At 41.1% G+C, this 72,089-nt stretch overlaps 2 protein-coding genes and 1 long non-coding RNA gene across 5 annotated transcripts in view; 1 reads left to right on the plus strand and 2 right to left on the minus strand.

Moving 5' to 3' along the window:
• Nucleotides 1-9,803: 9,803 nt before the first annotated feature.
• Nucleotides 9,804-36,889, minus strand: ppp1r3ab (protein phosphatase 1, regulatory subunit 3Ab). 3 transcript variants are annotated; one of them, XR_006085169.1, is made up of 6 exons: nucleotides 36,035-36,889; nucleotides 24,280-24,338; nucleotides 23,805-23,926; nucleotides 17,797-20,544; nucleotides 10,931-11,229; nucleotides 9,804-10,419 (listed from the first exon to the last, which is right to left on the minus strand). XR_006085169.1 is itself a non-coding variant. In XM_007894567.2 (5 exons), the coding sequence occupies exons 1-5, from the start codon at nucleotides 36,808-36,810 to the stop codon at nucleotides 11,227-11,229; spliced, it is 3,708 nt and encodes a 1,235-aa protein (XP_007892758.1). In that variant the 5' UTR covers nucleotides 36,811-36,889; the 3' UTR covers nucleotides 10,754-11,226. The 3 variants fall into 3 exon arrangements, 2 of the variants coding, with proteins under 2 accessions (XP_007892758.1, XP_007892756.1); XM_007894567.2 differs by lacking the exon at nucleotides 9,804-10,419 and having other exon boundaries at nucleotides 10,754-11,229; XM_007894565.2 differs by lacking the exons at nucleotides 9,804-10,419; nucleotides 10,931-11,229 and having other exon boundaries at nucleotides 17,013-20,544.
• Nucleotides 36,890-49,408: 12,519 nt separating this feature from the next.
• On the minus strand, nucleotides 49,409-54,706 carry LOC103179346. Its single transcript, XR_487959.2, has 5 exons — nucleotides 54,663-54,706; nucleotides 53,092-53,226; nucleotides 52,600-52,771; nucleotides 52,066-52,234; nucleotides 49,409-51,236 (listed from the first exon to the last, which is right to left on the minus strand). It is a non-coding gene; the product is annotated as an uncharacterized LOC103179346 (long non-coding RNA).
• Nucleotides 54,707-60,437: 5,731 nt separating this feature from the next.
• The window catches only part of foxp2 (forkhead box P2), a 344,421-nt gene continuing 332,769 nt past the window's right edge, over nucleotides 60,438-72,089 (plus strand). Inside the window, exon 1 of the mRNA XM_042335911.1 lies at nucleotides 60,438-60,531. The gene's annotated coding sequence lies outside the window, so the exon portion shown is untranslated. The remainder of the gene's footprint in view (nucleotides 60,532-72,089) is intronic.

The following is a 72,089-nucleotide window of genomic DNA, read 5'->3' on the forward strand; positions in this document are numbered from 1 at the left end:
ACACCATCACTTACACTTCACTGTAAATCCTGTGAAGCACTTTCCCAATATGAAAGGTGCTATACCAAATGCAAGGATTATTATTATCTTGAATTTGAAGATCTTACATTAGGTAGTGTGTTCACAAACTATCCAAGTCATACCCGCTGGTTCTGGAATGCTATAAATGTTGTAGTCATAAATCTTGGTACCATTTAATAAGCAACATCATTTTCATTTATAGTTTTGCTTTGGAATGGAGTAATAAAATGAACTGAAAGAAAAAGATTGTTATTGTATGCAAAAGCCAAGATAGAAAATTGAAGCTAATCTACACTGCATTGTGTGTTTTTATCCGACAGGCAATCATTGAATGATCAATACAATTTAAACATCCTGGGCTGCTGCCCAATAGTTTCCACTATTGAAAACTAAACCCACTTAAAACTGCGTAGAGAGTTAGATTGGTGTCTTGAAGGAAAGTCAAACGACTTATGTAGATAACGAAAAGATATTCCTGTTTGAACTCTTTGCCCTACTTTTTACAGTCCATTGGCATTGTAACCTCTTTTTGAACTTGTACTTAAATTAATGCTGCTCAGAGATGACAGTTCTCTGGTGATGGGGCTGGAATAAGGTATTTGCAAGCTCTGCAAGTCTGAAAACAGATGACCTATAACATGGTACAATGAGTTTAAAAATAGCTTGGTGGGTAAATTTTCTATGTAATGAAGAATTGCGGTTAAATACTTCGGTAACAGTTTATTGATATTGAATAACATCTTAAACTAGATTCATCAGTGTAAAAGTGTAAAAGTCATTCAAAAATAGTTTGTATAACAAATTATCAATTTTTAAAAAGCTGATTTTGTTTGCACTGTGTATACTTAGCTATTTAGTTATACATTATATACGTTTTGTAATATCCAATTGTACTAACTCTCTAAAGATAGGAGTTGATGTTTGCTTTGTATGTTCATCAAGTTGGAACACTTTTGTTAAATCCACTTTTGTAATTCAATGTCAATTGTATTAAGTAATCACAGATAGAGCGCAAGTAATTTCTGGATACAGAGCAAAACCGTGACAATTGTGCACAAACATGTGCTTTGGTTGAAGGCTCCCAGATCGCTGCCTCCTCCTCCTCCTTTACACAAATGTGATTTCTCTCCCACCTCTTTTTTCACATCAGTTTCTCTTTTACCTTCCTGAGTCATATTAAGATTTAGTGTTAAATGAGTGCTGACTTGTGCTGAATTTTGTATTGCGGATCTGCACCCATCAGCAGTAGGGTTGAAATGACTTAAAATTGCTTTCCTATCAACTCCTAACAGCCAGAAGAGGGGAGAAATTTCCAATCTGTCGATTTGAGTTGGATTAATCCAAGGACCCAAAGATGCACGGTCACTTTTGTGAACCACCACACCACCCGGTTCCAAATATTCCAATCATCCCCAGATAAAATGAATCATCCACTTCACAGCTATTTGTGGGGTTCTTGTTGTGAGCAAATTGGTTGTCGTGTTCACCTACAAAGTACACAATCACTACACTTTACAGTGATTCCTGTGAAGTGCTTGAGATGTCCTCCCAACGTGAAAGTCGATAGATCAAGTGCAGATATTAATATTGTTATTAGAAATATTGGGTCTAATTTGTAAGCCAAGTTTAATGGGCCAATTTTAACTACTGTCTGAATTTTAAAAGCCATTTAATGTGTGATTATTTGTAAAACAGTCAAGTGAATTTTCCAAAAGGTGATGTTGCATCAAATCTGTTTTGCAAACATCGCAAATTAGATCTTGTTATCTATTTTGATAGGAGAAGTGTACATCTGTAATGTAGCACACAGAGTGCGCATTCAATTCCAATCAATTTTCTCTGGAATTTCTATGTGTAACTGGGATGCATAGGATTCTCAGTTTGGTTTGGAAACTCTTAAACATGGTGATGGGTTTCCGCATGTGTCAATGCCCGGCTGACCCCCCAAAATAATACTGTGGCGTGAAATAAAAGTGGGACAAGAGATAACAGTCCTGATTTTTTTTATTAATTAGTTTTCAAAACATTACAAGACCTGATAAAGATCAAATTGCTGAAGTATGTCTCACTCATCAACTCATTAAATGGTCGTATAATGTGAATAATTGCTTGGATGTGGCTCATCAGTTTTGTTTAGACTGAACATGGTACCATTGGCCATGTCTGGATTACAACTAATGTGGTGATGGTCATACCACTCTGATGCTAGCATTCAGATGTCAGATTTCCAGACACATTATAATGTTAAAGATAAATATTGTGTCTCCTTTTGTACTGAAATATATTGCATTTCATTTCAGCTTGGTATAACAAATTACATTTGTAGTCTCTCAGGTGAGAGGCCTGAGCAGACACATTTGGAGTTATGAAAGATTAACTCGGCTTTGAGTTGTAATTAAAGGTGTCTATGGGCACAGTAGCTCAGTCGCTTATGATGCAAAAAGCACTAGATGTATGTCTGGAAAACACCAATGAAGAGAACTTTCATCTGTTTTGTGTGTGTTTTAGGGGAAAACTGTATGGTGTAAAGGTATAATCATCAGAATTGCAGTACAGAATCTACAATAGAATCTACCCGGATGTCTGACATAATATACTATGCTTAGGAATATCCAAACCTGATTGAGAGTTTCACATATGTCATCCACCAACACATGGAAATGTCCCTGTATCCTTAGATGGAGCGTAATTCCAAAGAGAATCAGGCCCAAACAGGCAAAAGCCAAAGTTTGGGGACCCCAGAGTGAGTGTTGGGGGTACTGCTGGAGTTTAAGCAGCTAAAATTGCACAGTTTGTCATTGAGAGCATTGTCTGGCAAGCTTCCTACTGCTTGAACAGCTAGGAACAGTGCTGTACTGTGGGGAGGCTCGATTCTCAAATAATTTAAAAAAAACGACATGGTAAAATGTCAGTGTGACAGAGCTGTCCTGGCTGCACCTGTCCTGGGTTTACATTTGTTTTTATTTGGAAGTTGAACAAAAATACCCATTTGTGGATTGAGAGTAATAGGTCGCCTTGGAGTTCAGAAAAGCTGAGGGATATTTCTGCCTTCAGTAACTATGTTCCATTATTAAATAATAACCAGGACTGTAAGAGATTGGTGCCATACATTTCATAAAATGCAACAAGAGTTCAAGAGTTGTATCACTGTGGCAGAGGGGGTGAAAGAGGTCACTGTACTCTCCTAAAAAGGATTTAGGAGAGACATTATTCATGTAGGTTTTGTTTTCAAAAGAAGGATTATACGAAGTAGGAGCTAATAAATTATTTGCACTTTGTCTAAGTTGGAGAATAAGGGAAAATGATCATAAAGTTGAAGACCAGTAGCAAAGCTGAAATTAAAAGTTCTTCTGCCAGTGGATGTTTAGTTTATGGAACAGGTTGGTTGCCTCTCAGTATAGTGAAAAACAAATTCATTTAAAAATTGCAGAGCGGTATTCTGAGCTACGGAGTTCGAAGGGTATAAATTATGACCATGTTCAAAATGAAAATTACCAGTCTTAGTTACAGCCTGAATGAGAAACTTCATATGAATGATAAAAATACTAATAATCCATCCGTTTGCTATAGCACCTTTCAGGTCTGGAGGATGTCCTAAAGCTCTTCACAAGACGTGCCCGCAAACCAAAAGGCACTACTACACTAAATGTAAGGATTACTAATTATTATTATTATATGCTGCATTAGCCAGTTATTTTATTGACTAATTGTATGTTTTTTTAATTCATCTCAATTTGCTGCTTGATTGTTTTGATTTGTTGCATACATGTCACTGATCCCACTCATAATTGAAGCATGTTACATGTGTTCAGAGCATTGTATTGTAAATGTAATGTATAACAAAAGGGTGCTCAACATAATGTTTCTCTTTAAATTGAAAAAGCAGTTTGAAGAGACAAATTGCACAGGAAGCTTGTTAACCCTTGCTGTTGAAACAAACTGCAACTAGTTGTGCATTGAATTTGCATTCAATACAGTATTGCTCTGAGATACTCAGATTTATGGCATGTACCTTTGATATTGTCTACTTCTTTTTAAAATTCTTATAGCGCCTTGGAACGTCCTCCCCCAGCACTTTGGGGAGTCCTCCCGACGTGAAATGCGCTATACAATTGTAATTTTGTTGTTGTTGTAGAATTCTTTCTGCCTGGAAATGTAACTATACTTGAGCTTATGTGCTGATACTTTTGTGAGGTATGCTTGAACAATGAGAAAAGTATACAAGAAAAAATTTAGACTCTGTATATCCACACAGTGCAACACATTTATGCTGTACACACAGCACTACTTATGCCTAATTTGGAGACATTACACACTCATCAACAGTGAACCTTTAAAGAGTGCATCAGGTTTAAAACTTTTTCTTATCTCTCCTGTCTGAAACATGCCTGACCTTCGTTGGAACACTCCTTGAGACTTGACAGACAAGCACAGGTGGGAGCTGTCTCTATATCAAACAAGTGAAAAGGTCACAGGCAAGACTGCTATTATTAAATGTCTTGCGCTAAATACTTTGTCTTAGTGTATATCAATTTCATTGAATCCTCAGTTTTCATATTAAGTAAAAACACATGCAAAGAGAGAAATGCCATTTCTTTGCCTCCTTGCTCTTATCTGCCAAAAGGTTTGCATTTTATTTAAAGGAACATTATTCAGGGAGAGAGGGCAGGGGGAAACATCCGGTATAAAGTCAAGAAATATCTCTGGCTGAGAGGAGATGTTTTCAATTGTGGCATTTAAGGTGGCATTTAAGAGACCCATTATGTTATATCTGTTGACCAATGAAGACCCATTTGGATAACATATCTGACAAAGCCAATTCCAATCAGGTTTCACTTTTGTGAGGGGGTTGTTAATATGGTTCCTGTGCTGCTCCCATGTTTCAAGAAAATGACTTCAAAAGGAATCTGTCTCTTCAGTCAATCATTTGCATCGATATCTCAATGCTTCAATTCATTAATGCATCATGGCTTGCATGCTTGTCACTTCATGGCTATTTGCGAGACGTTGCTGTATGCAAATTGGCTGCCACATATGCCCACAAGAGACTCGGTCACTACACTTTACAGTAATATTCTGTGAAGCGCTTTGAAGCATCCTCCCATTTTGATAAAAGCGTTTATCAGATAAAAAAACCCTTCCATTGAAATAATAATAATCCTTGCATTAGATATAGCGCTTTATCACATTGTTGAGACATCCCAAAGCACTTCGCAGAATATAGTGTAAAGTGTGTTTTGTGGGTGAAATAACATCTTTCACATTGGGAGAACAACAAGGATTATTATTGTTATACTGTTGACTTGGATACAAGTCGATACAAATGGTAGGCAAAAACTTTTTGGACCATCCCATCAGCTGCCACATCTACCAATGCGCATGACTTTTGTATGTCAAAAGTCACGATGCATAAATGTCGGCATATGATGCAGCCAAAGTGAAAGCACACACCATTTCAGCTTTCAGTGTTGATCCCGGGTTACAGTGCAGGTCTCACTCTGAGCAGTGCTTCAATTTACTGCCTGATCCGAGGTCAAATTCACACTAATCTTTCGCTCGCCTGGTAACAATCACTTTCTTTTTAATGCCAGTATCAAAAATATGTGCAATTGACAAAACAAAATACTCCTGTCTTTTTTACTTTGCAAGAGCTTGAAGGAAATAACATTTTAGTTGCTCCCATTAATTACCAACTGTTCTAGTATATTTAAAACGAGAAATGGGATTTACAATTCAATCCCTTTAGTGCTAATTGGCTGTTTCTTGGCATTTTATTTGTTCATTTGTATTCATTATGTGTTTTGATGGGTCTTGTCCTCCTCAGAAATTCAGTTCATTGAAATGGAGGGAGGGCTTACTGACCTCGGGTTGGAATGATCATTTCAACATAATTGTTTCAGTCTGAGGTCGGTGAGTTCTCTCCCCATATGAATTCTTGTCAACCATCCACCTTCCTAATTGACATTCCATTAAAAATAGCAGGGGGAAATAAAAAGAGAGTTTAAGCCTCAATTTAAATAGAAGAATCCACTTTATTCTACTTTGTACTGTAAGTCTGCTCTCCTTGGCAGCTGTAACAAACTCGCCATGTCCTTGTGTTCACTGATGGGCAGTTAGTTAGTGGGATTTAGTTCTGTTGCAAGCATGACAGATCCACCTCAAACAAGTTGGTTCCCTATCAACCAGCATTGTTAATCTTCTTTAAAGTTTAAAGTTAGCTGTGTAACTAACTACATTCGTTTTTCATGCTTTAACTGGAAGATATTGTCTTTTTGTTTTGTGCTCCTGTTATAGTTCACATAGTTATTCTACAGAGTGAACATGGATCACTCTGAATTCCCACTTATAATCCTGGATTTGGTATATAGCGAACCAACAAGGTTTTCTCTGGAACTGCTAAGAGTATTGAAAATTTCATATTATTTATATCGAGCTTTGTATCATGAAGATAAAAGTCCCTGTAAAGAGAGGCTAAGGAAGGATAAGCATAAATATAACATTCAAAATCCAAGTTTAATGCCCATCTAAACCTGAGCTTTGTTTAGCTTTGGCTCAGATTGTATTTTTGTAAGTGGCAAAATGGAAACTTGAAACCGAGTCAAACGTACATGTTACCATTGAGCTGGAAGAGGGGGAACAATTTTTAAACAGTTTGAATTTAGTCTAGATTAGATGTAAAGCCATCCCTATGGTAAAGGAGAGGCTGTGGAGAGGGGAACGTGGGGGTGGGGGTAGAGAGGTGGGGGAAGAACAGCATAGTGTTCTCTTATTGAGTTTTTCATTGATGAAATATCTATTCCGTAGAGATTTTCCTGCAGATCTGAGTGTGCTATTTCAGGCTTGTACCGATTACATTTAACCACTTGAAGGGCTTGACACTGTATAAAGGTCTGAATAAACTTGCCTTTAATCTGGCATGAATCCAAACCAAAGCTTGCCTGTGTTTCGTTTCGCAGCACCAATTACTTATTTCCACTACATTCGGTTGAAGTTAAATGAATACAGATTGCAATAAAAATCTTAAAATTAGCAAATGAAAGAGAATTTTAAAGACAAGTTCACCAAGAAACAAAACATATTGGGACTGCAAGAAAATGGCTAAGATTAAACTCACTTCACAATAATGTGTTATCATAATAATACAATAAAACTCACAAATTGTATCAGTCAGGATAATAACGTTTAATATGACTTACATGTTAGTCAGAGTTGACGGAAAACTGTATAAATCGTAGAAAATCCGATTTAATCAATAATCTAGATTCCGCATGAGTAATTTAATGTAGCTGATAAGTAGACATGCGGTGATGGGTTAAGACTATATTTCCTGTGTCTTCATCCGTCACTGCATGCGCACTTACCAGCAAAAGCAGGAAATGAAGTCCTTCTGCGCATATGTCGACGGACGAAGACTACGTTTCCTGAGATTCAGTGTGGCTGATCGATGAGTGCACATGTGTCGATATGCAAGTACGTCATTTCTGCGATTGCAGGAGTAATGGAAGGTAGGGGGGCAGCTGTATGAGTTAGGAGGTGATTAATACAAGTATTGTAAAGAAATCTAAGTAGTTTTGATAGGAAACTGAATGGGCCTTGGATAAATGAACTACTTAAGCATTTATAAAGATTATTATAATAATAATCCTTGCATTTGATATCATGCCTTACCATGTTATCGATGAGTCTCAAAGTGCTTCACAGGATTTTACTGTAAAGTGCAGTGACCGTATATTTGAAAGTGAACATAAATTATTAGAGCTAATCCATATCGGTATTTATACGCCACGAGAGCCTCCACCCATTCCTCTCTATTTCCTTTTCCTTCACATAAGCATTGAGTTTCCTCTTAAATTCATTGACGCTTGCTACAGTCCTGTTTTTATTTGTATGTTAAGCTTACGTTTTCCTGGTTAGGCTAGAACTGAATTTGTACAATAATACTCCACTATGTCACTGCATTATCACTTTTCGATCGCTTTTTGTGTGAAAGTACAGCCCTCCTCCCCTTTCCTATTTTCTCCTCTGGTCTGCCCCAGGCCACAGAAACCTCAGGCAGATGACTTGCTCTTGTGCTTTTCCCAGATCTACTCTGAAGCAGCTTCTGGAAGGGACATGGGAGTGACCTGTTAGCAATGCTTTTTTCAGGTATTCCCCCTCCTTACACAGACTGGAGCTTCGCTCGGTGTCCTGGCCAACAATCCCTCAACAAAATTGGCTGTTATGTGGAAATTGCTGCGCGCAAATTAGCTGTCATGTTCGCCCATAAAACACATAGTCAAAACACTTTAAGTTTACAGTATATCTGGTGAAGGGCTTTGAGACATTTTCCGGTCATGCTATACCAAATAATAATAATAATCCTTACATTTGATATAGCGCCTTATCGTATCTTCGAGACGTCTCAAAGCGCTTCACAAAATATACTGTAAAGTGAATTGACTGTATATTTTGTGGGCAAATCATGGCATCCAATTGCGCATAGCAGTGTCCCACAAACAGTCGTAGATTGAGTGATCAGTTTATTATTATTCATTTTTGAAGGAATTATTACCCCCGGAAAAGCGATCCACCAATCGACTAACAACCAGATTCCTACTTATTGCTAGGTAAACAGAGGCATGTGGAGTAAGGCCACTTGCCCAACATTTTGCCCTGCTAGGATTCGAACCCAGGTCTCTCACTTGCGAGGCGATACTCTGTCCACTGAGCTATAGGCTGTAAGGACTTTTTTGTAAGGATTATTATTATTTATTATTATTCAGGATTTGGCTTTCTGGTTTTCCATAGTTATTGGGCTGAGATCGAGCAACTCAATTATATGGGATATCAGATTGAACTAAGCAGGAAAGGACTATGATTGAATTGTTGATTGTACTGTTCAGAGATTGTGGATCCTGCACAGTGTTGTGTATTTCAGGATTCCAATATGTACTTGTATTTTTCCTTTACGTTACAGTCATTATTAGATAATAACCAAAAACATGTTAATAAAAAATAATAATCCTTGCATTTGATATAGCATCTTTCACATCAGTAGAATGTCCCAAAACGCTTTGCAGGATTTTACTGTAAAGTATAGCGACTCTGTGTTTGAATGTCAATAATAATGCTTGAGAAAGGAAATATCATGACCTTAAAGAGAACATTCGGAACTTGATTTCTGAAAGTAATCTGCACTTTTGTGCTTCCATCTTGTGGAATGATCCTGTTATTTTCTTGGTTGGTGGGTATGTTGGTGATACTGCAACATAGTTTCATTGCTTAATTAAGCTGAAAATCTCTTGCTTTACACTGCAAAAAGGTCCTTTGTTGCAATTGGCACAACTGTTTATAGTTGGGAAAAATGTCCATTCTCAGCTGGGAAACATCCAAATCTTGGCAGGGAACGTAGTTTTTTGTAACGTTACTTGAACTCTCTGGGAAATGTCTGATTCAAGTGAATAACCTATTGGGGGCTCTGATGACATGACAGAATAAGAAAAATGAATGAGACTTATTATGAGGATTCTACAGACTGAGGAATTCATATGTGCAACATTTTACTGCTTCCAATCTTTCTGTCAAATTGCAATCCATATGGTAATGATTATCATAATCCATGTTATTATAACCAAATTTTGTTAATATTTTTTAAAAATCCACAAAATCGTTACCAGTTATAGATCTTTTGAGGTTCCCTGGTAATTATTAAGCAAGTCACGATGTAAGAAATAATCGCCAATATGAAGGAGAAGATAAACTATCCCATTAAATTATTATTATAATTTGGCAAGTGAATGCATTTTCCAATACTTACAACCATTAAAAACAAGCTTTGACAGAAAGTATTTTATGACATAGGCACGTTCTTCTGTATTAAAAACTGCAGCTACACAGATCTTCAAGACAGAGACTTTATTATTAGGAAAACGCAAGCCTACTCATTCATACCTGTGGTTGGCTGTGTGTGTGTTTGTGTGTGTGTGTGCGGTGTGCGTGTGAAGTCAGGGCCAGGCTGTTTCTTTTCAATACCCCACTGCAATTTAAAAACTTAAGATGTAAGATTTTCCTCGTCTGAGAAACAGATGGCCATTGCTCTGAGCGTCCTTCTGCAAAATTGGCTGGAATCAATAACTCGCTATGATGGCAACCACTGGCACAAACGTACAACCAACCATCATGGGTAGGGGTTGCAGTCCTGAATTTCAGTAGCACCATTACCGGGATTGCAAGCCCTAATTGCGGGCCACAAAAGCTCCAGCTCGGTGATGCCATGCAAACTCGTACCATTTGCTTTGAAAGATGTAAGCCTTTCTCAAGGAAAGTTTTTCTCAAGGCTCTTTGATAACTCGGCAATCAGCTACCTGCACAAGGATATTACCGATTGAGCCAAGGATATTATGTCAGCGTCCATCACACCTGCTGGCAGAATCAAAAACATCGTTCAAGCTTTAAGCCAAACCTAAGAAAGAAATCAAAAATAAAATGCACTTTACAAGTTCCTACTGAAGGATCTGCTGCAGTGCAAACTAAGCCCAGAACCTTGAAATTTGGACTTTCAGCAGAGTTTCAATCCTGGGCTATTCTTGTCTTCCCAGCTATTTAGCCTGCTAGGAAATTCCCCTGTGCAGAGACAATGCCACTTTAATGCAACCACCAGTAAAAACAGATAAATCACGTGGAAAGTAAGATATGGACAGCGTTTGCTGATTATAGTGAAACACACAAGGAAACGAACAGCATTAATGCTGACTGACATTTTAATTCTTACAGGCAAAATAGTTTACACTACTGAAAAATCAGAAAATTATTGTTTCTGACCACTAAAGGTTACAGTAGAGACAATGAGTAATGCAATAGTTATAGAAGTCACCCTGATGAAAGATTATTGGAAGTAGGTGTTGGGTAAAATTACTTCACAAATACTCACCGCGTTTTGCAATCCAGCTATCTGACATCCTCTGGAATCCATAGTAAATTAAATGTTGCAATTACTTAATCTGTCTTGTTTTACCCAGCTCCTCTGGGTCTGTCTGGGCACAAGAGCAGGTTTTGTACGCCTTTAGGTATTGAACCACTCTGTTATCCAAGTGTCATTTCAAATTGGCCATAAATGCCTTTAATCTCATCAACACCTTGGCTCCAACACAGACAAAGGGGATGAGGGTGTCTTTCTTTGCGGTAAATGGAAAAGGTTTTCAAAACTGTGGCTTCCACTGTTGTTGGTCACTATTTGTGGATGAATCAAAAAAAATACAGGGTTTATTTTGCATGCAGTATGTCTTAGACTTTAAAAATGATCTGAGGTAGGCTCAATTTTCACCCTTTTTTTAAAAAAAATGAACACAGTGTAAAAGCATAATAAATATATAACAAAAGAAAGTGATAAATATCAACCATGAAGCCGACTGTTTTAAAGGATGGCTGCTTTTTCATCCTTTTTTTAATGGCATGCTTGGTAGTACATAATGAGCTGCTAAGGGAGTAAACGTGAATTCCCTCCCTTATACATCATTTGATATATTTGAATTTCCCTTATCTATTTAGATAACCCTATTTTATCATTTATTATTATTATTATTTTTCCTATGGAGACATCCAGAGATAATGCAATTAAAGAAAAGGTGACAGTTTTAGCACTTCTCAGAAGGCAGCATTTAATGTTAACAAAACAAAATGGATGAATGTCAGTTTAATATTGCAGAGAGATTAAAGTCTGCATTCCAATCATTGTAAACAATTCGTAAGTAATACGAAATGCGCAGAGCACATGTGCATTTCTTAACAACAAAAAAGCTAATATAGTCATTAATAATGAATATATGATGTATCAATTTTTTCTGGTTGGCCAGGTGTCTGACACATACGGAAACTTATTGCCATGTTGCATCAGCAAGACAAAGATTATGATAACTTCAGTCTTAAATCATTAGGTTTTGTGTTTTATTATTTATACTGAAAGTGGTGGCTCTTTCCACTGTACTTGGTATTTAAACTTGTGGCTTTTTATGAAAGTTGTTTCCATCTAAAATGGATTTGTACGTACGAAAGCTTTTCGGGTGTTGAAGAAGAATCTAGAGTTAAGAAATTGATTAGATGGTGGAGGCCACTAATTATAGGATTTGAAACTGCAAGACATTTAAGTGCAACATTAATTACTTGTTCAAATGGGTAATTTACAAGTAGACTTGTTGCTGGGTTATATTAGTTTGAACATCCTTGAAACCCTTGACCAGATCATCAAAACAGAAGAGTAGCCTTTTCCTAAATACCTACAGAATTCTTCAGGAGAATCTGCCAGGATGTTAATGAATGTTACTATCCTGAGCTACAAAAAGCACATTGCAGATGTCAGAGATTCTTTCAGTTTTCCTGGGTTTGGACTTATATGCGATACTGCTGTTGGTTGGAGAATAGATTTCAACAAATAGGGTTTTAAGATGTACCCAATGCCATCTAACAGTGATTCCTTGAGAGTTGGATCCATTTAAATCAAAGATTGAGCCAGATTGAAAGAGATGCAACAGAATTGTAAGTTCAGTCCAGTGTTTGTATGTATGTATGTATGTATGTATGTATGTATGTATGTGTGTGTGTGTGTGTGTGTGTGTGTGTGTGTGTATGTATGTATGAGGTGTTTTAACATTGTAAATCAGTTGAGTGTATATTGAGCATTCTCATATATGGCTATAAAGGATGAGCTTATTTAAAGAAGGTGCTTGTGGCTTCATGAGTGTACGATATATGGCCCGCAGGACCCCTAGAAAAATCTCAAAAGGATATAATTGCTTTTTGGATTGCTCTCAGTGCTTTGGGGTCACAGTGAAGCAGAAATGATGATCTGCCTGACTGACCAAAGCAGCCATGACTTGACTAATGGCGCCACACTTGGCAGACTGGCTGATGTTTGCAAAATCCCCGATGGATGCTTGAAACAAACCAGTGGCATCATCACTGAGCACTATGGTTACTTTGCCGCACTCAGAATCAGCAGTAAAACCAAACTCACCTTGTGGATCCACCTGCAGATGCTAACTGTTGTGCATTGTTTCTTAGAAATGATCCTGAAGAATCCTTTACTCACAGGTTCTCTTCTTTCCCTCCCTAGTCTCTATTTTCTTTCTTTATTGCATTCTTATGGGTTTGTGATTCTCCTTTTAATTACTCTGCTTGAGTTAGCCTTTGCGGTGTTCAGGTTGTGTGCTAATCAGTTTTGGTAAACAGGTTGAAATAATTTTACCAAAATGGAGCTATAAAATGGCATTGCACTGCCTTTGTTTGCGCGTTTAAAGGAAAAAAATTCTAACCTCTGTTTCAGATCTGTACCTCTGGCCAATTTGTATTGTACAAAACAAAATGCATTTTATAGAGTTTAGGAAACTATAAAATGCTTTATCATTCTTTAAGATGATGGGAATAATATAACTTTCCGGTTAACACTGAATCAGAAGGAATAACATACAGAGATGATCTTGACCAGGGCCTCTTAAAGACATTTTAAACCTTTCAGCCACCTGTACCCACAGTGATAGTCTTGTATAATTCCTTGGCAACCATGTTAACCTTTCACAGCTGTAAAGTGTATTGATCCAACTCCCACGCACTGCACCCTTCAGCAGCCAGATAAGAAAATCAACATTGCCAACATTGGTTCATAGCTAACAATGCCTCTATTTGCCAACACCTTGTGTACAGTATATCAAACCACCACTATTATCAAGCTGGCAGATCATACAATTATATGCGTTCCCATGGCACTGAAAATCCTGTTATGACCTTCTTCATGTTTTACACGTCACTTTGAGTTCTGAATTGTTTGCATAAAATATGACATAATGATCCCAGGGAAATTAACACTATGATTCAACACAAATAAGAATTAACACACATAGTGGTTTATTAAGTTGCTGCAAAGTCAGAGTGCTACAAAGTATCTGCTTACAGTCAACTGAAGTCAATTATTGCTCATTTCGTTGTGTAGTGGGGGGTGGGGAAGGGAAGTCTTGTTTATTGGAGCAGCGTCTTATCCATTTCACCATGTTACCAAACGTAATAAAAGATAATACTCAATCTTGCCCTTTAAGAGAAATTCTAGTGAGATTTTTGGAATTCATTTCAATAACATTGGTGACATTTGCGCAAGATCCGATTCTCCTCTGACAAGATTATTTCTGAGACATCATCATATATTAATATGATCTCGGAAAAAGAGTGTTGGACATGATAATGAACGTGATTAGTCTTGTTGCCGCAAAACTGTACTTCTCAACCTCTTCACTGGGCAATGTGTGAACAATGTGGGATTAATAGCTCCAAATGAGGGGTGATCTTTTGGTTCATATGTCTGCATTTTCCTAATTTTTTTAGTTTGTCCTTTGCCAATTTTTCCTTTCCTCCTCCTCCTCCTCCTCCTTTGGGCATTTTTAACACATTTTTTCCTTCTTCTAGTTTATGGTTTCATGATCGCTCTCTTGAACTAAACATACAAGATACACGATGACTCCACTTCACAGTGTATCCTGTGAAACGCTTTGAGATGTTCTCCTCACATGAACAATGCTTTATCGAATGTAAGGATGATTTTTGTTATTTATTATTGTTGATATGTGAGTCGGGATAGTGAATGTTTCAGATTATTCAACCAAGTGGACATTATAGCTGCCCTGATTTTGCCCTTACCTGATGACATCCACGCAGCTGCATCAAAGGTCCACAGTCAGGAGCATGAACCCTGATCATTTTCCTTCTTCTCTATGTCAAGGCAGTGATGCCATATCATACTTCTCTGCCAGCAGAGATTACCTCATGCAGCACAGAGCAGGGAATCAAAGTTGGGACTTTCTCAGTCTGTATGTCTTAGCTCCCAAGGGATAATCTCACTGAGACAACCTGATCGTATTTAAAGACTTATTTACAGGACTTTTTTTTTAACATGATATTCCCTGGCTAATGTGAAACAAATTTCAGCGGAGATCCTGAATGTGAAATGTTTCACAAAATGTGATGTGTTGACAAAGAATGGGCGGTACCACAAATTTTTGAAATACCAGTGGCCAGAAAGGATAAAAGGAAAAATCGGACATGACTTTTTAACTCAAATAGAATTGAGATGACAAGAATTCCAAATTTTAGATGGGGATTCAAAAGGAAGGTGGTGGTGGTTCAAATCCATTAAACCATCAGTATTAAGCTACACATTTACAATGTTGATCCATCCCCCCCCACTTTTTCCTTTCATGACTCTACTTACAACTGGGAGCCACTCCATTAACCTCAGCAACAAGAACCATTGGAGACATCGCATTGTCTTGCATTTGAGATGGTCCTATAGGCTGATTGTGAAACAGCACACACAGGAGATGAGGATTTTTTAAAATAATTGGTAGCAACTTTAATGCATCAACATTTAGAAAATGAGCGTTAGAAACGTATAAACAAATAGAGTCATCTAATTGGAAGTGAATTAGCTTATAGAACATATTGGTTACAGCAAGAAAAGCGTCTTTTGTGAAATTGTTCAAAACATCACCGCATTCATGCTCTACAAGTCTTAGCCAAAATGGTCACAAGATCACAAAAGAGATTCAGATGAAGAAAGCCTTTTGGCCCATTTTTAACCTCATCCTTTCAAAATCCCCACCCTGGCATCACTGCATCAAGCTGTTTTTTTAACGTCCACTCTGTTCCAGTTGTTGATTACTCCCTGGGTAAAAAAAATACTTCCTGGTGTCACCCCCGAAATTAGCCTGTGCTGCCCTAAACCTATGTCTTCTTGTCACATCATGATTTCACAAAGAAACTCACAAGGCCATTTTTTGTAGGCAACTTCACTTAATCATTCTACTGTACTTTTACAGACAACAAAGCACCAAATGCAATATTCTGAATACTATATTTGTTTATCCACGGCACTGCAATTCTTTTGATTTATTTGAGAATTAGCCACGTTATCATAACTGGATAGCCTTTTGAGGACTAAGGATTTTTCTTTTAAAATCACATTCCAAAATAAGATGATTATTTTAATCCTTCAAACCAGAAAATAAGATTCCTCTAATTCTCCAGTTCTTTCATAGTGATCGTTAGAGATGTCAGTTGAGTCATTTGATAAATGTTTACAGCGAAAGATGTGAAAACAGTACAACCCTGTTATAATGTGGGTTCACTTATATGGGTCTGGACCCTGACACTTACTTGCCAAAAAATCCCAAATGTGTCCAGCAAGCCAGCCGGCTCACTTCAAATTGTATTGGCTTGCTTCGAACTGCTGGCACTAAAAATGTAACAGACATCTCAGTTATCAGGGTGCCAGCTATGCACTTGCAGCGCACTGGAAGTGGTGTTGCTGGCAACCTGATGATCTGGGCCAATAGAAAAGTCCGGTATCACTTTTGCAGCGGAATCCGCTACAAACGCCCTCCTCCGCTACAAACCTGCTACCAAATGTAGTTTCTGACCCGCGGCTTCCCGGCTGTTTACCTGACATCACTGTGGGCGGGCACAGCTCTGGACGTGCATGCCTGGTGTGGCGCAAGTGGCAAATGGGCTTCAATCAGAGGCCCGGCTGTTGTGATTGTCTGTGTGTGTCTCTCTGTGTGTCTCTGTGTGTCTCTGTGTATGATTGTCTGTGTGTATAGGTCTCCATATGCATTTGTGAGTGTCTGTGTGAGTATGTCTGCGTCTCCCTCTCCTCTGTGTGTTTGTGGATGTGTGCGTGTCTCTATGTGTTTGTGAGGGTCTCCATGTGAGTGTGCGTTTCTCTCTTAGAATGTGTGCCTCTCTGTGTCTCTGAGTGTGTGTCTGTGTCTCTCGGGGTCTGTGTGCGGTGTCGGTCCTGAGAGGCAGGAGGGGGTGAGCTCCTGTAGCCTCGCTGGTGCCGCCCTCCCCCCACCAAAAAAGGCCACCCAATTTCTGCTAAATAAGCAATTAATATTGTTTCTGCAATAATCTAATATGTGTTATTTCCTCATGTTTAGTTTTTATCAATAAAGTGAAAAAATGTAGGTTGGCAGTAAAATGTACCTCAATAGTACCAATCAACTTCCTGCCATTTTCTGCAAAATGTGTCAAAAATAGCCCGGCAAATTTGCACAGGATTGGCAAATCTCTACGCAATTTTTGGGCAAACATTTCTGCACTTTTCTATTGGCCCAGCTGATGACCCAAATGTCAGTAGTCAGCTGGCTGGTGGACAGGAAGCCTCCTGGCTTCAATTCGGAAGCACTCACCAGCAATCATGCCCCTTTCGATAGCCGGTTGGGATAGTTTAGAGATTCTCCAATGCGTTGTGTTTTGATAGGGTTCTTCTGTATTTTGAAACTCAAGATACTTCAGTATTCAAAGCATTTGCAGTCCTTTGAACCAGTTCTTTCATAAATGCAATGATTGTTTTTCTCTATCCCGCACAATTAATAGCAGTATCATCACCATGAAATAAAATCAATCCTTTTTCACAGGATCGCTACTACTTTCTTCTTGAAAGTACAACCAATACAGTGAAAACAGGTAAAGTGTAAAGCACACTATGAAATCATAATGGTACATAGTGACAAGAAGCACAACAAAAAATACAGAATAACAGACTTTCCGTACCATGTGTTTTAAAACCAAATCATCTGCAAAAGGCTCACTCTGAAGCCATGATCCCTGATTCTTAACATCAACATTCAAAGGTTCACCTGCCTGCTCATTTTCACACATTTTTTCATTAAAACCTTCTGGTTCTAATGGAGAAATGTTAGTAGTGTCATCGTCGTCAATTTCATTATCATTGTCCTCTTCGATGGGTGCACTTACCAATATTACTGGACCTCTGCGTTTGCGATTGGAGCTGGGCTCAGAGCTGTGTCTTTTCTGCACATTATTTTTCTTGCCTTCTGAAATGCTTGAAGATGATGCGGTTGGGTCCAGCGTCACATTATTTGTAGGCCTAACCACCTCTTGCCCACTCCCCTCGTTCACTTCCATCTGATGATTATCTTCCCAAGCAGCTATGCTTTCAAAATGGTGAGAAACTTGTGATTCAGCAAATGTATGAATTGCTTCACCCTGATTCTCGATAGGGTCTTCAGGGCCTTCTCCAGAGTGTTGGTTACCAGTTATCTCAGGTACTGGTTCTAATGCACAGCTTGCTTCCTCTTCTGCTATCTCTGGAGGAGCAGAAACTATTTTGTTCATAGTTTCAGACTTTATGTCATTTGCAGTGTCATGTAAATATGTAAATACTTCATTCTGGGGTTCGACTCTTTCATCGTTGGGTTGTAAAATGATTTTTATATTTGGCATTTCTTCTGCACCCTTTAGATCAGACGTTAATGCTGTTTCCACTTCACTGCATTTTTTAACATCTGCTATACTATAATAATGGGATTCTTCCATATATCTCTTAACGTTCATCTGAATCTTATCCTCACAGTCCACCTTGTTATTATGCATTTTCTCTTCCGGCAGTTCTGCAGAATTGATGGTCAACTCATTTCCATCCTCTGTGTGCACATGTCTTATCTGACCATATTCCTCTATTTTAAAGTCTACTTCCTTAGAAACATCTTCAGCTATTCCTTCACAAGTATTAGTGGCTTCAGACGAGATTCCTCCTGCTCCGGCATCCAAAAGATGAGGAACTATCTTCAATGAATGTGGAACATCTTTTTTCAGGACCACTAGGGCATCAGTGATCAAGTTTTGTTTCACAGCCTGTGTATCATTGTATGCTACGACTGAATGCTTTACATCTCCCGAAAGTCCAAGTGATGTCTCTTTATCCGGAACTATTCCGGGGTAACACGACACTGCAGCAATTTCTTGCTCTTTTGTATTTTCCTCGAAATTGCTGACTGTATTCTTTACCGTCTCCTCACCTCCTGCGATAGCTTCAGCACTTAGTAAGTTTTTATGTTCAGAAAATTGTGGATTGCACTTCATGGTTTGTTCATGAATAACATTGATTTTGGAAGGTTTTTTATGATTTGGTATCAACTCAAAAGTTGAGGTCTCCTCCTGTACAGATTCTGAAAACATTGCAATGTTTGGAGAAAATTGTGTGGCTGTGCATTCTTGTGACATAGTTGTGACAGTTGTTCTCTCCTCTTTCCTAATTTCGCATAAAGCATCTTCAATTGCTTTCTTTACTATTGAATCAACTAACCCATGAGGTGGAGCATCAATGAATTGTTTCGTATTTTGAGTAGCTATAAGTGTATCTTTTTGATCGCCACCAATACGTGTATCAACCCCTAGACTTTTTACAGGCATCTCATTATTTACAGCAGAAGCTTGATATTTTTCTTCATCCTGAGGACTATCAAGTATTGTTTCTTCAATCTCTCTACATTTTTCTGCAATTTCAACCTTTAATGCATTTGCAATTTCCAGATGATTTGAAGATGGAATGTCCTCAAGACCAGTTACTATCTCTTTTGTCTCTACAGTATCTGGAGCATTGTGCACATGTTGCACCGTTTCTACCACAGTTTCTTCACAATTTAAGTGTGCATTATAAGATCGTTCTTCTTTAATAGCAGCTTTGAAAGGACTGGACATTTCTTTTTCAATCTCAAAATGAACTGCAGTAGACACCTTGTCAATCGGATCTTGCACTTCTGTCTCCTTATTTGCTAAAATTATTGGTTGTTCAGAAAAATCTAGGTTGTCCATGTCCTTTTCTTGCCTTGCATTGTCTTCATTTTCAGTTTCAGTGTAACACCAGGGTTTAATCATTCCTTGCTCACAATCTGCTTTCATTAAAACCTTTCCTCCTTCTGATGAGATTAATTGGCTGGATGATACACTGATTTTCTGTGGCTCAGACTCCAGTTGAGTACTATTGCACAATAAAGAGATGAGGGCAGACTCTGATTCATCAGTTGATGTATCACCAGTTAGATAAACAGGTTCATCACTTGCATCTTTAGCATCTGTTTTCTCATGCAGTAAATCTGTAGATTCTGATGAATTATTGGAAGGTTCACCACATCTGTCTATGTCTTCAACAGTCACCAAATTCTCCCATACATCATTAGCAGAGACATGCTGTGATTCATCATCTGATAAATGTAATAGACTGCTTATGTTTAGCATAGATTTAGTGGATGTATCAGTCACATATGATCTTAAAGCTTCTTCCCTTCTCTGAGACTGAGGAGAGTTGTCTTCATGCATTAAATGTGTTTCATTTATACAAAACAAATTAGAAGATTGGGTCATTGTGTTTTCATTGTTTGTAATAATGTTTGCACTGTTGGTTTGCACTGTTGTATTTATATGTCCCTCGTGACTCTGACTTGAGAGATTGCAAGTGCTGTCCAGAACCACTGCAGGCAACTCTGATTCTTCCCCTTGCTTTGTCTGGGCCGATATGTCATTGGTTACATCTGTGAGCTGAATGCTTTCAATCTCTTGCTGGTGAATGAGTGGTAGTCTGCTGACGGTGAGATCATGCTTCCCATTCTTCTCTTCATTCTCAGTGTGTGATCCTTCCACAAATGCCAGACTTGTTTCCTGCCCCCTCGGGTTGGTCAGTGAAATATGCAATGACTGACATATCTGTTATGGTGAAATCATCGGTGGTTAAATTTGACATCAATACGTTTAGGAATTTCATTCAAAATTCTTTCCACATATTTAAGGATAATACTGTGACGCTTTGCTAATAATAACCAAAAAGGCTACTGTTCAAAAACAGGGTGAGGGATTAACTATTTAAATTTTACTGCGAACTTATTCTGGGAACTTGAGAGTAGCTTCCAGTTTAGGAATATCACACAATTTGGGGCTCTAAGTCTGCAGTCACTAATGGAACGTACTCACTGCCCTTGTTACTGACTTTGCAAACTAAATTACATCTAGCTCCAAGCAGTGGAACGAGTACATGCTATTAATCAGATTCCCTAACTAAAGAGTTGTTAAACTTCCTCCTACTTGGTCTGGGAAGAATTACGTACGTAACCAGAAAAATCCCATCGGTTATGACATCTAATTTACAACCATTGACCAGTGAAAATACCTTGTCAGGGTATTAGTCTGAACAAATAAAGGGTGGAAGCAGGTCAAAATAACAATTTATCCCTGAGAATTTGTGTTTTAAAACCAAACATAGTATTAAAAACTGGAAACAATCCCAATGAGACACAAGTCAAACAAAGTACAGTAATTAACTCTACCTGATCAATTGTTTGCACCTCAATTTCATTCAGGTAATTGTATGAAAAATAATATTAGTTGCCACATGATCAACCATTTCCTTGATGAAAATCTAATGCTGCGATTCTACAAATATAGAATATCTTCAAAAAAAGTTTAGTGAAATGTCCTTTGAAATGTTGAAAGAACTTGTAATAATCATTGAAACTATATAGTCAATCTCTGTTGTTCCCTTGTATTCTACCTTACTTCAACATTTTCTAAATCAGTTTACATTACACTAACTCCATTTACATTGATGACGAGTAAATGCTACATGGGCTTTGAAATGCTGCTGTTTGGTGCTTTGCATATATAAAAGGCAAATTAATGACTAAAAGCTTGAGCAGGGGGTGTGGAGGGGGTTGATGGATGAAAGCGCAGATGAAGAGATGTATTAAAAATATATTAATGTCTTCTGTTATGGAAATGTGAATTAAAAAAGGCAAAGCCTACTGTTATTGCATTATTTAATATCAGCTGAAATCCCCATTTCGAACAGCCAGGGAAATTTACATAGTTTATATTATTTATAATTTTCTGAATGTAGAAATACGTTTTAAAAAGCATTTCACGAGAAAGCCCCATTTATTTAGATACTCAAGAGTAAAAACTTTTAATTAATAGACCTTTCCTACTTTTTATATAGAATCAAATATCCACACATTTTAAGTTGTAGAGTTTGAAAGTTACCAAGTGAAAAGTATGTGATAGTATTTTATGTTTCAGCGAATAACATACTTCTTGCAAGCAATACATGCCATTTGAAATTGGAAAACAGAACACTAAGGCTAAATTTGCCATAAATGTTTGTATACAGTGTACACAGTAGATGTCCACACAGTAACAAGGGCAGAAGTAGACCTTAGGAGGATATAGGTGTTGGGTTCCTCTCTAAAGAAACTTCACACCAAAGCTTTGTCTACTTACCTGGTTGAAACTAAATCGTTTTTTTGCCCCTTCCCCCCAAAAAAACACCTGCTGTTTTTTGAAAGAAAGCTACAAATGTAGTTTCCTTTTCCATGTTTCCTTATAGCAGTGTGTGTTTGTGGAGGAAGGTGGAGGAGGGTGTTTAATTTCCAGGCTTCATAATTTGACCACAAATTTTGGGGAGATCTGCATTGAAATTTCAAAAGAATCTCAACCCCACTGGTCTAAACAAGTTCACTGGAAATAAAGTTAAGTTAAAGTGTGTGCAGAATTAGCCGAATAGTTTCAGTGGAATTAAAAATGATGAATGTCCATTTTTGCAAAAATCGGATGCACAAAATATATTTTGCAGCTTCTCATGTTTCATGTCCACCCCGGTTCTATTTCTTTTTCCGTTATTTGATTAATTTGTCACAGGAACACTTTACACATTTGTCATGGGAGGTCACATGCTGTTGCCATCTCCCATGCCCCACGTGGGTTGCTGCCTATTATTACAAGGTCTGTTGCAATCTCTTCCATGTTTCACTTAATTGGCTAGATAATAGGAAACAGACAGTAGTTATCAATAGTATTTTTTTTCTTTTCTGCCAATTTCTCTTCTCCGATTTTCTCCCCTGCATTCCCATGTGTGTGTGGGGGGGTGTTGGAATAGGATTAGACATTCTACTGATGCTGGGCATACTATGGTACCTCACTTAAGTGGCCTTTATTTTGTGTGTAAACCTTGTGTTTGATATTTCACCATTCAATTCACGACCCATCTGCAAAGTCGAGGATCAAGCAGTGAGGTGGATTTGTGGCACACACGGGAAGCAGCTACAGGAAGGGAGGGCTGCGACCTACACTGACCTGTCCGTAAGCGCCCTGGAGGTGTTGTCGGCTTCACAGCGGGCACGTCTATTTGCCGAGGCTCATCGCATGAGGATCTGGATTAAGCAACTGGTGCTGAGTAAGCCTGGTACACAGCATTGGACTTGGACCTCAAGAACGTCAAGATGGCTAGCACGTCACAAGCTGTCCTGTAAAGGTTCGCCCACCACACTGAAGGCAGATGCCCGAGGAAATTAATCTGCTATCAGCTAAACTCTGAGGCTTGGGGTGACAACTGCCGGAAGGTGTTACCTGGAGTCTGAGTGCATGAACATACTTTCGTATGTCCAGCGCCTGGAATCCACCTTGAATGTCCACACACAACATGCACACTTTCCAGCAAGAGTCTCTGGATAGCAATCAAATGTGGTTGCTATATCCTGACTGATATTTCCTCTCTATCACGGCCTGGGGTAATAATAATCCTTGCATTTGATATAGCGCTTTTCACGTCGGGAGGACGTCCCAAAGCGCTTCACAGAACACACTGTAAAGTGAATTGACTGTATATATGTGGGCGAACGCGGCAGCCAATTGCGCACAGCAATGTCCCACAAACAGTCGTGGTTTGAAAATGACCAATTTATTATTGGTTTTGGTTTTGGAAGGATTATTATTAGGCGTGTTATTAGGTAGGGGTGAACATGGCACCTTTTGCTGAATGGAGCAGTGGAGCACTTTGTGGCTGGCTTCTTTGCTAACTTTCTCAGCTGAAAGTGGTAACATCTTCTGAACAAGCATATGTCATCAAAATGGACTGAAATACAGTCAAAGGAAAAGGAATTATTCCGATTGATGAGGCACAAATGAATATGTCTTACCTGTGTGTCTGGCTGCTGTTTATTTTTTGTTTTGCCTTCTGTGTTTTCGTCAAACAGGATTTCACTATTCCATTTTTTGAATGTATTCATTTCCAAATCCATCCATCCTTCCTCTTGTTGATCTGTGGAAACAACAGCTTGCACTTAAATTGCATATTTCACATAGGAAAGTGCCTCAAAGCATTTAAAATGGACGATGTGGGACACTGAGATGGAAGTGGTTGGGTGGGGGGGTGGGGGTAGGTAAAGCATAGTAAAAGAGGTGGAATTTTAGAAGCATATTGAAGCCAATGACAGAAGATGTGAGGTAAAGAGAGGGAGTTCCAGAGTGGGCACAGATAGGGGAGGAGAGACATGCAGCAGGCCCAAGTTAGTGGAGCGCAGGCAGGAAATAAAGAGGCAACATTAATTGTTTGTCTTTAGAGTGGTGAGTCAAACCTGCTTAAAATAGTCATTTTATCATGTTTGTTCATACCTTCTGTGTTCGGTTGTGTCCCAAGGTTGATATCCAAAGTTGATTCGAAGGACTCTTTGCTGTATATTTAAAAAAAACATAAAGTAACATGTAAGAGTAAAGAAGGTGTCTTATTAGATACCATTTATTTATTCGAGATTCTACACCAGCAATAGTAATAGTAAAATTAATAGTAAGTTTGGAAAATATACCATGTTAAAGCACATTAAAAACACCAAATGTACTATTTATTCAAAGTCTATACATTAAGTGCCTTACTTGCAAATCTCAATGCGGTTTAATATCCTGCATGCAATATGTAAAGTGGTTTAATTGGCCTTGGGATCAATGTCACAGACTAGACTTTGTATGTGAAATTAGTTCCTATCTCTCATGAATACATGGGAAGGCATTACAACAGCTGGTAACTCTATTGAAATTAAATCTAGCCCAGCATGCGGGCAAACTGTTGGGAAAGTGCCATCCATCTTCTCTCTGAATCTCAGTTACAGTACTTCTGCTGTTTGAATCTCAATTGTCCCTTCAGTCTTCTGTTACCAAATGTCAGATGAGGCAACACTAACCTTGAAGCTTGGCTGAAATTAAAAGTTGCGAGCTTGTCAAAATATAATGCATTCTAAATTATCCAAACCATGTGGGAGACGCAGCATTAGTTTGAATATTTGAGAGGCTGTTTTCCATTTAGCATTACCAAATGATGTTTATAGAGCGATATTATACTCCTTCACAATGTTATTACTCTAGGCCTATCATAAAATAATTAAGTAATAATGAATAACCAGATGTACATCACTGGTGGGTAATTGAGGATAGGAGGTCAATCGCAAGGTTGACAGTGATTCTGAATCTCCAAACCCTCCCCCTTCCCTCTCCACACCCACTCACAGTGGAGCTGGAATCCTTTCTCAATCACAATTTCAGGCACTGCTTGATCCACCACCTTGTTTGTTCTGGTCCTTTGCACCTTTTGAAAACAATTACTGCCTGACTTTGCAGTAACCGAGAGCTCTGCGAAGAGCTGATGTAAAATGGATGACTGGATGAAATCCCGTTATATATTCTCACAAGGGCATCTTTGGTCCTACAGTGCTTTTTCAACAACTTGCATTTATATAGGGCCCTTCACGCGGGCTAGTGTCTTGGAGCACTTAACAATGGTGTAGTTTGATTTTGAGCTGGGGAGAAAAGGTAAGCAACAATAGGCACGGTTGAGGAAGAAAGTCTTCAGGTGTGATCTGAAGACGGGCAAAGAGACCAAGAGAGTAGCTAAAAAGAAGTGGGGTTCACCTACAGTCAGTACACTTCACAGTCTATTCTGTGAATTACTTTGAAATGTCCTCCCAATGTGAAAGGTGCTGTATCAAATGTAAAGCTTATTATTATTATTTCATAGATTGTCAGAAAGAGTCAAAGTATCCTCCTCAATGACTATTGGAAAAAAAATACTGGCTGGCAGTTTCAAATTAACACAAGGTTTTGCTGCATCACCGAATCAATGGATACCTTTTGCATATTTTCCTCCCCACATCCTACTTGGAAAATAACCTCATAAAACACTTGGCAGGCATAAACCGCATGAAATCAATCCTTTTCTCGTGCAGTTTGATGGACTCAGCCAGAAGCAAGAGATATTTAAGCAAGTCATTCTAAAACTGCAGCTATGCTAAGTCTCCAAATATACCCATACCGTCACAGCATAAAAAAATAATTCTTTGGACAGATGCGTTTGAGACGTGCAACAAACTTTTACGTCCTATCTGAGGAACATCTCCACCAAAGAATTGCTTTTGACACTCGAATGTTTGAAATCCAATGTCCAGTTACCATATCTATAATGCATAGCATTGGTGCTGTATTCAATTCTCTCAGTAATTCTCATTGCAGCTCCCACGAGAATAATGTGATTTTAAAATAAAGATCTCTTAGCAATGTAATACTTCAAGGAGCTGTGAATGTATTATTTCCTTCAAATGTTACTTTAACGTGGCAGAGTTTTAGGGGCAAAGTCCTCTAAAACTCTGGGGTTTCAAGAGGGAAGTAGATGGACATGAAGGATAGAGGCTTGAAGGGGTATGGGGATAAGGCAGGGAAGTGGGATTGAACGAACACCTTGTTCTGAGAGCTGGTGCAGGCTTGATGGTCTGATTGGCCTCCTTCTTTGCTGTAAATTTCTATGGTTCTAAAGTATCACTGCTCAAGGGTACAACTTTTATATCAGTGGCGAGCTTTCATCCATTCTGCCCCAGTGTCTGAAACTCCATCTGTCTTGCCTCCTCCCTCTCCACCTTTAAAACCCACCCTAAGACCTATCTTTTGAGCTGCGCTTTAGTCACCTTCTTCTCTCTCTTCAGCATCCCCAAGCTCGGCTCCCAATCAGTTGCATGAAGCACTTTGAATTGTCCTCCTGATGTGAAAGGTGCTATGTAAATGTTAATTATTTTAAAGCAGCATCTCAGTGGTCTTTATATCATCACTGTACTGCAGACTGCCTAGGAAGCAGGGTCATGCTTCAAGTGGGCAAGATTGCACTGTTAAAGTCTTTAATCACGGATGTTTCCACTCAAATGACAGGGAATTGGGAATGAAAGATTCAACGACTGCTTTGATTATTTGACAAAATGCTGGTTATATTAACAATATTGTCAAGTCTGCATAGATAGAACTTTAATATTTCAGGGAAATGCAATTAAAGGTACAAACTTATTTATTTGGAGCTCCAAAATTAATGTTTCCACTATTCCCCAATAGTTAACATTTATTAGTTTAGTTCAACAGCCGTATATTGCAAATACCTCCAAATATTCACCCACAAAATAAACACAGTAAATAAGCTTTTCAGTGTATCATGCAAAGTGCTTTGAGACATCTTGGCCACGTGATAAGATGCTAATTGAAGTGCAAAGTTAAAGCATATTATTCAATAGCACTAAGAGAGCATTCAGATGCTGAGACTTACTGTGGTGTTGGCCCTGTACCAAATTGAGAGGGGAGAATTTTTACAGTGCATTGCATTGCTGAACACTGTATGAATTGTTTTAAATTGCTTGAATTAGAATCTCATTAAGTTTTATGTAATATCCTAATTACTTCATTCCCCAGGCTACATTTACTCTCTTTTTTTTTCTCTATTTTGATGTAAATTCCCAGTTAAATCATCTTAATCCGGAAAAATCAACACACGAATGCCACCAGTGTTTAGACATCACTGGTATTCAGTTTGCTTTTGCAGTTGGAACCTGGGGAGGCTGCAACCTCTACATGTTCTTATCAAACTACAGCAAGTAGCATACCCTTAGGCTGGCAGGAGCTACACACTATGCCAGGAGGTCAAAATGAAAAGTCTGTACTAATATAATGATATGTCACTTTACTTGCTTCAAAATCAGAGTGAAGAATAGGGGTATTTTTCAATCTAGAGTCCCAAAGCAGTAAGCGGCTCATATCTTCCCTCATCCCCACAGGTAGAAATGCTCTTGACTTTTAACTGGTGAAGCTGATCACACGCAAAGTGTCTGTAGCACTGTGTCAGGCCTCCGTGACCAAATCAATTTTAGTGACAACTGAGGCACAATAATTTGCCCTGCTGGGTGCACAGTTGGTAGAGCTGATGAACTTCTCTTCTCCAGCAGAAATAGATTATCTCTGAGGACGAGCGAGCTATGTTTTGATTATAATTTGACCCCTGAATGACTGTTAAACTGAAGTGATGAGCAAACACTGCAGGGGATACCAGTAGCTTTGGCAAAGATTACGTGCATTCCTTCAGGACACTGAACATGATGCAGTTTATCTTAAATAGAACTGATAAATATACATTTTACTATGGAGACCTGGATGATCGGGGTGTGCACAATGACATTTACATTTCTAAAGAAATACAAAATGCGTGTAGAAAACCGACCTTTTTTTTTCAAATGCTTTGGCGCATTTCAAAATGTCGGCCAGCTTCCTGTGTGCTAAACAATGGCTGACTTCAGGATCATCAGGTCACCGCTGAAATCACTTCCTGTGCGCAATGAATGCCACAACGAAAGTGACATCGGCAGTGAACTGATGACCTTGAACTTGGACATCGTGGAAGTGTATGCAGTGAATGTGGAAGCACTGACTGATAAACATGCCAAGTTATAAAAATGGATTGGGAATTTATGGACTTCCCATTTACTTTTACATTTACATCTGAAATGCTGTACACTGTCCAGCACCTTGGGAAGTCCTCCCGATGTGAAAGGCGCTATACAAATATAATCTTGTTGTTGTTATACTGCGGTTCAACTCTACCATCTTTATGTCACACATTTTAGAAGACAGTGCAATTACATTGGGAAAAAATAGAGAATTGTGAGGAAATACTATTCTTAAGAACCTTAGAAATATTGCTGTGTATGGTGTGAATTTTTTTATTGAAAAAAATACATGAGCAAAAAAAATGCTCATTTAAGTCCAGTCCATTAGTGCTCCAAGTCTCTGCAGCAGACTGGCTGAAAGTTTATACTCACAGTCTGCATGGTCCATTCTTGATCTCAGCTTTGCTCATTACAAAGCACATCATCTGCCTGTTTTGTCAACTGGAGTATCTTGCATATGTGTGTGTGTGTCTGTATGTATTTGTGTGTGAGCATCCATGCACAAATTCATGAGCACACACAAATACGCACACACACATGTACACGTACAAATGCAAAGTATCTTTATGTCCACCATTTATGTTCCAAACTCCAGCTCTTGTTTCTATCTTGTTGTCAATCACCTCAATGAGAAGAGTCAGTCCAATTGCTCTCAGTGTTGAATGCTTTGAGTACTTGTCTTTCTTTCTGGACTAAGCACACTTGCTTAAGATAACCACAGATGCCTTTGCACAGCCATAATTATGGCCAGCTTCACCTCAATAGGTTTAACAGATGCTAACAAACACTGTGCAGTCACCCAATTCTGCTGCTGAGCCATCACTGTTGTCTGTAGTCTGCTCTGAAGGGTGAAACCAAACATTGGAAGAGAAAAATAGCTTCTGGCTTGTTTCATCCAAAACAAGGATTAAATGCAATTTTATGGTTTCTTTGATCGGCAGAGTGCTATCGAATTGCATTTTCTTAGCATGTACAGTGTATGTATGTAAACTGTTCTTTTTCAGCACATCTGAAAGTAATTGAAAATTATGCGCTTTGCTGTTATGCTATTGAGAAAATCTAGAAGTGCATCCAAGTTGTGTTTAAACGTAATGAATCAATGATAAATGTATGAACTTAATTTGACAGTTGCAGTGTAAGGATAGAGTTGTAAAACTTCCAGAGATTGAGGTTTAACTGTTGCCACGGAGCTGTTTGTAGGCATTTCCCCACCAGGGAGCCGGAGTAAATTGGAGGTTAGGTCACTCCAGGATGCTTTTAACACACGTGTTCTTGGGATCGGTTACAGCATAACTTTGGCAGATATTTTGGAGTTCACCCTTCTCTGTTGGGGGATGGTATGGTATATGTTACAAGACAGAGGATCTGAGCTGGGAGGAAATATACTTTTTAAAAGTGGAGAGAAAAGCAATTGATAAATGTAAGAGGAAAGGACCTCTGTGTTTATAGAATATTCTATTTTACAACGACTGACACAATTAAAGTGGACAAAAGAAACAAAGAGTGTTTTCTTTCATCCGCAGTTTTCATGTAATAGAAAGTTGCTTCATTGCAGCCAAGTAGCATAGCTGAGCGGAGTGAACTGGAATAACCACAAAATCCAGAAATCTGTCATTTTACTAACCCAGAAATGGCCAAATGTTATTCTGATGAGTCAGCTGTTGTTGCGAATCAGTCATCTGTCTAATCTGTAAAAGGATTAGCCGCTCCCTATGGAATCTACAAAATCCTTTCCCAATAAACCCACCCTGTCCATGGCGGATATTATGTTTTTAAAAAGATGGAATGGTTTCCCCTGCTCATATGCCCGTGGGGTGCCAAACTGGTTGCTGAATAAATATGGTGAAGTGTAAACACAATATAGCCGTACACTTAAAAATGTGGTCCATTTACAAGACAGTCAATACGTTATTTTTCTGGGACTGAATTTCCGTGTCCTAAATCATGTTACTTTTTTTGTCCAAATAGTCTTCAATTTAAAATCTAAACTAAAGATCCTGGCTTTGAGTACAGCAGCCCTCTCTTGCCAGGACAGCTGAATAGCCTACATATATAGCTGACCCATGGGGCCACTAGCGCCTTTTATACACCAAACTTTAATATCATGTTCCCAGCACTGACAGGTGCTGCAGCTGCAGCCAGGGAAAAGGGTAAGGGCAAAGTTGAGAGAATTGCTAGGTTGACAGTAAATGTAAAGACCGCAGCCAGAGACACTACTACAAGACAAAGTAGAACTGGGGCAGGGTACGTTGCATGAAGAAACAAACTGTAACATCTGCTTCATCCGAAACTAGAATAAACGGTAAAGATTATGCTAATCCTACATGTGGTTTTGTGCATATCTTTAATGCAGTCTGGGGAATTAAAGCCCTTAGTTTCTGTACTTTACCTTTCATTTGTGCATTCCCTCCCACCATTTTCTTTTACCTCCTTAGCTCCCTTTGTGCCATTCTCAAATCTGTCCTTATGTTCTTTACCTCCTTTGACATCGTCAACAAGATTATCTGATGGCGAGTTTATTTACATTGCGTAATCCCCCTATCAACAGCTTTTATCACTTCACTTCAATTCACTTCATGCATCACTTGCTTGAAAAAAATATCAAAAACCCCGAAGACTTGCGATAATTAATTGTCATCAACCCTCAGTGCTGAGTGTAAACTCTCCTTCAAATAACGATTGTCTCAAAGTAGAATTTCACCATAAACAGAGGCACATTAACTCAGGCCCGTGCATCTTTACTAACAAAACGCACACAAACCTCCCTGCATGATTTACCTGGTTGAGTTAATTTAAATAATAACAACATCAAGTGCACTTCACGCTTAATTAGCTCCCTTCACGCAGGATAACATCTTTGAGCACTGACAAGGTTTGACGCTGAGCAAGTGTAGAAGGGGAGGGGTAGGTGACCTTGGGCATGATCGAAGAGGTAGGTCATAAGGTGGTAATTAAAGATAGATAAAGAGGGAGAGATAAAGAGTGCATATATTTTTCAGCCAGATAAATACCGTCACCGATGGTGGCACGGAGGGCTTAGTGAACATGTAACAGGCCTATGTTAGCTAAATGACAAGTACATAAATTACCTTCTGTCCCTATACCTGTCTTTGTACTATGCCTCATTCCATGGCACCGTTATACTAAGTTAATTACAGGATTTCAAGGCATTCAATTTAATGGATTGAAGTTTTTGAGTGCGAAATTCCTGCTAGTGATGGGTATATGTAGCAATTATTAGCAGTTATGTAGAATTCACTTCATACTATACCTGTAGTATAACCTGTTTTACACTAGGGATCTCAGATCAATAGAACTAAACAGAAGTGATGTAAGATAACAAAGATGACTCATTCGGGTTCCCATCAGCTGAAGTGTAACTTGAGATTCGACCAAAGCCAGTATTTTACCTTTCTTATTGAAAGTTTTTTTTTAAAAAAGGCTCTTCGGTGTTCTGCAGGTCTGTCACTGCACAACTAATGTTATTAAACATGAGATAAGACGTTAAACAGTGAACATTGAATATCCCACAGCACAATTCAGAAAGAGAAGGGAATTTCTTCCAGTGTGCTAGGCCACACTTTATCGCTGTTTGTGGGAAATTGCTGTGTGTGAATTGGCTGCCATGTTCACTTACAAAATAAAGTCACTATAGTTTACAATAATCCTATGAAGCATTTTGAGGCATCCCATTTGATCTTAACCTTCCAGAATTCCCACCCTATCATCTTCCCATCACAGTATCAACCTGTTTCTTAAGAGTCCAATATGCTGCCGTCATCTGACAATCTGTTCCAGTTGTTAATTACCATCTAGGAAAAGAAAACCTTCCTGGTATATGTCCTGAAATTGCCCTTTGCAACCCTAAACCTTTGTCCTCTTGTTGTACTGACTTGGCACATTCTAAAGTATTGTTCTGGGTTTACTTTATCAATCCCATTTAAAATTTTATACACTTCCATAAGTTCCTCTCTGATATGTCTCCTTTCAATACTAGCTTATCTAATTGTTACTCATAAATCATTCCTCCAACACTAGGGATCATCCTTGTTGCTCCCCTCAGCATTGCCTCGAGGCCAGAGCAGCCCCTTCTGTCACTGTGCCCAGAAATGACTGTAGTACTCTATTACTTCTCATCAATTTAATAGCGTAAAGTACATTAGTAGGAAAGGCTGGTGACACAGCAGTACTATTGCTACATAATGAACTGAGAAACAAATAGTGTACAAGTCAACCAACTCTCTTGCTTCTCGTTTGTACAGTAGCTGGTTCACAAAGCAGCATTCGCAGGGGCATGGGAACAGACAACCTTCCTGAGTTTTAAATTTGCGAATGCTGCTTAGGAAAGCAAACCTAAAAAGGAGATGGAATAAGTTACAGAAAGGAAACATTTTAAGTGCAGAATGTATTAATAGCAATAAATAACATACTATTTATTGCCTTTATCCTTTTTGGAAGTTATGGATGCCATTCTACCATTGCGTTGCCAAGACTGAAGTAAACAGAATTACTATACATGATTAAAGATGACTAGTCTTGTCCTATGTTCCTGGCAATATAATCTGTCCATTTGTTAATCACTGAATTATTGGTGTGTGTGTGTATGGAGGGAGTGGGGTGGGGGTGGGCGGGAGAGTCTATATCACAAGAAAAAAATCCAATTTATATTATTTGAAAACTTCAGTACAACTTATTTCTTACCAGCAACCATGTATCCAGTTCTTAACTGAGTAAATGTGTTAATGGTACAACTCTTTGTTTTGTTGAATTATCATGGAAGCAACCATTGTTGGTTTATACTATATATACAATACTATCCCTTTCCCCTCACCATGCTCTTGGTTCGCTACCTGCCTGCACACACACAGTAAAAGTGCAACAAGGTTAGTTGTTCCCTGTAAAGTACGTTTTGAGATTTAAACTGGAAAAGCAATTTATAAATGTGCAGGGATTGATTATACCCAGATGTAAGATGTAAAAAAAACACAACCTTCATAAAGGCAGCCGATATGCACAGAAGTTGATGTATGTTATTGCAATTCAAATAAAATGGCTAATGCAATTGGCTGCCATGTTTCATCCACAAAATACACAGTGACTACATTTTACAGTATATTCTGTGAAGCACTTTGAGACGTCTCAATGATGTGATCAGGCGCTATATCAAATCCAAGGATTATTATTACTGTTAAATCAGTATAACAACATCTTGATAGTGCCATTCATGGAAACTTTTTTTAAATGGAGAGTGCTTTTTTGGTCAGACAAGTATGTAATACATGTAGAAACCCCATCACTATGCTTAAAGGTATCCAACCAGATTGAGAGTCCACATTTGCATGCCACATTTCCCTGTGGCTGTGATGCAATGTGCACTCTCTCCCTAGAGAGATGTACCCTGCTTACCTAATTCCAAAAATGTATTTGTTACAGGTTGACAGGAACCCCCGGCTTAGGGATGGCAGGGTGTGAGCACATCGTGAGCACTGCCGGCAAGTTTCCTGCTGTTTGCCCAGTTAGGAACATCCTACCTGTTAGGGCTTTTGGCTTGCAGTGTTAATAGTTGCTGAGTGGGAAGAATCCCAGACCCCAGTGACTGGTCTGCTAACAAGTCAGCTTGGCTGGCTGTCATTAGCAGTACCTTGAAGTAATTTGGACCCGCCTGGCCCAGGAGCCAGACTACTGAGACCACTCCAGAGGGTTGGCTCGGTTCTGAGATTCTGTTGCCAAACACATCACCTTGGACCTAGCCCAAACGACACCCAGCTTATCCCCCTCCAAGGAAACTAAAAGCTTTGCCCCAAAAATATACAGTCCATTCACTTTACAGTATATTCTGTGAAGCACTTTGAAACATCTCGAAGACATGATAAGGTACTATCTCAAATGCAAAGATTATTATTATTATTATAAAGTAATTGTTCATTTGACAAGCACAGGTTGAGATGGTCAACCTGAGGACCTTTGGTGCCTCATCAGCACTTTGGCACATTGGTATTACAATGTGAAAATGAATTCAGTGATAATCATTAGCCAAATTTCCTCTTATTCAATCATAATAGCTTTTCTGCACAAGTTACCACTTGCTGAAAACAGACATGATAATACTGGGGGGTGGGGAATGTCTCCTGTATTTTTCTAGCTACCTTACACATTTGAAAATATCAGTACCTTGTTCCTTGTCAGCAATTTGTTTTGCTGATGTCTTGTTGACTGAAGGCTATTGCTCTCCGGCAGGTGATTTAACCCAAGTGTGCTTTCTGAAGGTGACTCCTTAGGTTCTGTGTGGGTGGTGATGTTGCCTTCATTTGCCTACAAAAACTGTCACTACACTTAGTTGTATTGTAATTAGAGTAAAGTGCCTTGAGACACTTTGACATGACAAACTGCAATAAAAATGCAAGTTCTTTCTTTTTCAATTTAAATTTTCTTTGCTCTTAGTTACTGTGCTATTTGCTCTATTTATTATTAATTTGGTAAAATGTTAATTTAGGGTAAAGGAGTGGGCGGGGGGTGATTCCCATTTAGCTCCTTTTGCATTCCATTCCAGATGAAAGGAAATTTCCATGTGGTGGGTGGCATTCATAGGTGGAACTGTAACTTTGGTTTGGACACTCTTAAGTTAGGCTTCCATGTGTGTCATGCATTTGGCTGCCTGGGAAAAAAAGATACAGAAGAATTTGCCTCCTATCAAAATGGGAAATTTCCTTCACTGGCACTGAGGGATTAAACCTGGTGGTACAGTGGTTAAATCACGACTACTGGCAAGTGGCTGGCTGAAAGGTTTAAAGGTTTAAAGCTTAACACTAAAATGTTTCCCTACTTTACTGATCTTTTTTCTTACACTGTCCTAATTTTTCTTGTGATTTTTCAAATTGATGTGTGAAGCACCATGAAGGAGTGTCGTTAGCAATTTTCATGTTTGTTTGGATGTTTCAGTGTGCCTGTACACATAAATTTACATGACATTATAGTGCAAGTTTTTAACCTAATACATTTATTGTTGCATTTGTGGTTGGTCCAAAGTGTACAGCTATAGAATCAAGTGTGACATGAATCTATTCTGTAAATATACAGCACTGATTTATTTCTTTATTTACCTTTTCTTATTGAATCTCTAACCATTGTACAGAACAGCTTCTACCATGGCCTTTATATTTTTCTATATGGATTATTGCTTTTTGTAATTTATGGTGGGTAAACAGTAACCGACACTCCTTTTGCATCTGATACATATGGGATAACAGATGGCCAACAGTGAGTTACAAAGCATAATTGAATCAAGCAGTTCTAATGATGCTATAAAGCATGAGAGTGAAGCTCGAATGTTTTATGAATGTTTCCAAATGCCTGAAATTCAATTACTGCCTTAAACACATTGCAAAGCAATTTCCCTCCAATTCAACCCCCCTCTTTCCCCTCCTCCCCCCCCTCCCCCTATCCCCCCACCCCCCCCCCCCCCCCCCCACCGCCCACAAACTGCACCATCATCTGTCCTCTTCTTGAAGGCAGAGATTTATGCTGAAGTGGATTCACAGGCAGTGGCCAGTGCCTGTAAAAAGTGTTACAAGTGACCGTATAAACAAGAAATTTGCCAGTGATTGCTCATTGAAAAAGGATCAGCTCACCCATATGAAGTCTTTAGACAGCTTCTTAAATTTCTATCACTGATTTCTTCTTGAGGGTTTTCTGTTACTTTCTTGTGACATAACAGCCCATAATTTTTCTGATTGTTATTTGCCCAGTACGTACCGATAGGCGTTTCATAGCATATGGCAAATTCAACTTTGCCCCCATCTTTGCGTTCGGGGGGCACGAATGATACTTTAAAGGTGAATTGGTCGGTTTCATCGTCGCAGAAACCAGGGGTGTATTCAGCTGGCAGGTCGCAGTAGCTGTCCCAATTGTTAAGTGTCACTCGAACGTATACCAGCTTTTCATATGCTATGTTCTGCACACGGATCACTCCCTTCATGGACGTGAACTCAGGGGGAAACTCCACGAATTCTAGTTCCACTTTTTGCGCAAAAACCTTTTCCATAAGTTCCTCGGGAGAGGCTGGCACCTCAAACGATGGTGTTAGCACATATTCCTCGGGAGGTGGGCCCTCATCCTGCACATTGTAGCCGAGAGGTCCTGTCGGAACATCCCATTTGTCATATTCCCTGACTGATACAAGTTCTAGCCCAAATGTATCGGCAAAGGAAACCTTTCGGTTAAGAGTAGTAGGAGGTTCTGGACTTTCGTCCTCCTCTGAAGATCTCCGTCTTCGGGGAAGAGGAGACAGCTTGGGCTTTATCAAACTCTCATTCGTCTCCTCGTCCTCAGCGAACACATCGTTTTCATCTGGCAGCTCCAGGAAACTGGCTCCCCAAAACATTTGGTCGTTCACAGTCGACTCCATGAGTGAGTCTGAAATACCCCGAAGCAAGGTCTCTCAACTAGTGGCTGTGGATATCTGGGGCACTCAAGTTTAACGCAGCAGCTTTGGTTACAGTTGACATTGTAAAAGCGCTCAGGCCTATTAATAGTTCCACTGGCGTGTAAACTATGCTGGTCTGTCTTCACCAAGACTTGTTGCTGTGAGCACTACCATCAATGCTCTGCTTTTGGCTCTTTGCACAAAGAGTTGAGCCAAATTGCATTTTATAAATGACACAAAAGAAGCTTCAGCTGTGGAAGCAAACATTCTCATCCATTTTAGTCCAGGGAATTTGGATTTGACCAAGAAGCACTTTGTTTTTGCAGTTTTGTTGGCAAGCAAGCCATTCCGCCCCATATCACATCAAATTGCAATTTGAATTAAATCTTGTCGCTTAATAATGATAATAATAATCCTTGATTTTGACATGTAATAGGAAAATGCATAATGTTGCATCTGTTAAGATGAGAGACACAGAAAATTCTGCACAATGTTTGCAACCTTTCCATTCAATGTTTAGGAAGGTGACAGCTCCACTTAATGGTTCAAATATGAGACTGCTTAAATGTTTGACAGAAAGATTTGTTAAAAAATGTTTAAACTCAAAGTGAACCTAACCTTCTGTAGGTTTTAAATGTCTGAAGAAATATATCAATAAATCAGAAAAATATCGGTAAATCATGGCACTATATTTTGCAGGGATGTGTCGCTGACTGCAACGTGTGTGTGAAATTTTTTTTAATTTTGCTTTTCGTTTTGTGGGTGTTTTAAATTAACTTTTAAAAATGCATTAAAATGCAATAAAGACATTCGCCTCAAGAATAAACAGTTAATGATTCTAACCTCATAATCCTACAAGTCAAAAGAAACATATAATATATAATTGATGACATGCTGTTTGACAGCAGCTGGATTCAAAGGAACACTTGGTTTGATAGACTTCACATATCACATATCACCTTCCTGAGTTCTACACCAACTGACCTATTCAAGCGCTGTCCATCTAATGATGCAACTCTGATAATGGGAACAATAAAGAAGAATCTGGATTTTGCATTCTTCCATTATAAATTAATATTGTAAATGCCATCTTCATGGGATCTCCTGTACAGTGCAGTGACTGTGTATTTGTAGGTGAACATGAACGCAGCTAATTTGCGTACAGCAATGTCCCACAAACAACCATGAAATGAATACTATTTTTTTTAATCTGGTGGATTGTTGGCCAGGGTACTGGGAGAAATCTCAGCCTAAGCTATGAGCTCAAGTTAAACGATGCAACAAGTTCAGTGACGCACAAATTCACCATTACTTAGTTACTTTTTTCAAAAGGGAAACTAGATATTTTTCTGTCAATCAAAAGTATTCACTTATATATGCGTGTATACAATACATATCAAAGGAAACTTATGGTTGTTCAATGGATAGACTATATAATCCACTGCTATCTAAAATTAGGGTTGAATTTACAGAATTATTTAATGGGATTGCTTAATGAAGAATCTGAGTTGCACAAATGTTGCTACTTTCAGTAATTGGACGTACATCATGTTGAGCCATGGGAATTCAGAAGCAGAGGAGTTTAAATGGGTCAGTGGAAAATCTAACCAGATTTATTTTCTATTGAGAAATACTGCAAATTAGCACCCCTTTTATTGACCATTACATTTGCCTGTGATTTTGAGACTTCAGCAACAGTAATCTGTTAGTCTAACTGTGCTTGTTATACTTTCTACTGGTACTGAAACATTGATACATATTTCTCAGGAATCTCATCCAGTTAAAATGTGGCAGGAAGCCAGTCTTGCAGAATATTTAAATGTTCCACTTTAAGTGTACTGATCTTAGTCTGTTCTTGACCAGGGCATGTCTTTCCCCCGTGAAACACTGGAGCTGTGGAGAGTGGAGCTGTGAGAGAAGCCCAAGCAATTTAGAAGATTCTGAAGATTCACTATGGGATCTTTCTTTTGATGACCATTTGTGAATGACTCCAGGTGGGAAAAACCTGCAAGAGCAAGTTAACATTGAAATGTAAAGGCAACAGTCATAAAATGAATTGACTAAATTTATTTATTGAAATGTCGATAGGCAACATGTGAACGAGCAAAATAAAGTAGATGCAAATTTTAGAATACCAAAACAACATTTATTTATAATATTAATTACATAGAACATTATGGCATGGAAACAGGCCAGTCAGCCCAGCTAGTCCTGTAGCTTTGTGGTGAGGGGGGTTTAGGGAGGTTGGAGGGCAGCGAGGCTAGGATGGTGGCCAAAGGCACAGTTGAGAGGAGGGTCTTGAGGCATTCCTTGAAGGAGGCGAGGGAGTGAGGCGAAGGGAATGTGGGATGGAATTCCAGAGGGGCAAAGAGGCTGAAGGCCCGACCGCTGCTGGCGGGGCGGGCTGAACGGGGGAGGTGGAGCAGGCTGGAGCCTGCTGAGCAGAGGGAGCAGACAGGTTGATAAGGGTTTAGCAGGTCGGAGAGGTAGGAGGTGGCAAGGCCATGGAGGTCCTTGAAGGTGAGGAACAGGATTTTGAACTCAATCCTCTGAGGGATATCAAATGCAAGGTTTATCATTATTAGTCCATGCTGGTGTTCATACTCCACATCAGCCTCCACTCCGCCTAATCCCTACTCCATATCCCTCTATTCCCAAACCCGTTTTGGCATACACTATAAGGAATAAATAGATACAGCTACCTTCATTTCCTTTTGTGCAGTCAAAAACCTAGCCTGAGCTCGTCAGTTTAATACTCATGCCATGTTTTAATTTGTTTTCCTAATCTATTGGGGAGGAATTCCTCCTGGTTCTATTTTTGCGGCATTTCAGAGCATGCAGAATTTGGCAAATTCTTAAATACAGCCTTCATTTTGCGGTTGGTTTTCTGTTATTATTTTCACAGAAAACTGAGCTTCAAAGGTAAGACTGAATTCAACTACTTGCCAAATTCTGGCTGCTCTGAAATGCCACATTAATAGAGTAAATCTAGACCCAGCTGGAATTACTCCCCTTAAGTGTATTTTAGCTTAATCTGGATGTTATCTCATCTCAAAGTTTTCTGTGTTTACCCCAGAAATTGAACTGAAATCCTTGATGGTGCTGTCATACTTGTGAAAGAAGAGAAGAGACTAATGTCAGTCTAACAATTTGTCTCTACAAGCTGCCATAATGTAAGTATATAGTAGCTGTTTGATCAGACATATGACTTGCAGTTTATCATTGTTTTCTGGTTCAGGCTCATTCTTTATTGTCCAGCAATGTTTACACAATTCTGTATGAAAGCAATAAGCAGAGAAATTCTTCATGTTATGTCCTACCTTTTTGTGGTTGCTTTTCTCTTATCTCGCTGAACTAACAAATTACTGATTAATGTGAGAGGCAGCTGAACTGCAGTACTGAAAACATGATCTCAGACAGAAACATTTACAATGCATGAAGACAACACTGCGGAGGAGTCTGAAACAATGGTAACCCAGAAGAGGAACAGGAGGAATCTAAATTTGCCTTTGAAGGCCACAATCCATCAACACATAAGCCTCAAACCCCAAAAGTGTCAGTCAAAAGCCATCGCTCTCCTACATAGCAGTGTTTGTTAAGGCAATCCTCCCTTCTCAATGAATAAACTAAGCTTGGCTTAAGCTTAGAAATATATCAACAAACTACTTCAATTAAAAATCGCAGACAGGATTGAAAACATTGAATCACTTATCACGGAATGGCTGTCTGCCTTTGTAAATGTGGCTCATGTGAGGTTGGGACAAAGAATAGTTGGAGCACCCACTCAGGCAATTTTGTTCCTGGTGATTTCAGACAGGACCATAGTCCAGGAAAAAAGGGACACGAAACAGCTTTAGAAACTCTTGCTGTCTGGAGTTATTGTACTTTACAGTTGTGTCATTGTGTCGTTTTCAATCGGCTTCTATTATTGGAATCGACCCATGTTACAAAGGATCCATGGAGACGAAGCTTTATTTAGATTCCGAGTTAGAGACAATATTTCAAGTGTCCTTATTGGAAATAGCACAGATACAGAGTGAGTGGAGAATGCACAAATATTGGACAGCTGGACAATTCAAAGCACAGATTCCTAGAGGAATACTGGTTCCCATATCCATCAGTTAATTATCTATGTTTAACTCCAGCCATTCCTGAGAGGTTTGTTTACCCTTGTTTTTCAACTAATATTCGGTACATATTTTAGAACTCTGCATGCTAACCTTCCAATAGTAAGGAATGAAGAAGGTTTTCTAAACATTGTGGCATTTTGAGAAGTTTTGTAGAGATGCAAACATAGAACATGAAGTAAGTGACTCTAATTGTTACTATTACACCACAGCTCATGTGTTTGGATAAATCATATGAATTTGTTTAACTTGACTTACTTTCAAGTCTTCAGCAATTTACAAATGAGCTTAGAACCTCCTTGCACTGTTTGTTTGACCTTTCTTCATCAAAGTTTTAGTTGAGGCCAGTATGAGATGCTCGGTGGATAACACAATGGAAAAGAATCCCTCCTCATTACAGTTGAAACTGGGTTTATATATTTCCTCTTTTTTGTTTTTGCCTACCCTTTGTATCTCGAAGAAGAGGACACAGAGGTGAAATACTCTCAGGTCGCTGCTCGTACACCTCTGTAGTTCAAGCATGAGCTCCATCCAGGCCTCCGGTCACTTGCGGAGTGAGTTCCTCAAGGCTCTATCCTTATTCCCTTTTCTTTTTCTGATCTATATGCTTCCCCTTTGTGACATTATTCCCATGCATGGTCCACTTCCACACATTTGCGATGAGAGTCAACTCTACCTAGCCTTTCTACTCTCAACTCCACTTGTCAGTCATCAAGTCATAGACAATCCATAACTTTCTCCAAATTAAGATCAACAAAACCAAGACTATCCTGTTTGGCTCTCAACAGCACCTCCCGCTTTTCCTCTGTGTCACCTCCCAATGGCTCTGTGTATGTGTGGGGGATATTGTGAGTAAAATGTTCAGTTCTATGACTTGCTTTGTGACTTTCTTTTAACATACTTATCTAAAATTATGATACACAAAGAGATGCACGGGTCAAAAGGTAAGGTCAATGTGCATAGTTCTTATCAGGAGCAACACAACAGAAACAAAGGAGAGTGTTTTCTCTCTGAAAACATGTATTGGTTGACAGTGTTGCTTAAGATAAAAGATGAATAATAAATGTAAGGAGCTGTTTGCTAGAGGAGTATGAAAGGTGTGTTGCTGACACAATGGCCAACATTCTGACAATATGTAACTGACACAGAAGCATCCTGAATCAGTTGTTTAATCCTGCTAGTGTTGGACTTTAAGGTTTCTGTTGAAAACTGACAATGATTTAATCAATAATAATAATCCTTGCATTTGATAATAGCGCTTTTTCACGTCTTCTAGACGTCTCAAAGCGCTTCACAGAATAGACTGTAAAGTGAATTGACTGTATATGTGTGGGTGAAACGCGGCAGCCGATTGCGCACAGCAGTGTCCCACAAACAGTCGTGGATTGAAGTGACCAATTTATTATCGTTTATTTTTTGAAGGATTATTATCAGATGTGTGGAGTAAGGAAACTTGCCCAAGGTTTCGCCCGGCCAGGAATCGAACCCAGGTCTCTCCTTTGTGAGGCAAGTGCTCTAACCATTGAGCTACAGGACTCCTTACATATTACCTTGAATTACATGCATTGTACAGCACTAAACCAGGCCAACTGTTCCATGTTGGTGTTTATACTCTGCATCTGCCTTCACCCATCTATTCTCACTTATGTATGCATTGATGTTTTCTGCTTAGTTCATTTTGATTTAATTAAGAAAACTGTGATATTTAATAATCCTTTTTAAAAGCTATTAATCATTAAAGGATTATTAAAAGCAAATTGAGCCAAGTGTTTTCTTTTCTTACACGGCTTCTGCCTTACTCTTTTCATTTTAAAATTCTTTTGTCTGCAGTAAATATCGCAGTTTTCTTAACTAAATCCAACTTGCTGTAACGGGTGGTGGATGGGGGGGGCCTTGATCTGCTGAACCCATACTTCTTGGCAGTATTAAAAGTATTTTTCCTGTTAAAAGAAAAGTAAAAATTAATGAATGAAAACAAAATAATAGATTTTAGGAACCATTTAAGAAATTCTCTAAGTGCGAAGAGGCTGAATGCACACTGTTCCAAAGGAAAGTGAGCACTCTACAGTTAAGGTCCTAGGTTAATTCAGTGCAATTTTTCTATTTGATTAACTTCCAAATCAATCCACTTTTAAAGAACATATATGTTTATGTGAACAGCCTGAAACGTGAAGCTTGCTGAAGATTATGGTTAGGTAATTTCAAATGACTGAAATCACAAGTGAATGATCATGAAAGGGGGATAAAGTAATAACAATAATAATAATCCTTGGATTTCGTATAGCACCTAATCGCATTGTGGCTTCTCAAAGCACTTCACGGGATTTTGCTGTGAAGTGTAGTGACTGTGCATTTACAGGCGAATATGGCAGGCCGCTTGCACACCACAATGTCTCACAAACAGCTATGAAGTGAGTGATCAATTTTATTTAAGGGATTTTTTCACAAAGCACAAGTAAACTGAAGAGCAAATCAAATTTGAGAAATACCATAACTTGCATTTCACTTGTTGAAATGACCTGGTTGGATTCATGAATGCATGCTCGTTTCTCTCAATTCATAATCCATGTTTTGAGTTTGGAAGTTTGGGAATCTGTCGCAAGATTACCATGGGTATTACATTGACGGTTTTGTGATTCAGGAGAATTGAAAGACAAAAGGATTTTTTTCACCTTGGAAATGTTAACAACTAGCCCTCAATCAGACAAGCAAAGGAAGCTGTTTGTCAAGTTGGATTAAAGTCAAGAAAGGTTAGCTTGAAATTAATGTTTAAAGACACAATGTCAAATGCACATATGGTTGATTATACAAAGCGTTGTCTAATAATGCTAGAAGACTACCAGCATTTGGTAAAAATAGGACAGAAATTATTTTTGTGGATATATTGAGGTGACAAATCAGCGTTTGTGAATGAACAAACAGACAGAGATATGGATGGTTTCAATTTATTATGTTTCCTGAAAAACATTAAAGCATTCTGAAGATATTGAAGTGGCAAGTGATTGTTTGCAGACAGATAAAAAATATTTTTGGCAACTTCATTTTCAAAGAGAATTCAGAACCTGATGTATTGCAGTTGCATTTGGCAAGTAAATTGAACCATTCCAAAGTTATTAAAGTGGTGGTCTCACATTCACAAACATGATACGGGAGGAATGTATTCACAGGATGTTGTATAAGTGTTTAAAGAGTTTGAGAGATACAGGATAGTTCCCTCATCTCTGTGATCTAGGTTCAAATTCAACCAGACAAGACATGATGACCTACTCTCTTTGATAGGTGTTAGGGATCATAAATGAAATGAGCTTGTGGTCGCCTGGATCAAGTTTCAATTGAGTAACAATTAGACAAGCTAAGGCTCTTCAGTCTTGAGAGGAACTGTTTTAGAGGAGTCCTTAGAGAGGATCTTTGGGATACGTACAAATAGTCCAGAAATGATCCAGTTTAATTATCCTTACTTAGATTTAGGCCCTTAACACATTGTTGATTTATCTGAAAGCTTTTCAAAGGGTTTCCTGTAAAGTGATGTGGTTGTATGGATTTTGTGGGCAAGTGTGGCAGCCATTTGCACACATCAATGTCCCACAAATAGCCATGAAGTGAGTAACCAATTTTATTGCGGAGTTGCTGTGGCCAGGACATCAGGAGAAACTCCATTTTCTTTTTGAATAGTGGTTTCAGTAATGGTCTGTATCAGCTGGTACCAATGTGGTCATCTTGACCAGGTAATACATAAAGTTATAGATTTTGTATACATTTTGGTACAGAAATAAAATGTTTACTTCGGAAAAGTTCCATTTGTTTGGTTAAAACAGGCAAAGTTGCCTTGGGCATGCTGAATGCAGCTATATTTTACAAAGAGGTAAACATTTCCCATTCCACAAACATATCATAATAACATCCTGATGCATTTGTAGAGAAAAATACATGTTTGTTGAAATGTATAGTATTATAGTACACAACGTGGATGCAACATTCGCTTATAACATACACAGTCACTACACTTTATAAGTAAAGTGCCTGTAAAATTCTCCTGATGTGAGAGATGCTTATATATAAATGTAAAGTAGTAGTATTTGTTGTTGTTGTTCACAGAAAAGTGCTGTATCAAATGTAAGGATTATTATTATTAACAATAAAAATTGATAGGGTTTATCACTTCACAGCACACACTGTGAAAGAAAATGCAATTCATCTGGCTATAAGTCCAGTCCTTTGATCACAGTGTTGGTTATGGGTTAGTGCAAATGGGCAATACACAAGGGATAAATGAATTCTTCCAAAGGTAACCATGAAATTATGTCAGGTCACATAACTCAGTCTAATGTTACATGTTGGAGTTGCACTTAAAAGAGTTATTGCACAATTTCGTTTATTTTCTCAATCAAAGGATATCGTGACCATGGATTTCGAGTGGACGACAACAACAGAAACTTAAAAACATTGCTGTTCCGCAACTGTAAGCTCATGCAGTTTACTCTGAAAGGAGAGCCATCATTATAAAATAGCTAGTGGTGGATGTAATAGGGAGTTTAGGAGGAACTTCTTTATCTTTAGGATGGTGAGAATGTGTAACTCACTTCCAGAAGCTGTGGTTGAAGCATCAATGTATTTCAAAGGAAACTTGAAGCGTGCGTGAAGTATAAGATAATAGAGGTAGGTGCTACACAGTGGCGCACTGGTGCAGACTAGTTGGGCTGAATGGCCTGTTTCTGTGCTGTTCTATGTAATTAATAAAATCCTCCAGGAGATGGCGCCAAAGAACCAGAAACAATTCTCTACACTGAATTGTGAATAGGGTTTTACTCTTTTTGGGATTCCAGAAAGTAAGCCCTTCCAGATGGTTGTCACTGGAATAAATGATTCACAACTTCATTATATTAGCTTTTCAGACTATTCCCATGAACAGAATTCATATTTTTTAATGGTATGCTTTCTACTGTAAAATATTAAATAATGTTATTACTATTGCCTGATGTTAGTCCATTAATAATTTAATAATAATAATAATCCTTGAATTTGATATAGCGCCTTATCACGTCTTCGAGACGTTTCAAAGCGCTTCACAGAATGTACTGTAAAGTTAATTGACTGGATATTATGTGGGCAAAACGCGGCAGCCAAGTGTGCACAGCAGGAGCAATTTATGTTTTTGAAGGAATTATTATCCCCGGAAAAGCAATCCACCAATCAACTAACAACCAGGTTCCTACTTACTACTAGGTAAACAGAGGCTTGTGGAGTAAGGAAATTTGCCCAACATTTCAACTTGACGGGAATCAAACCCAGGTTTCTCGCTTGCGAGGCGAGTGCTCTAACTGCTGAGCTAAGTGATTATTATAATACAATAAGTAATAGTAATGTTTTTAAGTTTCTATCGTTGCCTTCCACTCTAAATCCATGCTTATAATAATAATAAGGTAATAATTCCTCCCACTCCCACAAACAGTTGTAGATTGAAGTGACCAATTTTATTATTGTTTTTTTTCTTGAAGGATTATTATCAGACGTGTGGAGTAAGGAAACTTGCCCAAGGTTTCACCCTGCTGGAAATTAAACCCAGGTCTCTCGCTTGCGAGGTGACTGCTCTAACCACTGAGCTACGGGACTCCTTATTAATAATAAAAATTTGGTCAGTCAATCCACGACTGTTTGTCGGACACAGCTGTGCGCAATTGGCTGCCGCGTTTCGTCCACAAAATACACAGTCAATCCACTTTATAAAAAAAATATTTTGTGAAGCGCTTTGAGACATCTCAATAATGTGATAAGGTGCTATATCAAATGCAGGGATAATAATAATTATTATTAATGTTATATATTATGTTATTATTAAATAGAAGTATCAATTCTATTTACTTCCAATATAAACAACAGCAACTTGCATTTATAGAGTGCCCTTCATGTTAGCATCCACTGTTTAACAGATAATAGCCCCAAAACAATGCACATGAACAACCTGATCTAACACACAAATGGTACACTCCCCAGAGTTGGAAATAGAAAATATATATGGGAACAATACATGAAATTAGAATTAAGGAATAAATACAATGCTTTCGGGATTAGTGGAGGATTGTTTCCCACAACTTTTATGTGGCAGCTACATGTTGGGATGTAATGACCTGTGAAAAATAAGCCACTGATTATTGCACAGCCACATCATTCGTGTGAGGCACTGGAATGAATTGCTTCCATTAGTGTTGTGAAGAATGGTCTATTTATTTCAAACCATTAAATGGCAATAGGTCTTTTGGTTATCAAACCGATTCCTACTTATTATTTTTATTCAAGTGTAAACTTTTATTTTCGTTCATAAACTAAAGCTGTGTTATCTTCCTGCAAGTGCTGGAGTTATCACCCATCGGTGTGACACTCTTTTTGTGCATCCCAATGTTTACATCATAGGCTTAGCATGGAAGAGCGAGTGAACAGTGAACTGAGAAATGCCAGGATAGAACAAGAATGACAGAAATGTTTGAAAATCTCAGAAAACTGAAAGAAATGCTGATGAGTGCTAGATGGAATGAAACAAGCTGGGAAAAAGTGAGGAGCGATGGAAACCAGGAGTGAGACAGAAATCGGTGACAAGGAGACAGAGGGCATGAGAGAGAGAGAACAATGAACTGGATAAAAAATAAAACGGGAGAAAAGCAAGAGACCAAGAATGATAAGCAAACAGACCTCTCCAGTAAATGTGCTCTGAGGCTGTAGCTATAGTGAAGGAGAAAGGCATGCAGGGATGCTATAAAGCTGCATTAGTTGTAAACCAGTGCACGATTTCTAGAAATGTCATGAACAAACATACCACGTGCCATGCAATCAATAGCCTGTAAAGTCTTGCAGGCAAAAAACCTCATGATAGATGGCATGGGTCCTGAATCACTTCCAGCAACAGTGTGACCAATGCCAATGTTGACATAGTCATAAACAGCATGGCTGCTGAGGGTTAAATGACTCTGTGCCAAACAAATCCTCTTTGTTTTCTGGTTGTGATTTCCATTGTTCAACCTGTTCCTGGTTGTTGAATGTTCCTGCAACCTGCACCAACTGCAATCTACTCGTAGGTGGGCACCACTGCCTTGAAAGCATCGTAACATTGACAGCTTCCATCATTTGAAGAACAATGATAACAATAATAGTCCTTGCATTTGATATAGAACCTTTCGTGTCATGAGAAGGTCTTAAGTGCTTCACAGGATTAGCTGTAAAGTGTAGTGACTGTGTAATTTGCAGGCAGACAATTTGCATACGGCAATGTCCCACAAGCAAGAAGGCATGAAGTGAATCACCAATCACCAGACACTTCTACTTGAGTAACTACAAAGCAACCCTTAACTTTTCAACTCAAATGGCAAACTGTCAGCTGGAAATAGCAACGTCCCCCACTTGTGCTGCTCACAGAGAGTAAATAAATATAACCAAAGAACAGTAAAACAAAACCTGCACCAAACGTAACTGTTGGCAATGACTACCAGGCCTCAGGATCGGTGGTGAAAACTGCTGCAACATTTACATGTTACTCTATAAAAGTACAAAAAATAGCAAACGCATGGTACCATGATTGCCAGGTGATCAAGTGGCCATTTTCCATGCATGAATATTGACCATCCATTGCCATCATCACAAGAAGGTAAACATGTCAATGCCAGGAGCATTTCACTCTTAGTGTCTACCTCTGAAGACACAGTTTGAGATCAGGAACTCGGCTTGTGGGAAACTTGTTAATACAGCCTCACTCTATTGTGCTAAACATTGGACTCTGATGCATTTTAGGGCCCCTTGTCTTTCAGAATATACTCCTCAGAGTGTTTTCAAAACATGCTGTATCTTAAAGTGATTCTTCTTTTTGTTTTTAGCTTTTTATTCACAGTAAAGGGCACCATAAGGAATTTACAAATAAGAGGCTTACATCGGGTAGCCTCGAGCATTGAGTGAATAATAAAGGTTTAACCTGACCTGTTTGCATGAACAATTAACAGATTAGCCATTCCAGAGGTTCCATGTGTGCAGGGATTGCAAAAATACACATCTAACTGAAGATAATTTGCATTTGTGTACAAGCATCTGTGATATTCTATGTGGCCCTGGGTCATATGACTATGTTGAAAATGTTGCTTCATAGATCATGCTTCCTCTTTCAGAGGCAAAATTCCCATCAGACATTGTCAGAGTTGCTTCCAATAACAACAAATAAACTGGTGCTTAGCAAATTCAGCAACTATCCAGGAATGTTTTAAAGGACTGATTTGGGACAGTGGCCATCTCAATTTGTCCCACCTTGGGTTATAATGCAATGGTGCCAATCAATGTCCCAACAAAACCCCTTCCTGAAGATTGTAATGGTATCATTGCACCAATACCACTTAAACTGCAACTGTATTTCATATTTAGCATTGATTCAACAGTGAACCACAATGAACTGATATTACATCATATGATTGGGAAATATGGGTTACTGGCCCATCATTTAATAGGAATAATTGGTTTAAGAATATCTGTCCATCAACAGTTTACCCTCGTGTAATACCTCTCACCTAGAAAAATACCTCAATGCTTTTGCATTTGTGATTTGCGATTTAAAGATGTTGACCAAATGCTCAGTCAAAGAATCATGTGTTTTTATGAGGTTTTGAGAAGAAAGGTTTTGGTTGAGAGAGATCTGGAGAACAGAGGAATGGGTCACTGTGTCTGATCTTTACTTTCTACATATTTCCAATTGTATTCCTCTTTATTTTGCTGCCCTCTGACCTGCTTGAGTGAGTAGGCTTCTGGACTTGATCCCAACCAAGTCTCTGTTTCTAAGCATTTTTGATCCATCCCTAAAGATGAGACTTTCTATTATATTTTCCCTATTCGTCCTTGTTGGGAAGTAAGTGCCTTTGTGTCGTTCCGGGCGATGAGCAGCTTCTCACCATCAATCTGCCTCGCATGACACATTTAACATGTATGCACTAACATGGAGGAAAACACAGAGTCGTTATTTTTTTTAAATGCCTCGAGTTGTTCATTGTTTCTGTTCTGATATGTATATAATTTGAGTCCAATCTGATTTCCGATCAAGAGAATAGGTGTGTCACAGAAATCATAGCAAATATTTTTTTTAAAAAAAACTGCTGTTGCATCAAATTCCCTCCCGCAGACAGCTTCAAACCTTTTGAGTTTTTTTTTAAAAAAAACATATATGTTTGGCAAAAGGTAGGAGAGCAATATTCCCGGGCAGTGGAAGCACCGTTACATGTTGCAAGGAGTTAGTATTTGGCTTCTGCAGCGAATCTGTCATTCAAAAGGGTATCTCTGCAAAGCATTACATCAAATGCTGTCCCAGAAACATATCGCCCCACTGTATAAATATAAAAGAAAACACAAGGCAATTCTCATTCTCGACGTCCCTTTGCAAACGGTTATTTTCTACGCTCAATTATTTTCTGCGAGAATGTTTAGAAGTGAGAGTTTTTTTTAAAAAAAAATTAAAAAGCAAGTATTGAACAGTACTGGAGCAGATGGGGAAATGCAGATTTTAATTGCTGAATGGCGATTCCGAAATCATCCCCTGCAACTTGAAGTGAAATATGTCTGTACTTTTTAAAGCACACGTTACTCGAGGCTGGGTTTTTGTGGGTGTGTTTTTTTGCACAAAAGCTATGAGTCTGCAAAGTGCCTTCGAAATGATGCAGAGATTTCCAGCGGAAGTTTTTTTTAAAGACACCTATTCGGCAGAGATTGGAAAATATTGAAAAATACAGTCGCTTTCTAAATTTGGTTAAAACTACCGAACGCTGCAAATCGAGTGCAAACGGCAAATCATTCGCTGTTCTTTTTTTTGTTGTTGTTGTTAAGTTGTGAAGCCACTTCTGCAGGAACACTGTTCAGTGCAAAAGCCTCGTGTTTTTTCCATCACGTTTATTGAACCAAACACCGACGATTTTCCACGAATCAATTTGCAAAATAAAGGCGAAAGGGGAGTGCAAATAGTTTTGGGTTTTTTTTTGGGGGGGGAATAACTTTTAACGATGATGTTGAATTTTCTAAACTATGAGGTTTTTGGTTAGAAGGAGACGAGGATTATATTACGAGTGGTCTGAAAGGTTCGTCAAACCGGGGAAGGAATGGGAGATGTATCCAACTTCTGCAGCAGTTAAACTTTCCGAGTTAGAATTCGTGGTGCAATCCCGACCTAAAGCGCAAAAGATGTTCTCCAGTTGGCGTTTCCATTGCTCAGCAAACTGCGGGCTGTTAATTCAGCACATGTCAGTTCGTGCATCGTTCAGTAACAACTTCCTGCCAAGAAAAAGAGAGAGAGAGAGAGAGATCCAAACCTTCAGTTAATTTGGAGTCAGTTGTGGGGGCAGGTGATTTCACTGTCTGGGTTGCAAATGGTTACGAATCTCTCATTTCGCATTAACCAGTCTGGAGATCGTGATTCATTCCTTGATGAATTAGTTGCACGTTTGTGGAGATTGACTTGACTCCCCCCCCCCCCCCACCTCCTCTTCCTCCCCCCCCCCCCCCCCCCCCTGCTTGCCCTCCAGTCATGGCAAAAAAAAACCCCAGTGTGATCACAATAACATCAGGTTTATTTATTTCCATCGCTGTTTCCATCCTCGATTTGCTGGTTTGATACTTCAGCGAAATGTCTCTGTCCCTTTGTCTTGTAAAATAGGGTTTTTTTCTTGTCAGTCTGACACACACAGTGCGTTTTGTTGGTTTATCCCCCGTTACATCTGCAAAACAGCTTTGCCTCAATCTATTGGAGTTGTGTTGGATGGGATGGGGAGGGAGGGAGGGAGGGGGGGGGGGAATAAAACAAGCTCTTGATAACTTGTCAGGGAGGCAGATGAGAGGCGGCTGCAAATTGAAAGTGTTTTGATCAGTGCTGCTGTGGGTGACTGTTGTCGGTGCTGCTTTTTTAACGAGAAACCTGAAGAATCTGCGCTCAACCCGGTGGGAGTCCGGGGGGCAATAAATACACCAAAGGCGTTGGCAAAAAGCACCCACTGACCTGATGCACACTGTTGCAAAGAGGGAATCGGCCACGTCCAACACCCTAAAGTGTAAAATCCCACCCCCCACCCCAACCCCCCAAAACAAAATACAACCACACACTCACCTGAACTCGCCATTGCACTGTAACCCCAAAGCAAGGTCACCAACTAATGCAATTGCAACTCTACCTGTGGTACCGATCGACAACACCCCCTCCGCTCCAAAACGAGCCGAGGCGGTCAGAGATTGCTCACAGAGCACCTTTTCGAAATATATGCTTTCCGCTTCTTCTGCTGCGAAAGGGGGGGAAATAAATCTTAGCAAATCCAGAGACTTACGGAGCCCTGGGCTGTGTGTTGTAGGTACAGTATCACCTGGTCACTCGGAGGGATAAATGTGCTGTATGTTGTTCTGAGGGCAGAGGAGGGTGTGTGTGTGTGTGTGTTGGGGGGGGGGAGAGGGAGTGAGAGGGAGTGTTGGGAGCTGTGCTGTTGCTGGAAACAGGAGAGAGATCCTTTAACACCTTAAGACTTTTTAAGTGTAAACTTGGGAGAGGTACGTGGGGTTCCGAAACTTGCCCCGGAATGTGTTTTCAAATCGTTTTGAACCCCTCTGGACCCTGTAACGTTGCTGTTTCCCTTTGCTCGAGTCGCCTTACCTTTAACACCTGCCGCCCGCGGTCCCAGAGCAGAGAGAGTGAGAGAGAGAGAGAGGGAGAGAGAGCGCAGCGTCGATCCGTTTCGCAGAGCGTCACTTAAAATTGCCAGTTTCGCCTCGAAAGAATAATTCCGCTCAGTGAGAGGAATTAAACGCCGATTGCACCCTTATTCCTGAGACAGAAAAGAGAGAGAGAGAGAGAAAAGTATAGATCTGCATCACTTAAAACCCTCTTTGATTACGATTTGGAGTCGGTTGGGGCGCCTGTGACTCGCTCGGGTTATGCGATGTGTGAATATTGTAAGATATTGTATGATAAAGATACCACTGATGATAAGGTGGATCTCTTGTTAAGAGATTTCTCTTCTCTTTTTTTGGGGGGTGGTGGTGGTGGTGGTGGTGGGAGGATGGAGGAGGAGGAGGAGGAAAAGTGTCAGCGCTGTCCCCACCACCTGTGAGCACAATAAACATTATTAAGTCGCTCTGCCCTAACCTGCGGTGTGTCTGACCAGAGTCTGTCTCAGCTTTCGATCTTCAGGCGTTGCTTTAAAAATAAACAAAGGGAACTTTGAACAGAAAGTCGTTTGCAACTCGAATCGCCTTCCCGGCTGCAAGTTACAAGTGGTATCTGCAGAAGGAAAAGGTGCCGATTTTAACGTACAAAAATACTGTTTATATATATTATATATATTATATTATATCTCTGTAGTGTAACATTTTCCCCCCACTGCTTTGCACAGAGCATCTGTGCTGTATTTCGGATGCCTCCAGTCGACCCAGTCTGCGTTTCACTTTTGCCAGAGATGTGATTTCATTGTTAACGCACTTAACACTCACTGTGCAAAGGTTTCTTTTAAACTTTAGGACAGGTCGACTATTTTCCCCCCCAATAATTTTAAGCACAGTCTGAATACAGTGGGTTTAGTTTAATGTGTGCGTGTGTGTGTGGGGGGGGGGGGGGGGGGGGGCAGTGGGGTATGTTGTCATTGTCGCTTTACTTCGCACGTTCAATTCCTAAAATACTCTTTTTTTTCTTAAAACAAACTGTTATTTTAATAACAGCGCCTGTGTCAGGGCTTTATATTTGCGCTCTCTGGCGATCCCCCCCCCTCCCGTTATAAGAATAAGATTCCTTTCCCCTCCCAACCAACCACCCAACCAACCCCTTGTACATATTTGCACCAATTTGTACATTTTAAGTTTGTGCTTAAAATGCATTTTTTTTCCCCCAAAAAAATATAATGCCCATAAAACTCAAACTTTACTGAAAGGTGTTGCCCAATCTTTTGGTCATTTTCTTTTACCCCGATCCTTAAATGAGATACGAGTAAGAGCATTTGAAAAACAAAGTACTGTAACTGTTACTGTTACTGTCTGTCAATGAGTGGGAATTTGCACTTTGCAGTGAGGGGATGGTATCAAATGTGGCGGATACAAAGTTATAGACACCGGTCCACACTCGCCGCGGACTGTCGGACCAGGTAAAAGCTTCTGGGGGACTCTTGCATCAAATATTATTTCCTACAAATGTTTATCGTTTGCATCTTTCGGCACTTGTGCCGAAAAGTCTGGCTCTTTTTCTTGCATTATTCGTATTATTTGCCATCTGGGTTACAGCTCTTTATTGATTTAAACGGCAGGTGGCACTAGATATCCACAATTCAGGCATTTTTTCCCCCTTTTCTCTCTCTCTCTCTCTCTCTCTCCTTCCCCCCCCCCACCCCCACCCTCCCTCTCCTTTTTATTTATTATTTTACTGGGTGATCGCTCGCTACAGCAATTCGAAAGGGACGAGAGCAAAGCGCTGGGTTTTCGTTAACGATAAGACTGATCAGTTCAGCAGTATTTGTTACACATCAACAGAGCTATTTACCGTATCATCGATATGCTTTGCAAATAGTAAAACTTGCATTGCAATAACAGACTCAAATATACATTTTTTTCAATATATATATATATCTATATCAAAAATAAAACTCCACAGAACAACAAGCGAACTGAACCAAAAAAAAAATTTATTCCAAACAAGCGGGTTTTGCATCGATTTTGGCCTCAAATACGTACGTTTCGGAAACCTGAGTCTGCGGGCAACACCGAAACCTGTGTTTTTTTTTAAAAAAAATACGATTTGGAGAGGAAAAAAAAGCCAAAGGCGACTCAGAAATGTTCTGCGAACAGTTGCGCAAAACGCAAACGATCCGAAGTTTCCCTTCGATCTCGGAATCGTTTCGGTTTACACAACGGGTGGAGAGGGAGGGGGGCGTCCGACTGCAAAGCTTTCTCTCCCCCCCACACCCCCCAACACCAGCACTACACACACCGCACACACCGAAACTACAGGAATGTCAGTAAATAGCCATATAAAAAAAAAGTCGCGTTTTAGTTCAACGTCGTGCAATTGCCACAGAATGTTTCGAAGGACGAGACACCTTTCAAAATAAAAAGAGGACGTGGATTTGCTCTGCAACGAGCAAATACACTCCCAAACTCACTGCCCTTTCTCACACACACACACCCCTTCCCCCCACACCCCACCGTTAAATAACAATTTCCAATTACCTGAGCCCAACACATGATATCATTTGAGTTTGCAACCGGTTTTTTTTGGGGGGGGGGGTCCAGGAGTATTTCCAGTAAAATACCTGTCAATGTCTCTGAGCCTCCGAATGTTTTCATTTCCCATCTCTCTCTCTCTCTCTTTCTCTTCTTTTTTTCTTTAACCCCCCACCCCCACCCTCTCTCTCTCTCTTATTTAAAAATCTATGTCTTCCAAAAATAACCCCCCCCAAAAAAACTTTAATATCTCAGGGATTTTATACTCACGGTTTTTTTTAAAAAATGTTTAACGCGTTAAGTACATAATAATGTGTTGAGTTTCCTCTCTGTGGATCGCGCCTCCACTTCTTCTGCAAAGCGATGATAATTTTAAACGATAGCGGTTTTATTATTGAAAGGGATATCATCGTCGGAGACTGTAAGTGCAATCTCACCTTAGGCTTCAACATCGCTGGTGCAACAGCTCAGGTCAATAAAAAAAAGAGAGAGAACTTTTTCTCTTTAAGTGCGATATTGTCTGTTGTAGGTTTTCTGAAGTTGTGTCGTTAGATGGAGTACTAAACCCAGAGTTTTATCTGTTACCGACTCGCAACTGAAGTTTGAGCCATTTGCACCTTCCCCAACCCCTCCAGCTGTGCAGTTGAGACTTTTACGCACAGCGTTTGCGGAAACCGCAGCGTTGGTTCAAAGTTCTGCGTTGAAAATAGAATCATAATTCGGCGAAGAAGTCGCTGCTGCTTTTTTTTTATTTTATTATTTTTTTTTTTGGGGGGGGGGGGTGGGGGGTTGTTTCCGAAGTTTAGGCGATGCAAAAGGGTGCAAATAAAACTCGTGCCAACAAACACCCGAAGGATTTCGCTCCTGCACCAAAAAAAAAACCCCACACGAACATTTTGGAGATGCGTTATATTTTTTTGGGAAAAAAAATATATGATAGTCAAGGATTTAGTTGGGAGTTTAACCCCCACCCCGAGCAACATGTCAAGAAGCTTGATCCCATGTCGTGGTCTAGTTTTTAGTCCCGACTTTGCGGAAAAACACACACAAACACACACACACACAATTAGAGCGGAATTGCAATATTTCTTCTCTTTTAAGTTTATTTTCATATTGTTCTGAAATATGTATTGTCGTGGAATGCGTTTGTTTGTGGAGGGAGGGGATGGGGTGGTGGTGGGGGGTGGGGGTGGGTGTCTGGAGGTGAGGGGGATACCATGGATACTATTCCAAGTATTAATGTTTGATGTCCTTTTTCTTTAGGGTGGATTCGGAAATTCTGTGTGTTCTTTTCTGGCGTATATCACAGGAGATCGCGGATCGGGAATCACCTCCAGTTTTATTTGGTGCTCAAATCTGGTAAAAAAAGAATAACCCCCACACACACAATTACAATTTATTGAAACGTACTCGTGTGAGTGGAGAGACCACGAGAGAGGGTTTGAACGTCGAGAGCGTTGCGTGAACAAAAAATGTTTACTTTCTTCGCGTTGTGGCGTTTTAAGTGCGTGGATCGTAACGAGACATTGATTGATTTATTCAGTCCCCTTCGTGGGGGGGGGGGGGTTGGGGGGGTGGGGGTGGGGGGGATTTCACGTGTTTTGCGCCCAATTCTCACATTGATACCATTATCCGAAGCGCTCAAACCACTTTCTCCAGTTTGGATTTTATTTCTTATTTATTTAGTTATTTATTATGATGTGTTTGGATCTTATTTCTGGACGATACGGCGGGTTATTGCGTTTTGTTTTGTAGGTACTGTTGTTCATGGTGGAGTTTGTGGTCAGCGAGGATGGAGCTGGGATTGAGTCCTGAAGTCGGTGTCTGAGAACTCTTAAAACGCTCCAAATACTATTATTATTATTATTATTATTATTGTTACATTACGTTTGTCCACCGAGAAGCAAAACAACATGTAGCACCTCTATTGCCAACACAAATCAGGCTGATTTGTGTTGTCTCAGTTGAAGGTCGGGGGGTGGGGGGGAGAAAGCATTTTCAAAAGCAGATAAGCTTTTGTTTTGTGCCCCAATGTTACAGCGCACAGGAGAGAGACACAGAGAGAGAGAGGGAAGGAGGGAGGGAGGATGAGAGAGAGAGAGCAATGAAATACCTTCGGATATCTTAAGACAAGATCACGCTAAACCCCTGAAAATACTTACTCGGGTTTTTTTTTTCTCTTCCCCCCCCCCCAATGAGTAATATTTTTTTCATCAGGAGGGAAGCGATCTGGGTCAGAGGGGTTGCAAATAATGGGAGAAGGACAGGCAACAAAGTTGGATTGCAAAGGCATTAATAAAGGTAACTGGAGGCGAATTCAGTGTTGGATCGCTGTAAATCGAGGGGTGGGATGGTGGTGGGGGGGTGAGGGGGGGGGGGATTATCTGCCTCACACACACAACACACACACACACACACACAAGGGTTGCAGTGGATTGGGGGAAGGTGGTGGAATGTAAAAATGAAAGATCCACTTTTTTTTTCCTCCCCTCTCTCTGTCTCTGTCTCTGTCTCTCTCGAAGTGATTGAAAAGCTGACATCCACACGTCACTTGGAGGAGGAGTGCAACCTGGAGTTTAACCGCTTGACAAGTCCCCGCATCTCCTTGTAGCCGAGAGAGAGAGAGAGAGGGGGGAATGAGAGAGAGAGATCAGAAAAGTGTGGTGTGCAATTATTGCACGTTGTGTAGTCCTGTGTGTGTGTGTGTGTGTGTTTGCAGTGCTGAGGTACATTCTTTTAAGGCAAAAGTGCACCAGTCCAAACATTTCTGTAAACTGTGTCCTTGCACTGAACTTTCACCTTGCGAACTCGTCTGGGCTTCATTGGCTAACAGTCACACACAACACACACACAAAGCTTTGCTCTCTCTCCTCCCTCCCCACTACCACCCTCTCTTCCTCCTCCAACCCACCCTCTCCTCCTCCTCCTCCTCCTCCTGTCTTTCTTGTGCCCTGCGCTCTGGAGACCCGCTACTTTTCACAGGAGTTTCTTTGACTTGATGTGATATGCAAAAGAAGCGATGGCTATCCGGCAGTTTAGCTGCAAACAAACTACACAATATGATACGTATTGTGGTCCCAGGAAAGGAATCTGAGGGGTGGGGAGAGGGGGGGTGTTGGGAGAGGACGGTAGAGATAGAGAGAGAGAGAGAGAGAGAGAGAACGAAATGAGAAGAGTCATCAAACTTGTTTCTTTTATCTTTTCAAGTGTCGATCCCGAACGTCGCACTTGTATTTTTCCGTTTTTCTTTCCTTAAAAAAAAAGAGCAATGCAATTCAGCTGCACCTCTCTTCGAGTTTTTAACCATTCTGAAGAGTGAAAAAAAAGCACCAGAGACTCGTGCGATCAGATACTTTCCTTTTCCTTTTTTTTTTGGCGTTTGCAAGAGTTTGATCTTTGCATCGTTGCCACGTTTATGCCTCCCCCCCCCACAGTTTTATCCCTTCTCCCCCCCACAGTTTTATCCCTCCCCCCCAGTTTTATCCCCCAGACAAGACACTCTCTCTCTCTCTCTCACACACACACACCCTGACACCCTTTCCTAGTGTCTCACTCTCATGCTTTGGTGCTTGAACCACGAATCCTTTGCAGAGGGAGATGCACCCGTTAACCAGCTCAGATGTAGGTTCCTCATCTCTCTATCTCTCTCTCACTCCCTCCCTCTCTTTGGCTCATTCATTCGTTCCATCCATCCATTCATTCATTCACTCACTCACTCACTCATTCGCTCTCGTCGCCCCCCCCCCAATCACACCGATTGCAGAGTGTGGTGGCTGGAGAGCTGCAAGCCCGAAGCTCGAGAGAGAGAGAGAGAGGAAGGAGAGAGAGGGAGGGAAGGAGAGAGAGAGAGAGGAGAGAGGGAAGGAGAGAGAGGGAGGGAAGGAGAGAGAGAGAGAGAGAATACAATCAAACACAACATTGAAGTCTTTTGTTTACATAGCAGGTGGATGTGACGTCACCAGGACGGTGCACTCCCCCAAAATAACAAGGTGCCCCTCCGCCTCCATCCATCCATCTATCCCCCCCCCTCTCTCTCTCTCTCTCTCCTACTCCCCTCCCCGGGGTGGGAGGGCTCTCTCTCTCTCTCTCCAGTCCGCCAAGAACTCTCAGGCTGCAAATTTAAAACATTTTTTTTGCAAAAGATTAGAAATACACAGCCTTCCACCCAACCAACCAACCACCCACTTTCTCTCTCTCTCTTTCTCTCTCTATCCTCCTTCCCTCCCTCTCTCTCCCTCCCTCACACTTTGCAAACCACCTCCTCTCTCCTCGTTTTACCACAGATACACACGTACAAGAGTTTCTGTCATGTAAGGGAGGGGAGAAGAGAGGGAGGGGGGGGGGAGGAGGTGGTGAAACTGTCAGCCACTGGCACGTGCAAAGCGGTGCTTTTGTGCATATTTCTCTCTTCCCCTTTCTCTCTCTCACACACTCACTCACTCACTCTGTGTCTCTCTCTTCTCTTTGCCCTCCCACCCACACACAAAAAAACATTGGGGGGGGGGGGGGAAACGGGGGGGGGGGGACGGGACGTGTGTCCTCGTGTGCGTTTGTCTGTGTTTGTGTATGTGAGAGAGAGAGAGAAAAGAGAGAGAGAGAGAGAGGGTTAACATTTTATTCCAGTCAAGTGCGAGACGCGCCTTACAAAAAAATACTCTCTCTCTCTCTGTCTGTCTGTCTGTCTGTCTCCCTCTGTCTGTCTGTCTGTCTGTCTGTCTGTCTGTCTGACGCCTGTAGCCGGGGGAGCCCGGGGGAGTGTGAGCCCCAGCCCAGCCCCAGCCCCAGCCCGCCAAGGCATCTGTCCTCTCTCACCCCTCCACCCCTTGTTATTTACTCTCTGGGTTCGGTGCTGAACTGTCTTCATCATCGTCATCATTATTATTATTATTATTATTATTATTATTGATATACATCTTTGCAACTCGTAACAACCCCAAAAGCGTTGCGCCTTTTTTTTGTTGTTGCTGCTGCTGCTGCTGCTGCTGTTGTTGTTGTTGCTGCTGCAACGATAACGACTGCAAACCAAACAACTACCAAGTCCTAAAGCAGCCACGACCGGGAAATAACACCCCCAGAGAGACAGAGACAGAGAAGATAAAATAATAAATACAATTCCCTCTCTCCCTCTCTCAACTCCCCAACCCCCTTCCTCCTCTTTCTCCTCCTCCTTTCTCTTTCTTCTCCTCCCTCCCTCCCTCTCCTCTCTCTCTCTCTCTCCCTCCCCCCCACCCCCCCCCCCCACACACACACACTCCCACCCTCCCACCCCCAAAAAGCCCGGTCCAAAAAAAAAATTATTAACGTGGAAAAAAAAAGAATATTATATTGCATCTTCTCTCCGTCGCTGTGGCTCTTCCCGATACGCCGAGGTTCAGTTGTGGTAAGTTTGTCTTAAAAGTTTTCTTTACTTATTTTACCTCTGCTCTCTTCTTCCCCCTCTCCTCCAAACTTACCCACCCCCCCAAACACCCCCCCACCAAAAAAAAAGTTTAGTGGGTGTTTTTTTTTCCTGCGTCTGTGTGTCTGTGGCTAAAGGTTTGTGTGGATTTTTAGTGCCTTTCTAACCACGTTGTTCCCAGTTCTTCGGCGGCGAGAGTTTTTGTAGTCGTTTATTAGACGAGAGGAAAAAAAAGCCTCTCTCTCTCTCTCTCTCTTTTTTGTTGTTGTTGTTGTTGTTGTTGTGGAGGACACGGGATTCTGCAATGCACTTAAAACCAACCAACGACTCGGTTTCTTTCCTGACTGCCCAGGAAGAAGGAGAGGGAGATGAGGAGGGGGAGAGGAGGAGGAGGATGAGGAAGGGGGGGAAGGGGGGGGTAGAGACAGACAGACAGACAGGAGGCAAACGTTTCGTAAACGTGTGGTTTCTCCAACCGAGTCCAGAGAGTACAGTGTGTGTGTCTGTCTCTCTCTGTCTCTCTGTCTGTGTGTGTCTCTGTCTGTCTCCCTTTCACTGCTCAAGTCGGGCGAAACCATTCGATTCGATCAGAGCAACTTTTGCACCGCGATAGTAATATATACACACACACACACACACACACATATATATATATGTATATAAATAAACAAAACCTGCCGACGGGTCGGGATTCAGTTAATCTCTTTTTTTTTGTGGGGGGGGATGGATGAAGATGCAAACGTTTATCGTGGCATTGATTCGAGGTTGCATTTCTTTTCGTTAAACACACACATTAAAAAAAGAAGGATTTAAAGCGCCCAGAAGGGGTGGGGGGGGGGGGGTGAGTGGGGGGGGGGGGGGGGGGGTGAGTGGGGGGGGGGGGGGGTGAGTGGGGGGGGGGGGGTGAGTGGGGGGGGGGAGTGAGTGCTAAGATTGCACTTTGCCTCTTGTGTTACAAGTGGGAGAAGAACTTGCAGCGATATTTGCAACTTGCCCGAGGAACTTTCCCCTTTGGGTTTCAAAGCTACTCACTCTCACTCTCTCTCACTCACTCTCTCTCTCACTCACACACACTCACACTCTCTGTCACTCACTCTCTCTCTCTCACTCTCACACTCTCACTCTCACACTCACTCTCTCACTCACTCACTCACTCTCTCACTCTCACTCACACACACTCACACTCTCTGTCACTCTCTCTCACTCTCACACTCTCACACTCTCTCTCACTCACACTCTCTCTGTCACTCACTCACTCTCACTCACACACACTCACACTCTCTGTCACTCTCTCTCTCTCACTCTCACACTCTCTCACACTCTCTCTCACTCACACTCTCTCTGTCACTCACTCACTCTCTCTCACACACTCTCTCTCTCTCTCTCTCTCTCACTCACTCCGGGGGTCTGAGACTCGGAGCTGATTGAGTTCCTCCTCCTCCGACTGCGGCCCCAAATCATTCCGTGTTGCGTCGGTGCTCAGGAGGTCGGGTTTCTCCATCGGCCGCAGTCAGTCAGTCAGTCAGTCAGTCAGTGTCTGTCTGTCTGTCCCACTCTCCAACGACACTAATTCTTGACAGTGCATTTGCCACACGTGACTTAATGGAGTGAGTCGGCTCGGGGATTGCCGGCGGGAGAGAGAGAGGGAGGGGAGAGAGGGAGGGGAGGGGGGGAAGGAGAGAGAGAAGAGAAAGAGGAGAGAGAGAGAGAGGTGGTTGTGCTGTGGAGTGGCTTTGGCTGCAAAGTGAAACGCGCACGAAAGAAGCCTTCGCGGCAACTTTTGTTGGGTGTTTCCTGAAGCAGTTTGCACTGCACGGGCCGAGCCGAGGGGGGGTGGGGAGGGAGGGGTGGGGGGTGAGTGGTGGGGAGGGAGGGGGTGAGTGGTGGGAGGGGTGAATGGTGGGTGGTGGGAGGGGGTGAGTGGTGGGGGGGAGGGAGGGGGTGAGTGGTGGGAGGGGGTGAGTGGTGGGGGGTGAGTGGTGGGGGGGTGAGTGGGGGTGGGGGGTGAGTGGGAGGTGAGTGGGGGTGGGGGTGAGTGGTGGGGGTGGGGGTGGGGGGTGAGTGGTGGTGGGGGGGAGGGGGTGAGTGGTGGTGGGGGAGGGAGGGGGTGAGTGGTGGGGGGGTGAATGGTGGGTGGTGGAGGGGGTGAGTGGTGGGGGGAGGGGCTGAGTGGTGGGAGGGGTTGAGTGGGTGGTGGGGTGGGGGTGAGTGGTGGGGTGGGGGTGAGTGGTGGGGGTGGGGGTGAGTGGTGGGGGTGGGGGGTGAGTGGTGGGGGTGGGGGGTGAGTGGTGGGGGAGGGGGTGAGTGGTGGTGGGGGAGGGAGGGGGTGAGTGGGGTGGGGGATGAGTGGTGGGAGGGAGTGAGTGGTGGGGGGAGGGAGGGGTGAGTGGTGGGGGGTGGGAGGTGGGGGGTGAGTGGTGGGAGGGAGTGAGTGGTGGGGGTGGTGGGGGGTGAGTGGTGGTGGTGGGGGTGGGGGGTGAGTGGTGGGGGAGGGGGTGAGTGGTGGGGGTGGGGGGTGAGTGGTGGGGGTGGGGGTGAGTGGTGGGGAGGGAGGGGTGAGTGGGGGTGGGGGATGAGTGGTGGGAGGGAGTGAGTGGTGGGGGGAGGGAGGGGTGAGTGGTGGGGGGTGAGTGGTGGGAGGGAGTGAGTGGTGGGGGTGGGAGGGGTGAGTGGTGGGGGTGGGGGTTGAGTGGTGGGGGTGGGAGGGGTGAGTGGTGGGGGTGGGGGGTGAGTGGTGGGGGGGAGGGAGGGGTGAGTGGTGGGGGTGGGAGGTGGGGGGTGAGTGGTGGGGGTGGGTGGGGGGAGGGAGTGGTGGGGGTGGGGGGTGAGTGGGGTGACACTGCGGTGGCGGTGCGTTTCACCCACAAAGTCGCAACACATAAGTTAACGCAGCGCCGATTTCCACAGACGGCCGCATCTTTGGGTGGTTTTTCTTTGGCATCGCTTGGAATTGGGATGTTTTTGTTTTGTCTTTTTTTTTTGAGGGGGGGTTTAAGATCAATATTTGTTGTTGTTGTTGTTTGTGTTTTTTTAAAAAAAAGACAGCGACGTTTTTCGCTCCTCTTCTGCAACATTTGCTGGTGGTTGTATTTACGCACTCAGAAACCAGGGTGGGTGGGGGTGAGGGTGAGTGGGTGGGTGAGGGGGTGAGTGAGTGAGTGGTTGGGTGGGTGGGGGTGTGAGTGAGTGAGTGGGTGGGTGGGTGAGGGTGTGAGTGAGTGGGTGGGTGGATGGGTGAGGGTGTGAGTGAGTGAGTTGGTGAGGGTGTGAGTGAGTGGGTGAGGGTGTGAGTGAGTGGGTGGGTGGGTGAAGGTGTGAGTGAGTGGGTGAGGGTGTGAGTGAGGGGGTGGGTGAGGGTGTGAGTGGGTGGGTGGGTGGGTGAGGGTGTGAGTGAGTGAGTGGGTGGGTGAGGGTGTGAGTGAGTGGGTGGGTGAGGGTGTGAGTGAGTGGGTGGGGGAGGGTGTGAGTGAGGGAGTGAGTGGGTGGGTGGGGGTGTGAGTGAGTGAGTGGGTGGGTGGATGGGTGAGGGTGTGAGTGAGTGGGTGAGGGTGTGAGTGGGTGGGTGAGTGAGTGGGTGAGGGTGTGAGTGAGTGGGTGAGGGTGTGGGTGGGTGGGTGGGTGGGTGAGGGTGTGAGTGAGTGGGTGAGGGTGTGGGTGGGTGGGTGGGTGGGTGAGGGTGTGAGTGAGTGGGTGAGGGTGTGAGTGGGTGGGTGAGTGAGTGGGTGAGGGTGTGAGTGAGTGGGTGAGGGTGTGAGTGAGTGGGTGAGGGTGTGAGTGGGTGGGTGAGGGTGTGAGTGAGTGGGTGGGTGAGGGTGTGAGTGAGTGGGTGGGTGAGGGTGTGAGTGAGTGAGTGAGGGGGTGGGTGAGGGTGTGAGTGGGTGGGTGTGGGTGAGTGGGTGGGTGGGTGAGAGTGTGAGTGAGTGGGTGGGTGAGTGAGTGGGTGAGGGTGTGAGTGAGTGGGTGGGTAAGGGTGTGAGTGAGTGGGTGAAGGTGTGAGTGAGTGGGTGGGTGGGTGAGGGTGTGAGTGAGTGAGTGGGTGGGTGGGTGAGGGTGTGAGTGAGTGGGTGGGTGGGTGTAGGGGGGGGAAATGCATTCGTTCCCCCCACCTCACCCCAAACTTGCCAACTCCAGTGAGTGAGTCCACCTGTTCTCATTTGAGTCTGTGAAAAAGAAGAACCCAGTCCGGCTTTTCATACCTATTTCGCAATCCGACCAAACTGGGCGAATCCAGGATTGACTGAGTCACCACTGAGTTGACTTATTTTTGTTGTTGTGAACTGTTTCAAACGACGTGACTTTTGGAAACCAATTATTTTGATCACTGTCCTCCCAGCATCTTTGTTATCAAAGAACTGATGGGAGCCTTGAATGGGATCCCCTTTGCCATGTTGAATGATTTTGATTTTTAGACCTTTGGCATTTTTACCAAAAAAACAATAATAAATTGGTCATTTTCAATCTACGACTGTTTGCGGGACATTGCTGTGCGCAATTGGCTGCCGCGTTCGCCCACAAATATACAGTCAATTCACTTTACAGTGTGTTCTGTGAAGCACTTTGGGACGTCCTCCCGACGTGAAAAGCGCTATATCAAATGCAAGGTTTATTATTATTATTATTTCTTGTCATCCACTGCATTTATAACTCTTTTAAAAAAAAGTTTTTTTTGATCAAAAAAGACTTATCTGCAAAACTGTTTCGTTTCTAACCAAACTTGTCAATTAAAAATCATCTGAACCTGAAGAGGTTTGGCACTTTTTGCCCCCTCCCCAATCGTGCTAATGTTAACCCCCAGGTCAAGCTCCATTTCAAGTTGGACACAACACTTATTTGGCGGGAGGGAACATCCACTGGCTGATATTTTGGGAGATTTGGATATTTTAATTTATGATTCATTACATCTTGTAGTTTCCTGTCTTTTAAAAACAAAATCCATGTGGTACGATTGGAATATTGTGGTCTTTAAACAGCTTCTTTCAATATGTGTACATGAATGTCATACACACATATATATATAACAAACAAATTACATTTATATAGCGCCTTTCATGTCGGGAGGACGTCCCAAGGTGCTGGACCTATATACATCACAGTCTCATACACGCGGAGTGAAGTTAGGTCAAATAAGATGGATTCACAATGATTCCCTATAGTTACAGCATGCCTGACCCATTTGTGCTGTAATCATTTTAAACTGTTCTGGGTCAGGAAATACTGGGTCTAAATTTGTGTTACAATGTTGTATCAGTTGGGAAGTTTACCTTGTATTGCAGGGTTTCTGAATATGGTATGACCTGGAATTGAGCACTTTCAAAACCTTGAGTTAGGTGTGCCTGAGTTCATCTGAAATGAACTGCACACATTTTTTTTAAACAAAAATGCTTTCCACATTCCCGCTGTTCATCCTGATAGAAGACTTTGAGTTAACAGTTGTGCTATTTGAGGTACTTTGAAAATGTGTTATTTGGACTAAATTAATACACCGTAAGCATCTCAAAATCAGGCAAAGGCAAAATTTTGGATAGTTGGCAGAAGATGACACATTCGATTTAAGCTTTGAACAAAATAGTTAAATATGTTACTAGTCTTGCATTGTGAATTGTGAAAGAGTTGTACATATTTCTGAAGGCATTTCTTTAACTAACTTGGGAAGCAATTTTTCCACTACAGTATTTGGATCTATCCAGGGACCAGTCACAAACCAATCATTTCAGCTGAAAAGACAGCATTTCTGACTGCATTACCAATACCAGTTACACTGACTGTTATCTCTTCCAACAACTCCTGTCCTGTCAAGAACATTGAGCCTGATTGCTGTGCTCCAACTGTTTCACAAAGTGAGTCAACAACTGACATAGCAGTTGGATGGAGATGAAGTATTATGTAATCAATAGTTAGCGGAAAGCAGAATTGTGAGAAAATCTGGACTACCAGCCAACGATTAGAAAACAAACATGTTAGAGGTGATGCTGGTGAATTGACTTTAGGAGTAAATCAAAATGCATAAGATGGAACAAGCCAAAAAGTATGTTGAGCAGGAAGAAAGAGAAAATGTACCCTGAGTAGGGTGGCACATTGGGATACAACACTGCTTTCATCTCTGGGGCGCATTGAAACACAGATCTCAACCTGATGAGATGAAAGGCTCTCTCTTCCCTGCTGTTGTAAGGATCTTAGGTGAAATGAATTTGGACAGCATCAATCTAGATTGCAGTGTGCAGTTCTGACATATGCCCATAATGTGACACCAAACTGATAAATCTTACTCAGAGAAACAAAGATGGCAGTGTGTGAAATGGGAGGAAAGGTGGTGCGGATGAGGACCAGGAGAATCACTCGAGCCTGGGGTTGCTTAGGAAGTGAAGGGGAAAATGTATCTTGCATACATTCTTCTTACTGTGGAAAATGGTTCGAGTCCAGTAGCATTTTGTAATTTGGCTCTTGTTTACACTATTGCCATAATATTGGATTTGTGGTCAAAACTATTGTTATATGGACAAATTGACAGGATTTCCACTGTTTGAGCTATGATGCAGATACATGCCTTTTGACATTGTTCAAAGAGATGTGGTCAGGGAAATGACCTGGATGAGAATAGGAATATAGTGGAGTATGTTCTACGGTTAAGGATGGATTTAACCACTCTAGTAGAGAGCAGTAAAAATAAATCTGGAGCATGCACAGAAATCCCTGATCAACACGCGAGTCTTGAATGTGCCATTGAATGCAGATCGTGTGACATGAGGAGATAAATGGTGCAATCCAAGGGGGAGGTTGGCATACTGTATTTGATAATAATAATAATCCTTGCATTTGATATAGCGCTTTTCACGTTGGGAGGACGTCCCAAAGCGTTTCACAGAAGACACTGTAAAGTGAATTGACTGTATATTTGTGGGCGAACGCGGCAGCCAATTGCGCACAGCAATGTCCCACAAATAGTCGTAGATTGAAAATGACCAATTTATTATTGTTTTTGGTTTTTTTGGAGGGATTATTATAAGGCGTGTGGAGTAAGGAAACTTGCCCAAGGTTTCGCCCTGACCTGGAATTGAACTCAGGTCTCTCGCTTGCAAAGCGATTGCTCTAACCACTGAGCTACAGGACTCCACGCGGAGTGGACATAATGCAATTATATAAATTACATGTTCAAAGTACTGTCTTCTTGGCATCAATATCAGGTTTACCATGTCAAGATGTGAAAGTCAATGGTAATGGAGGTGTTACTACAAGTCCTGTCAGTTCAGAAGGAAAGTATACAACAGATTTATTAAGGGAGAGTAAATCCAAAATCTTGGTTGTGGAAATTAGTAAAATAGCTATTGCCTGAGAAAGCAAAGCAGGTGGTTTGGTTGTTATTGGAGCTATCAGCTGCTTTTCTCGGGAAGGCAAACTCTTTTTGCAAGGCAGGCCTTACATGTGGTGAACACAGGAGCAGCAGCATTGGTGCATCAATTCCCAATCGTGGCCTAAGAAATAATAATAATTCTTGCATTTGATATAGTGCCTTATCACATCTTCAAGACATCTCAAAGCGCTTTGGGACCACACATTGAATCGGAACCACACATTGAAAAGCATGTTTAAGTATTACTAGAGTTAGGTTTGATTTGTACCTCCAAGCGACTCTTAGCATTCACAATCACATTCATATCCATGAATGACAGTTATGTGTGAAGTACCAAACATTAAATGAATTAGCAGTCGCTGGTACATATGCCATACCTCCCACAAGCGTTTCTTGTGAAGCTAGGGAGCCCAAAGTACCTAACATTTCTCACCGTAACCAAAAGATACTTGTAGTCCCTTGAGTGCTTCCCATTTATTATGAAATATATGAGTTTGTTCCCATGAAAAATGTTACAGTTGCTTTCCAGGGTTGGCTGATAGATTCTGTCCTAAAGTTCATTGTGGTGTACATACAGTGTAAAGTATTACAATTTGTAACTGACAGTGGGATGGGTGCATAGCCCATGTAGTTTATGCTCTATGAGTAACAAAAGGCAAGGTTAATCTGCCATTTCAGGAGACAGCGTAATATGGGTAAGTCTGTGCGAAACGAATAGAAAATTGGGTTAATTGTTAGCAGTCGGGTATGCAGCTCTGCAAGTGTAGGCAGTAGAAAAAGAACAGAATTTTTGTATTGTAGGGAATGTGACTATCCACTTGTGGGATACATTGTGTGGTTAATGTAGTTTAGACTGTATTCTGAAATTGTAGAGGAGATAACCTGTGTTTGCACAATGAACAATAGCCTTTGTCTGGTAAAGTTGAGAAAAAGAGAAGACAATCTTTGTTTAATAATTTCATGGTACAGAGAGAATGTTTTCCTGAAGTGGCAAATCGATGTTGCATATCAATATAAAGAGGTCAACGATGTTAAATGAAGCTCAACTATCAAATTCAATCTTTCAACCAAGATTACATGTACTGTACTGTTTCTCTCACCTGAAATTGAGCAAGTAGGTATACCCAAAAGTTAGTGTCAAACTCTAGTGATCTGTTTCCTTTCTCCTCTCTATCCACTTAAATCCATCTGTCTCTTGTATGTGATCTTTAGTAATGTGCAAGCTGACAAGAATTGGGGGATTTATTTAGGTGTACCAGAAATTCACTACAGCGTCTCTAAAGATTTTGCATGCTTGTAGTGTTTTATTTTTAAAAAAACTAGGCAGTACTGGAGTGAGTGTTTATGCATATCCAAGCATTTTTCTTCGAACAAACGACAAAAGCAGTTGCTACCAAGCAATTAGCTCTCAGGTTCTTTCTGATTTTGCACTCAGGTACTCCTGTGTTGGGATGAACTGTTTAAGCAAAGAATCCATACGCCAACTCACTCGCTGTACTCACCTGATGTTCACACACTTTCTAATAGCGATTACTGAATAGCGATTAAGAGTAGGATTTCCCCCCTCCCCTTTCCCAAGTGTGGTGGCCAGCAAAGCCAATTGAAATTAAGAAAGCTAGGCGAAAGGTACAGACCCACATTCTCTCTACCATTCACCTAAATTTCTTAATTTAAATTGGTTGACTTTATACCAAAGTTGACAAAAATAGTGCTTTTTTTGGGCAAAACTGAATTTCAAAAAGGGTATCTTATGGAATGTTGTGATGTACAGTATATTACCAGAGCAGACCTATCTGCCCATTACAGTCAGCTTTTTAATATGTAATGCTTTCACAAAGTTCAAAGCAGGTACAATACATTATTGTAATGGAAGTTCATAAAGTGAACATTAGCTCTGATTAAAAACACCTTAAATTCAGCTTATTATTCAACAGCAAGGCAATATTTTAATAATTACTTTCATTACATTGGCCTTATTGGGAATTTACTTTTTCATTGTGATTGATCCATTATATTGAATGTACTTGATAATGCTTTTATGCAGAGTAAGTTGCAAAAAGAGCTATTAGCTGACCCACAAGAAACTACAGTATAATCAATAACCAAATTGACTATTCTCATTTTTTTAAGTCTATTTGCCAAAATACTTAGAACAACAACAAAATTACATTTGTGCAGCGCCTTTCACATCGGGAGGCTGTCCCAAGGCTCTGGACCGTCAGTGTTTCGGACCTGAGCTGAGGGTCAGGATCGGGGAGGGTGGAGTGCAGGGGGGAAAGGAGGGTGATCCAAGGCACGGACGAAGAGGAGGGTCTTGAAATGGGTCTTGAAGGAGGCAAAGAAGGGAGCGAGGCGGACGGACTGCGGGATGGAATTCCGGAGGATGGGGGCAGAGTGGTAGAAGGCTCGCCCGCCAATGATGGGGTGGGTGAGGCGGGGGGACGTGAAGCAGGCTGGAGCCTGCTGAACAGAGGGAGCGGGCAGATTGGTAGGGGGTTATGAGGTCTCAAAGGTAGGGGAGAGCAAGGCCATGGAGGGCTTTGAAGGTGAGAACCAGGATCTTGAACTGCATCCTCTGTGTGATGGGAAGCCAGTGGAGTCGGTTGGGATGGGAGTGATAGGAACAAGGTGCCTGGTGTGGGAGAGGACGCAGGCTGCAGAGTTCTGGATGATCTGCAGCTTATGGAGGGAGGAGTCAGGGAGGCCAACAAGCAGGGAGTTTGCATAGTCAAGTCTGGATTTTATGAATGCGTATATGAGGGTTTTGGTGGCTTGCAGTGTGAAACAGTGGCGGAGCCGGGCAATGTTGTGGTGATGGTGGAAGGCAGAGCGGGTCATGGCTCGGATGTGAGGTAGAAACGATAGCTGAGAGTCAAACAAGACGCCAAGGTTCCGGACTGGCTTAGCAAGGTGGAGTGTGCATCCATGGATGGTGATGCTGTCAGTACCTGAGATACGGAGGCGCTGACGGGAGCCGATCAGGAGAACCTCGGTCTTGTTGACATTCAACTGAAGAAAGTTAGCTCTCATCCAGGACTTGATGTCTTGATAGACATTCTGTCAGGACAGCAGTGGTCCTGGAGTCAAGGGTGGAAGCAGAGAGATACAGTCATCTGCATACATGTGGAAGTTGACCCAATGTCTATGGATGATGTCACCAAGAAGGAGCATAGAGATATTGAAAAGGAGGGAACCAAGGACAGAGCCCCGAGGAACGCCGCACAAGATGGTGTGGGGGCTAGAGGAGAAACCATATGTAGAGATTGAAGTGGAGATAGTGTGAGAGGTAGGATCTGAACCATTCAAGGACAGAACCATGAAGGTTGAGGTGAGGGGAGAGATGGTGGAGGAGGATAGAGTGGTCAACGGTGTCGAAGGCAACAGAGAGGTCAAAGAGGATGAGGAGGCAGAGGGAGCTCTGGTCTCATACATTTATTTTTAAACATTATTTTGTTACTTCAGTTAATTTCACCTCATAATCTAGGCTGACACTCCATTACAGACCTTCGGATGGGGTGCTAAACTGGGGTCCTGACTGGCTGTTCAGGTGGATGTTGATAATCTTTGTTATGAATGAAAAAGAGAAGGGAGCTTTAACTGGGATCCTGGCCAACAATCCCTAAAAATAGACATTGATTACTCATTTCAGGCTGTTTGTGGGAGGTTGCTGCGGTAAATTGACTGCTGATTTGTCTACCAAAAAATGCACACTATATTGCACTTTACAGTAGATTTTGCAAAGTGCTTTGAGATGTCCTCCCAACATGACAGGTACTATGTCAAATACAAGGATATTATAAGGTGGACTAAGATGTTGTTGGAAAATAATGCAGAGGAGAAATAAGATAAAGGTTGCCCTATAGACTGTGATTCAAAACAAAATAACTGTAAAAATAATCAGAAAAGTTCATGCCTTTAGTCCAATATAGAAAAGGCCTTTGGCTGTAAATAAGCCAGTATATTAAGGCATTTACACAGTATTGTATAGCATGTAAAATCCTCGGTGTTTAAAATAAAACTCTGCTGGTTTTAAATAATACAGTAGTTCAAGGAAAGGAAACTTGGAAAATGCTTGGTTTATCTTATCAGCTTTTCCTCAATAAGTTCTCAGAACAGTATCTTTTAATCTTCAAACTAATACATGGCGTTGCTGAGGTGCTCTATCTGCAAATCACAACTGTTAAGATTACTG

The sequence above is a fragment of the Callorhinchus milii genome, unplaced genomic scaffold, assembly GCF_018977255.1.
Source record: "Callorhinchus milii isolate IMCB2004 unplaced genomic scaffold, IMCB_Cmil_1.0 Scaffold5, whole genome shotgun sequence".
Classification (NCBI taxonomy): Eukaryota; Metazoa; Chordata; class Chondrichthyes; order Chimaeriformes; family Callorhinchidae; genus Callorhinchus; species Callorhinchus milii.

Excerpts from the sequence above, each read along its gene's own strand:
- ppp1r3ab (XM_007894565.2), bottom strand. The coding sequence starts at position 36,810 with ATGGAGTCGACTGTGAACGACCAAATGTTTTGGGGAGCCAGTTTCCTG. Across the intron at positions 23,927-24,279 it reads GACACAACCGAACACAGAAG|ATCAACAAGAGGAAGGATGG; the intron begins GTATGAACAAAC and ends TTGTTTCCACAG. Across the intron at positions 20,545-23,804 it reads AACAGCAGCCAGACACACAG|ATATGTCAGTCATTGCATAT; the intron begins GTAAGACATATT and ends TCACCATAACAG.